Source organism: Papaver somniferum, unplaced genomic scaffold (assembly GCF_003573695.1).
Source record: "Papaver somniferum cultivar HN1 unplaced genomic scaffold, ASM357369v1 unplaced-scaffold_137, whole genome shotgun sequence".
Classification (NCBI taxonomy): Eukaryota; Viridiplantae; Streptophyta; class Magnoliopsida; order Ranunculales; family Papaveraceae; genus Papaver; species Papaver somniferum.
Genome location: NW_020622934.1, coordinates 11,035,330 through 11,107,418, shown reverse-complemented (window position 1 = coordinate 11,107,418; position 72,089 = coordinate 11,035,330). Strand labels below are relative to the sequence as shown.

Below are 72,089 nucleotides of genomic sequence, written 5' to 3'. Positions count from 1 at the left end.
GTGGAAAAGTCACAATATGTTGAATCGGTTTTGGTTTAGCATAAAAGCATATGTCTTTCGACGGTTTTAAACTTTTGCTTGTAATTGTTAAAACCGATTTTCAATCTTTCTCTGGTAAAGGTTGGTTGTTGTTATTCTTTTGTTTTTGCATAAGGATGACAACATGATGATATTTCGATATCAATTCTCCCTGGACGAAGATGCAATCATTTTGGAGAAGTGGATGTGAAATTTGAGGTAACAATCTTGTTCGTTAATTTTTTTCCTTTTTAAGAAAAGCCTCAGTTTATTTTATATATATTTATTGCTTTTGCTTAACAAAATTTCGGTTCAATTGATGTTTATTCCATGATGTGTGTTTGGATGTGTGTGATTCAATTGGTTCCGGTTAAGAAAAACTATTGTTATCTTGCTTTATAGTGTGGTATCAATTGTTTAGGCTTACAAAATTTCGGTGCAATTGCGGTGTTTTAATGCTTATGTTGTTTCAACTGCTTCCGGTTGAGGTGAATAATTATGCAAGTTTATTTATGTTTGTTTGTATGAACTATTTATGGATTAACGAAATAAATGGATTACGGGATGAGTTGTTTAGTCCAATTCGATTCCGGATAAGAGAAACTAAGTTAATTCTGGTCTTAGTTAGACTTATCGAAGTGAGGTTTCGGTTATTCAAGTCTAATCGAATGCCTTAACAAGAAATGCTAGTTAACTAACCTAGTACTTGTCTTGTTTAAAATTGAAAGGTCTAAGTTTATTGATAATTAGAACCTGATGAGAAAAATAGAGTTATCTTTATTTTGGTCTTATCGAATTAAGCGGTTGTTTTTGAACAATAGGTTTAGCAAAAAGACCAAGGTGCTTAGTTGATTTTTGTCTTGCTAAACTAAATTGGAAAAATTGTTTCGGACAATTTTTTCCTTGGTAACATATCAAAATAAAACTACATGTAGTTTCGGTTTTGATATTGGTTATCAGAACATGATGTGTGGAACCCTCATGCCTAACTCTACAGATTGCAAGTCTATTTTGAGATTTGTAAGATTCTTTTCGTGTTGTCCTTTATTTTTTCGTTTCTTTGTCATTTTGTGACTAAAAGGGGGAGAAATATATGGAGTAAACAAGTGATACTGGCATTGATTTTATATTGATTGGTATCGGTAAGGAAAAGAACATTGGTGCTTAAACGTTTTATCTAAACGAAAGAGTGAAAGAAAAGACTAAGGAGGAGTAACATGTCGTATGAATTGGTATAACAAAGACGTGTGGATTGAATATCTACCTATCTTCCTTAGGGAGAGTAATAGCTTTGTTATTATACTGTCAGCAGCGACATTTTCAAGGATTGAATGTAAGCAGTTTACTGTGCTGTTGAATTCGGGAATCAAGCGTATGTGTAATGAATTCTTGTAATTTGTTTATCCATATAATGTAAGAGTTTTGCCATTAAAATTGACAAAGGGGGAGATTTTTAGAGCATAGCTCGGTTGAACCCACCAAGCGTTGGTATGTCAAGTTTGGTTGTCATATTTTAGTGAATCAAAACTCATGTTAAGAGTCGTTTGATTATGTACTAGAGTCAACTTCGTATAGGTTAGCTTGAAAGTATTAGGATATGAGACATTACAAGTATTGCGAAGTCTCGAAGATGTGAAGAAGCAAGGAGCTAAAACGACAGGTTAGTGATATTTGACTTGAACTGTTTCATTCCCTAACGTATCTTTCAAGTCGTGCATATTGAAAACAAAACATCGAAGCATATTTGAACTCTAGATAGATATAGTATTAAGGAATACAATACGAGGTTTATTGCTTAACCATTAAAATTTGTAGATAAGACATCGCCATAATCATTTGAATGCTATTGTGATTATGTATGGGTATGAGGTGAGGATTTCATCCTAGGGAACAATGTTATACATGTGTTCTAAGGAAGTAGGTTCATAAACTTTTTGTGAACCGAAAAGGAAATTGCCAGGTGTTATTGGTATTATTATTCATTGCTCTTATATTATGAACAACCAATATGTGTTATTGAGTATAACCACTCACAACTTGTTTGTGTTATTGGTAGAATTATTCACAAAGGCCTGACTTATGTATTCGTATGACTTTTATTGGTGAAACCGATCTTAAGTAATCATCTGAGATGGTATAATCGGGTTTGTGTTTTTTCTGACCAAATTTGGGAAAGGGGAACCGATCCTGGTAATAGGTGCAGTACATTACAAAGAGGAACCGACCCTTGTATGAGGTGCATCAAGGTTTATAACATAAAGGGGAACCGATCCTATGAACATGTGCAACACGTTTTTAGGCAAAGGGGAACCGATCCTATGGACATGTGCAACACATATAAGTTAAATACCATAAATATGTGGGGAACCGATCCTAGTACCTAGTCAACCGAATTTTGGAAAGCTAGTGTGACTATGAACAGTACTCACATGGAGGTAGAACCGAAACTTGTTTTGGTAGAACCGTTAAACCCATGATTCTGATTGAATATTTGTTTGATCAATTGTATAGTTCTTGAAAGTCAGATGAACCAATTCTAAACTTGTTTGGAAGTGTGGAAAATTGGTTTCAAGGTTGTAAGTGTGAAAGAAAACTTACAAAGTAAGGATGTCGACATACTTTGAACCCGTGTTGTGAATGTTTATTTCTTTAATTGTTCGAAGTTATTCCTTAATAGCTAAAGGAAGAAAATCCCAGGATCGAAACATTAGTAAGTTAGGAATATTTTACTTAAGGTTATTAATTTTATTTTATAGGGAAATATAAGAATTAGTAATGTGCATTTATTAATTAGATTTTCCGAGAGATTTCGATCATTATTTTTGGAAAGAGCATTTCCAGGAATTATGGAAACCGAATTTGTGCTTTAATGAATATCTTGAGAATATTTTCGGTTTTGGAAATTCCTTGGTGTCCAAACTTCCTTGTCTATAAATACTTGAAGTTTTCCTTTCTAGCAAACTAATCCGTCGTAACAACAGACTTCCTCTTTTGTTGTTATTACTAGTGTAGCCGCCTATTCGGAGAGAAGAGTAACCCAATTAGGCGAAATCTCTTACGGCCGCTCAGTTTAAAGTCTTATTTGGGATTAAGAAGCTCTATCGTGTACCTTTGGTGGGAAACTAGATAATTGCGGTTTATCTTTTGTTTTCATTGATTTGATTGACTAGCCGTGGTCGAAATATGATTGCACCTAGTTTGTTTATGCTTGAGAATCTTCTCTTCTGATATAAGATTCACTCAAACTAGTTCAGAGTTTCGACAGGGATCTTTAGACCGTTGTTAGTTCTAAAGACGATCTTGTGATAATCCATTATTAACAGACTCTTTTCTGTGCGCGATTGATCACAAGAGATTTAAGTGATTGTGTGCAGGTTTATATTAAAGATCTAAGAAGATTTGAAGACGAAGAAGATATTGAAGATTTCTGATTTATGAGTTCATAATCTTTGGTGTGCACAATACTTGTTTCAGTAAAATAGGATCCAATTAATAATCGGTTTATCCTTGTGGTAGATTGGATTGATTAATTGAGTAGATCGGCATCAACACAATTCTTTGGATTAAGAGTGTTGTTGACTTAATCTTAAATGATTACTTCGGTAATTGAACATTAGATAGATCTATTTATGTTAAGATAAGCAGAAGAGCCTTTGTCTGACTCATATCACTTAGTTGAAGAGAGTTGACACCAAACAGATTTGTTGTTCTTTTACTGTTTGGAATACGAACCAAAGGAATTGATCCAGGTACGTGACTTATTTATAAGTCTGAGGCGTGGGAATACAAACGGAACTAGGTGAACTATATGTTTAGTTTCTTGGTCTCAACTATACGAAGTTGGTGTAATTTTGTGTAGCGGATTAATCCTGAGAGTTCCATTCTGCACAAGGTCCCGGGGTTTTTCTGCATTTGCGGTTTCCTCGTTAACAAAATCTTGCTGTGTCATTTACTTTATATTTCCGCATTATAATTGTTTTATTATAATTAAAGTAAATTACATAAACGTTAACCTATTGTGTTTGATTAAGTCCGAACCTTTTTATCAAGTAACATACTTCGTTGTTGTATCGTCTCGATCTCGTATCCATAGACGATCACACGAAGTGTGAACTGATTAGTTGTATTGTCTTGACTCAGTCCATAGACAATCACTTTCGTAGAAAGGACTTGTAGGTAGGAAAAGTTTTATCTTGAGGTATATTTTGGTACCCTCGCGTTTTCAGATTGAGGTATATTTGGGTAGCCTCGTCTTTTCATTTTGCTTAACAAAATTCGGTACAATTGATATTTATTCCATTATGTGTGTATGGATGTGTGGGTGTGTGGGTGTGCGTGTGTGTGATTCAATTGTTTCCGGTTAAGAAAAACTGGTTTGATATCTTTCTTTATTGTTTGGTATCAATTGTTTTTTGGCTTAACGAAATTTCAGTGCAATTACCGTGCTTTAATTTCTATGTTTGTTTCAATTGCTTCTGGTTAAGAGAAATAATTGTGCAAGTCAATTTATTTAGTTTGTATGTATTGTTTATGGCTTAACAAAATATGGGATCATTTATTTAGTCCAATTCGATTCCAGATAAGAGAAACTAAGTTAATTCACATCTTAGTTAGACTTATCAAAGTATAGGATTCAGTTATTCAAGTCTAATCGAATGCATTGACAAGAAATACTGGTTAACTAACCTAGTACTTGTCTTGTATAAAGTCTAAGGTCTAAGTTATTGTATGAATAATTAGGGCTCGATGAGAAAAATAAAGTTAATTCTGATCTTTATTTTGGTCTTATCGAAATAAGCAATTGTATTTGTGCAATCGGTTTAGCAAGGGAACTAAGCTTCTTAGTCAATTTGTTAAACCATTAGGGAAAATTGATACGGTCAATTATTTCCTTGATAACATATTAAAACCAAATTACTTGTAGTTTCAGTTTTGATATTTTTTATCTAAAATGGTATGTGAAACCTTCATGTGTACAATTCTTTTAGATTTGTAAGATCCTTTCGGTTTGACCTTTATTTGCTCGAACCTTTGTCATTTTGTGACAAAAAAGGGGGAGAAAAATATGGAGTAAACAAGTAATTTGTAATCATTAAGGAAAGGACAATTTTGCTTAAACGTTATATCTAATGAAAGAGTAAAGCTTTGACTAAGGGGGAGCAACATATCATATTGCTACTGTAGTTATCTTGACTACAAAAGGGAAATAAAAAAGATGTTCGGACTGAAAGTCTACCTATATTGCCTTTAGGGGGAGTATTAGCTTTGTTATTCAAATGTCAACAACGACATTTATGGATTGAATTGAACCCCTTTTTTAGAGAGAGAGAGGTAAACAAAAATATCTTTAGAGTGCACAAGATACTTTTAAGTAATGTAATTTTCTACCTTTTTTTATGATATATATGTTCCTTACTGAATATAAAAATATTAATCTCAATAAACTATAAGTTTAGAGCACAAGAGTATTAATATTCATGAAAGGAAAATCATTGAATGCTCATCTCTTTTGGAGCCTGGCTCAACATGAAATTTTAGCGATCTTGTCAGATTAAATTAAAACATAGAAATACGTAAAGGTTGCAATATGAAAAAGCTTATAGCTCATCACCCACAGCATTATTTGAGACAAATAGTACACCTGTTACACAACAATTCCTTATCCAGCAGGATTTTTATAGATAAGGTTCCAAACTTGTGACTAACTTGCACAAGGGTGAGCCGAACTCTCACCAAAGGGATTATGCTGACGTTTACCCTTGTTTTTACCTCTTCCTTTCACTGATAAAATTATTTTTGCACATAAAAAGTGATCATAGAATTTATTGTCATTATGGAAAGAGACAATATTGGAATCCTTACCTGATTTTCTGGAAGAGGATGACAGTTTGTCAATAAGATCTTTATAACCTGTAATGATCAAATTCATGTTATCTTGTTGGATAGTTTCATTGATGAATACATCAATTTCATTGTTGGATAGTTTCATTGATGAATATATCAATTTTCTCAGGATGTGTATGAGTATCCTTACGAACCCATATCTGCGATGGATTTTCTGAGATCTTCTTTAAACGATTTTGCATACTACCTTTTTGACTTGTTCGAATATTTGTGAAACAAGCATAACTGACATTCCTGGAAGCAAATTTGCTTGAATGCGCTTTCACCCGAAGTGGTTAAGACATCCGAATATCTGTCACACCGTATAGAATTAAACCCAAGGTGTTTTGGAGACGTCCAAACTGATAGTTGGAATCAGTTTACACTCTCTTTGAACATGCCCTCTAGTGTTGCAATAGAAGCACACTTTCTGAATTTGAATGAAATCAGAATAAATAGTCTTATCATACCCGTTTTGTGAAGAACTCTTCCTCCTTAGAGACACAGTTTATTCTTGGTCAGAGAAATTTACTCTTGACAAGGTACTAGTACTTTGTTTATCAGTTTCTGAGTGCGATTTTGGTAGCTTATAATGAATAACAAGTGTTCTTACCTTTTCTAACTCATCGGCCTTTTCAGAAGATGTAATCATAGTAGGTTCTTTGGATTCACTATCACAACGTGGAGTAGTCTTACTCAATAATTTTTCGATTTCTAAGGCATTGCCTTTATGTTTAACCTCAAGCGAAATAATTTTCAATTTCACTTCGACATGTTCCTCAACAAGAAACCTTGATCTAGAATCACGTTCAGAAATTATACCAATGAGAGTATTGACTTTTTGTTTTAGCCGACTGACCTCAGAAGACTGAATCTACATGTTTTAAAATCTCAGTACTTTCTTTGGATGCTTCCCGTTATACTTATGAGTCAGACTCATCAGTAAGATAATAGGGATAACATTTATCAATATTCAATTATTTTGTGGGAACAGAGTTTTCATCTATATGAGAGTTTGAAAACTCAGACTCTTTTATAGAATCCATATAAAAACAATATTTTCCAAACTGGTGGTACGTTTATCAGATATGTCGTCTCTGTCCATACAGTCAGATTGCTTCAAACACACACTTATTAAGTCTTACGCGTGTTTTCCTGCTCTGATACCAATTGAAAATACGGGGGTACCAAAATACACCACCAACTTTTTCTTAAGAAACCTATATGGATTAAACTCAAATACAATTATGAGAGTTACAACTTAATGAATCTCAATCAAAAATTATATGAAGAGTTTATATCTCTTACTCTCACAATTAATATGTATTCGGAAACAAGTCTGTAAACCTGATTATGCCGTGAGAGTTCTTGGACAATTCCAAAGATAAATATCCAAGATCAATCAAGTTTTATCCAACAATTATGATTAATGTTTCTACTTTAATTGATTTACGTACAACCTGTGATATTTCAATTATAAAGATAAAAAAATATAATTAGGAACAAGAAATAACACAGACACCAGAAATTTTGTTCACGAGGAAACCGAAAATGCAGAAAAACCCCGGGACCTTGTCCAAATTTAAACACCAAACTGTATTAAGCCTCTACAAACTCTAGCCTATTATCAAAACCTTGGAATGAAATGTAGTTGAGACCGAATCTACCGTCACGACGGTTTAGTTGCAGTCGCGCTCTGTACGCCTCTTGAATCTCGCAAGACTCTGGAAAATTGATTCCCTTAGATGATGTCCTTTACAGCCTAAGCGTCGCTTCAACTCAATTGAAGAATTTAAACCAATATGCCTCGTATAGATAAGCCTATATGTGATTGCTGTTTTGATCAAAGATCAATGTGAGATATGAAATCGATTGCAATAGACAAAGTATATCAAACCTCAAAATCCGGTAATAACGACTCCCTAAGAACGACCTAGATTATTATTCACCTCATAAGTATATCTACTCCGATTTAAAAAAAGAATAGTTATAGAGGAATATACCCGTGGATCCACAAAACCTGAGACGAAGAACTTGTGATTTCTATCTATCTCGCATGTTGGAGATAAAGGCTCAACAATCAGTAGCAAGATCAGGATACACGAACTATCAAGACAAAGATAGTTGGACCTGGCTTCACAAATCCCTAGATGAAGTCGTTTTAGTCGCTAAACCTAAAAAGGTGTAAAGGAGAGGACGACTCTAGTTTATAATTAGGACACACAATAAAATTATCAAGGATTTGAAGATCCCAGTTGCTTGCGGTTCTCCTTATATTGACTTTCAAGATCAAGGTTGCTTTAGATTTAAGCTAAGGTAGTTTTGGAATCAAGCAATCGTTATTCACAGTTATATGAAAACTTGATTTGAGATTAACATAATATAATATACACTCTGGTTAGAATGGACCATAACCGAATCGTGTACAATGACTTGTTCATGAAAGGTTAGCCGAAACTAGCCAGACGAACTGTAAGTTTAACCATTTCATATAACACTTTAATACTTTAATCTTGAGTCACAACCATAGGTATTGAAAAAATGGGGGTCTAACAACTGTTAGAGCATTGCTCGGTCGAACTCGCATGTGTTGCTATCTCAAGCATGTTTGTCAATGTTAGTGATCAAAACTATAAATCTTGAAAGAGCAGTCTTTCCCACAATCCCTCTTTCCCTTTTCTTGAATCTTCGTTATCCGATTGCATATGCTGATTAAAAATTATCTGTAAAATTAATTTGCAAGCGGATGTTAATGTCATAGGAGCAGTCTGATCATTGTTCTTATTGATATTGCAGAGACTCGAGGCCTACCCAATTGAAATGCAGAACTGACTCTCAAGGCGTACCCAATTGAAATGCAGATATACTCCAGGACTACCCAAGTGAAATGATATACTCTCAGTAATGAGAGAATAGCAAGTATAGACCCAGATTTCGACTCTCAGACCAATCCCTCAATGATAACCTAGGTCTTGTTTGTCACGTGTCTTAGTATTTTAGTCAGTATTTCTTTTCAATCTGCAGTGATGTGAGCACATAAATGTGTTCCAAGTTTTTTGTTGTCTTATTCTGTTAACCAGAAGTGGTATTGCATTATTTTCATAATAAAATTTATATTTGTTTTGCATTATACTCTTGTGAATCACACTCTAGCAGCTCAAATTTGTTGTTGGCTGAGGGCCTTTCCCCAAGTGAACGTCAATGAACGGACCTTGTGTTGGTTGGATCCTTTACCAGCGATACACCTAACACCTTCACCAACCACTTACTTTGCGGTTAAACCCCTTAACGAACTAAGCTTTAGTAGATACAACTAATGACCTTCAAATTAGTGGGTTGTTAAAATCCTCCGCCAACGACACCAAAACTTCTTCACCAACTGAAATTCATCAAATTAAAACCTTTAGCAGCTTCCTACGTTCTATAACTGGCCACCTCTCTAAGGATGTATTAGTTTTAAAGCGAAAAATATTTATGCGGGTGAAATATTTCAGCAACAAATACTTTATGCCTCTACCAATAGTAGTATGTAGCTATTGGAAATTTCTTCCGACTAAAACTTTTCGTCGTCGATTTTAGATAAAAGACATCTCTTCCAGCAGCATAGTTGATCCAGGTCTTTAGCGAAGCATCCTTTACTCACAGACGGTATTTGTTGCCATATCGGTTGCTACAGAGCTTCAGGCGCTAAAATCGGACTTTTACCCGCTGAATCAGGGTAGTTGCTAAATCCCAGTTTTCTTGTAGTGTTGTAAGTCTGTGTTTGTAGCGATATGACTCTATGGACAGGAATTCTATCTCCATAAATGTATCACTAATCTTTGATGGCTCAAACTACCTATGGTTGAAAATTGCTATGCGTGCTTTTTTTCAAGCTCATGATTTTCAAACATCGGTACGTGTTGTTAATGGCTATGATCCTCCGGTTAATACAAAAGGCGATGTATCTATACCTAAGGATATTGGTAGATATAGTCCAGAAGAAATCCTTGCCGCAAAGCAAAATTCTGACGGCTTAAATGCTAGCATACATGCCATTACCCCGGATCTTCAGCACCATGTGACTACCTCCATTAAGTCTAAAGAAGCCTGGGATATCTTAGAAATCGTATTTGGAGGAAATACTAGTGATAAAGAAGCTAAACTTCAAAATCTAAATTCTGATTGGGAAAACCTTCGTATGGCAGATGAAGAAACATTTTATGAGTTTAATCACAAAGTATCTGAAATTTTTAATGCATCTTTTGTATTGGGTAAGACCATTCTTGAAAAGGAGAATGTGATGAAAATTCTCAGATCGTTGTCATCTAGATACGATTCTAAGAAGCATGCCATCGTTGAAGGAAATAATCTCGCAACACTGTCCAGAAATACTCTGGTTGGGAAGCTAAAGATCTTTGATCATGAGCACATATTCAAGTCCAGTAAGGATGTCGCTTTCAAAACACTAAATTACTTGACAAAAGTAAAAGTGTTTATATATCTGAAGATGATTTTTCTGAGGCTGGCTCATCAGATGAAGATCTTGACAAGTCAGTCTCATTGATCACAAGACAGTTTAGGGATCTTTTTTTGAAGAGAAGTAAACGGTTCTCCAGAGATAAATCCAAGTATCAGATAAACCACATAATCGTGTTCCTCCTAAAAATAGGTATAACGATGAAACCGAGGATATGCCTCAGTGCTTTAAGTGTAACGACTTTGGTCATTTTGCAAATGAGTGTCCAAATCGAAAGAAATACACTGGGAACAAAGGTCTTGCTGCAACTCTTGATGAAATGTCTGACAACTATGATTCTAATGAAGAGGAAAAATCAAGTATTACATTTATTTGTGAAAATATTGATTTTGATAATTGTAGCAATATATACATCAATCTTGATATTTCTTTCAGAAGAAAACTCAACCAATCTGGAAGATAAAACTGACCTTTATATTGGAAACTCCTTGAATAATGTTTCAGGTTCAACTATGTGTTTAGCAGCTTGCACATCTCAGATGCCTGAGTTATATTCAAGGTTGACGTGCTCATATTGTTCTCTCAAAGGTCATGAACTATCAAAGTTTTACAAGTACAAACACAAATTGAGACATGTCAACAAACTTCAACGAAGAGCAAATCGATTAGCAAACAAGCTCAAACTTGTTCAAAATACCGTTGAGGTATATAAGATTTTATCTTCGTCTAAGAAGTTAGTTTCAAAGGTTAAAACGAGACCATTAGATAAGAAAGTATGGTCCAATCGTTTTGATAGACAGAGGTCTATAGATTCCTCTCAAGAGAAACGTGGTGGACAGATTATTGTTCACCGCAACACAACTTAATTGTGTTGTTTTGTAGATCTTGTATCATGTACCTGATCAAAAGAGACAAGGTTGTGCACCTCTCGGGCTTTAGGAAAAGTTCTTTTTCTTTTCTTAGTTTTGTTTTGATGCAAAATTGGAATTTCCTGTCTATCAATAAAGGAGGGTTATTCTCGACAATTCTACTCTCTCTAGGGTTCAGAATTGTGCGTGCACGAACCTATTAAAGGTTTAGTAACCCTACATTCCTTTTTCCTTCCCTGAAACTTCTTTTATCTTAAGACTGCTTGTTGAGTTGAATTGTGTTTTCCTCTCACAAACCCATACGCTTATGGATACTCCAAGTATTATGTCTTCTGATGGAAAATATGTTAATATGATTGTCAAACCATCAATCATGAAGGAAAAATAGAAATCTCTGTTTCCTCCAACTTTGAAAAGAAAAAGAAGGAATGTGAGGAAGCCAAGAGTTGTTACTTCAAATTCTCAGAAGTTTTCTGATGTTCTTGAAGTATTGAAGGAGACACGAAAGGAGATTCAACAAATAAAGGTTGTTGTAGTCAATACTCTTGAGATTCAGAAGGCCCTGGTTCGACATCAGTCAAGAAGGTTTATTAATATTAGCTCATATATTCATGAACCTTATATCCCAATGACTGTTGATGACAAGGAGTTCGGGGATGATAAAGAATTCTTCAAAGGTCTTAATGTCTAGTAAACTAGAGTTTGGATTAGCCATTATTGTGATTACACATAGCTATGTCCAATGTTTTCATCTTCATTGTTTTTTTAGGTTTATTTGTTTAAATTCTAAAAAGTTTTTTGGAAGATGATTTTTGCAGTATTAATCTTTATGGCTTTATATATTGCAAACTTGTTATGGGATATGTGTGTTTGCGTCCGTGAACTATGATTGTCCCATACCTTGTCAAAAGTTAAGTCTTTCATGTGTCGATATGCATGTATTGATAAAAGAATGAATGAACTTTTGACATTACAAAAGTTTTAAGCCTATTATGTCATTATGCAAATATTGATGGACGATAGGATGAGCTTTTGTTTACGAGGATTATGTCTATTGTATGTCATTGCGCAAATAGTGATGGAAAATAGAATGAATCCTTGTCTATTACGCAATATTGATCTTCCCTGATCCATATTTTATGTATATACTGTGCGGCTCCGTAAGTTCTCTTATGTTGAGCATGACCAACTGAATTGAGCACACTCTTGTGGTAATTTAGTTGTGTATTCCGATTTAATTAATCATGGGTTTTCTTATAGTTAATTCAATTGATTACTTTTGGATTCAAATTCATATTCGTATGTGATTTGTTATGTCCAAAGAAATCCTTCTTTTCATGTGAAGTAAGGTCGCTCTTGTTGTTCTTTCGGGAATGACATTTTATGGGGGAGAGTTCTCAATTGAACTTGTGCTTAATTTCCAAATCTTTATAGGGAGTGCGGCTATGGAATATTATATAGGGTTTATATGTTTATAAACTCCTTGATGAATGCATTTAACTTCGGCTATATGATGGCATCTAAAAAGTTGATATGTGCTTTCTTTTGATCATGAAATGTCTCTATGGAAATTTCATTAGGATCCCACTAGCTTTCGTACCTTTGCCAATTTTATTGACAAAAAGGGGGAGAATTAATGTGTAGTTCACACTACAAATACATATGGCTTTCGGATCATTATGTAAGGGGGAGAGGTTTCCATATGAGATGGAGTATTGATTAAGGGGGAGTGATACATATCACCATAGTATTGTTGTCTAAGTTGTGATACAATTGAACTTTGATGTTATGTAATAATACTATGACACTGTATAACAATGATTGAGAATTCTTGTTTTCTCATTGTTAGGGATACGTATTTTCAACAACGGTGATACTAAACTTACAACCTTTGGGATCATTGGATTACTTGGAAGTGATGAAGATTTCGAGTAATGTTGAAGAACCAAGAAGATCATGCATGTGGAAGAGAAGCTACAAAAGTTTATTTATCTATTTTTATATTCCATATGTATTGATAGTTTTTCACTAAAATTGACAAAGGGGAGATTGTTAGAGCATTTCTCGGTCGAACTTGCATGCGTTTCTATCTCAAGCATGTTTGTTAATGTTAGTGATCAAAACTATAAGTCTTGATTTCTAGTCTACTTATAGCTAAGTCTCGGACTAGGGTAAAAAGTGTAGTTGAGCTCAAGAACTCCATGAAAATCATCATACAAGATGAAGAACTACTCAAGGAACTGGTGGAACTTCATCGACTAAAAGGTATATGGAGACTTGAACTTATCTATCACTCAAAAGTCTATCAACTCTATCTCCTATATTGAGACAAAAGTCGTTTTGCTATATAGACTTTGATTATACACATTTGGTATTTCGAGCCGAGTTTATCTTGCTTATCTATTTCTTTAAATATGTGTTGGTAAGCTTTCGCTTTGGATAAGTTCATCTTTACTAGTGACGAAAGTCATGTTAAGTTTCAATCACTTGAAAATGGCTTTGACAAAAAATGGTTTGTGAACAACAACTATATAGCGTCCTCTAAGAATATTTCAATGATTGAAATGAGAGTTTAGATTATATAACCATTGTTGGATATAAGCATTGTATGGTAACTCATTCCTTATTCCTTGAAACAAAGTATGCGTACTTTGATGATCACAAAAACCAAAACATAGTCCGAGAACCCAGTCCGCGTACCAAGTCCGCGTACTGTCGGAGGTTCTATTCCCGAAAAAATATGCTGGAGTTTGTGAACTGTTTACAAACTCATTCTGGATACTTAAGTCCGCGTACGCAGTCCGCATACTTAAGTTGGTATTTTCTAAAAACGATTATCGTGATCTTAAACTTATATAAACTAAGGAATGCAGGTTTGCAAACCGTGGCTATAAAGTTCATGAATCGATTCGAGTGAATCAAATCGTTTTTGTTTCAATTGTGTGTATTATAAAGATCTAACCAATTGAACAACTCTCTAACTAGTTCATTTGAGTCATTTGAACTAGTTATAGTAAAGAAGAATATGCTTGACATGAAAGTGCTCATATGGCTAACCATTTGGTTAACTACTGTTGAACCAACTAATGTACACGTTTGGGTACGGTTACACAAACCTAAAAACGTGCATTTCATTTATGTGTAACTAGCTAAGTTTCAATCTAACGGTTGAAATATATTAGCTTGAATATAATCAGGTTTTCATATAACGGTGAATATTGAATGCTTTTTTACTAAGCTAACATTGATTGCAAACCCTGATTTGAAAGACTATATAAGGGAGAACTCTAGCAACTGGGAAACCTAATCCCCACACCTCTTGTGTGATAGTAATTTTATTATCTAGATTCGGTTCTTCTGTAACCTTAGGTTTCTACCGAGACCCTGTAGGTTTACGACTTGTAGACTTCATTGGGATTGTGAAGCCAGACCGATACTACTTTCTCGTAGTTGTGTGATCTGATCTTGTTGTTTCTACAATACTAAGTACAATCGTAAGGATTGACTTGAGAATTGATTTCTCCGACAAGCAGGATACAAAAGTAGTCACAAACATCTTCGTCTCATCGTTTGTGATTCCACAATATCTAGTTTCGCCATCATACGATTTAGATTATTGTGAGGTGATTGATAATACTGAGCTGTTCTTGGGGAATATACATCTAGTTTATCAATTGGTTCCTGTTCACCTTGATTTATCAAAATACGGAACAAAAACTCGTAGGTATTTATGTGGGAGACAGATTTATCTATTATCATAAACTTTTCTGTGTGATACAAATTTGTTTATTAAAGTCTTCGACTTTGGGTCGTAGCAACTCTTAGTTGTGGGTGAGATCAGCTAAGGGAATCAAGTGCATAGTATCCTGCTGGGATCAGAGACATAAGAGCACAACTGTACCTTGGATCAGTGTGAGATTGATTTGGGTTCAACTACAGTCCAGACCGAAGTTAGTCTGTAGTAGGCTAGTGTCTGCAGCGGCTTAACACAATGTGTGTTCAATCTGGACTAGGTCCCGAAGTTTTTATGCATTTGCGGTTTCCTCGTTAACAAAGCTTCTGGTGTCTGTGTTATTTATTTTTTGCATTATATTTTGTTATATAATTGAAATATCACAGGTTGTGTGTTGAATCAATCAATTGGGAAATCCAACATCTGGTTGTTGATTGAAATTTATTGATAGTTGAACATTGGTCTTTGGTACCGTTCAAGTGATTTCTCTTGTATTCAATTAGACTCGCAAATTTATATTTTCTTGAGTAAGTATTGAATCGAGAAAGAGAGATATAACTCTATGATATACTTTCATTAAGATTGAGTCTGACAATCTAGTTGATTCTCTTAAAAGTATATTGGAGTTTGTCCATACAGATTGCTAATCAAAATATTGGGTGTGGTTATTAGACCCCCATTTTTTCAACAACCTCACCCAATATTTCGTTTAGGCAATCTGTATGGACAAAATCCAACATAATTACAAGAGAATCAATTAGACAGTTAGACTCAATCAATGGAAATATATCAAAGAGTTGTATGTCTGTTTCACAATGTAATTAGCAAATCAAACAGATAGAAATCCGCGAGCCTGATTATTATGTGAAACAACTTGAACGGTACCAAAGACCAATCTTCAAGTGTCAATCAATTTATATCAACAACCAAAGGTTGGATTATCTAATTGATTGAATTACGCACAACCTGTGATATTAATTTCAACTATATGAACAAATATAGTACGGAAAAGGAATAACACAGACACCAGAAATTTTGTTAACAAGGAAACCGAAAATGCAGAAAAACCCCGGGACCTAGTCCAGATTTGAACACCACACTGTATTAAGCCGCTACAGACACTAGCCTATTCCAAGTTAACTTTGGACTGGAATGTAGTTGAGCCCTAACCAATCTCACTCTGATCAAGGTAAAGTCGCGTTCCTTGCGCCTCTGAATCCCAGCAAGCTTCTACGCACTTGATTCCCTAAGCTGATCTCACCCACAGCTAAGAGTTGCTACGACCCAAAGTCGAAGACTTGATAAACCAATCTTTCTCACACAGAAAAGTATATTGAATAGATAAATCTGTCTCCCACAGAAATACCTATGAGTTTTGTTCCGTATTTTGATAAATCAAAGTGATCAGGAACCAAATGATACACCAGACTTTTATTCCCGAAGAACAGCCTAGTAATAACAATTACCTCACAATAATCTTAATCTTATGGTAGCGAAACAAGATATTGTGGACTCACAAACTATGAGACGAAGATGTTTGTGACTACTTTTTATCTTGACTATCGGAGATTAAATCTCGAGCAAATCTTATATAAGATAGTGCTCAATACGGTAGAAACAACAAGATCAGAACATGCAACTACAGAGAAAATAGTTGGGCCTGGATTCCCAATCCCAATGAAGTCTTTAAGTCGTTAACCTATAATGGTTTTAAAAAACCTAGGTTAAAGGAGAATCGACTCTAGAGGCAACAGTATCATACAAGAGGTGTGGAGATTAGGTTTCCCAGTTGCTAGAGTTCTCCCTTATGTAGTCTTCAAATCAAGGTTTGCAATCAATGTTACCTTGGTAACAAAGCATTCAATATTCACCGTTAGACAAAAACCTGATTAGACTTAAGCTAATATCTTTCAACCGTTAGATCGAACTTAGCTTGTTACACACAAATGAAAAGTGACTTCATTTAGGTATGGGTAACCGTACCTAAATGTGTACACCTTGTTGGCTCAACAATAGTTAACCGAAGTTAGCCATATGAACACTTTCATATCAACCTTGTTCATCTTAACATAATTGGTTCAAATGACTCAAATGAAACTAGTTCTAGAGTTTTTCAATTGTTTATATTCTCATATAAGTATATGTCATATACCTTCTATTTCTCTTGTTTACTCTTAGCTGTCCCGAACAAACGTTCGCCTGCCCTTATCAATTGTCTTATTTATTGTGACTGTAGAGCCACCTAAGCTAGCAGCTGACTCATCCAAGAGATTAACTAAAAAAAAGAGGCAATAAGAATCTAAAACATGTACTTAAGCATTCAATTAAGAAATGAGATACAAAACTTAACCCAAAAACTAACCAGCTCTGAAACATATATATACAAGAAGTCCTCTCAAATAATATATATACAATAGTCATTTGGTTTACAGATACAATATGTAATATAATAAACATAATAGAAGTTAACCAACTAACGAAAACAACCCTTGAACTTCAGCATCACTGCCAACTCCATGAGTTGTAAAATAATTCCTTCTCAAAACAGCTCTTAAACCTCCACCATCCACTCGTATTCGCTGTAGCTTCAACCACACTACCAGTACAACTTCAAATACACATCTTGGCTCATTCTCAGTTTCATAACCATTTCAAAATCACCTCAAAAAACTATACTTCCTGCAATATCTCATTCATTCAGGAAATCTCATAACACCTACAGTTTCATATACACAAACACCACCACCATTCTCTAGCTATCAACACCACCCATCTACAGTTCATACATCTTATATAATCCTTTCATCTACAAGTCACTTATCCATCATAACTAACTCAACTTTGAGTTCAGATAATAATCACACAACTTCAAAATAGAAATCATTTACTAAATTCACTGAGAAGAACAATTACCTCAAGATAAATCCATTGCAGCAAATATAATTCAATTCTTGTTTTTTCTTAACTGGATTCTGCAATTCTTCTCAAGGCTACAACATCCCACCAAATTAGTTCATCCAACACCAAAATACTCCCATCATTATCAACAGTTCTCAATCTTCATAACAAATTCTATCTAACCCATCCTGACTTCAATCAACTCCAGCACCACCACCAATCTTCTTTAATCTTGAATTACTCTTCATTGTTTCCATCAATTCAGCATCAACATCTTCTGCATACTCTTCTCATGTGACTGAAATCACCAGCAAACCTTAATTCATCCAATTCTTCTTAAGGCAGCAGCCACCCGCCAGTTCAGTTCGATTTCTTCCAAGAGCCCTAATTTCTATTTTGGGGAGAACAGAACAAAAACCTAATTCACTAATTCATCAATTCAACATCTGAAACTTAACTTTACCTTTAATTCTACTCCAGACACTCATTACCCAACTCGAGCCAACATCTTAGAACATCAATTTCAACTTCTAATCTTCATCTGAGATTCTTGCAAACCCTAATTTTCACAGAATCACCTACCAAACATCTTCTTATTTATTTGAGTTCACCGTAGCCTTCAATCAATCAAACCCATCTTTAAATATCTTCTTAATCATCTCGAATCACAACTCAAACGAACTTCAGAAATCCTAATATTTGATTTTACAACATCATCAGTTGTCTAAGCGCAGACAACAAGAAGCAAAGCAGAAACTTATAAGGCTTTCTACAACTAAATTTTTTGGCTCTAGGTTCAAAAGACTAGTTTCTATTTCAATAAGTTACTTGTTCTAGTTACGTGAGATAATATTCTATAAGATTCTAAATAAAATTTGGGATCTATCAGTTCACTAATAGAAGCAAGTTTCCCTTCAATGCCTAGTGATACAAGAATGCAATTTCCCTGCCTAGGTTCGCGACGCCTGACAATGCCTACCTACGTAACAAGTATCACCCGGACACATTAGAACTACCAACCTCATTATTCCCCAGTGCTGGATTAATTAAATATTATCTTATTATGACTAATTAAACTCTAAATTCTATTATAACTGATTTAACTTAAAATTTACTTCATAAATTATGTAAATAGTTCACATCATTTTAAGTAATTTAATCATCAAGATTTATTTATCATTATTATTATTTATTTATTTTGATGAAACCGAATTTTAATTCCAAATGACATGTACAATAAATCTAAATTTTATAATAATTATTATATAATATTCTTATTTACTTATCTTATCAAAATCTATTTCCTTAATTAGATTATCACTCTCATTATTATAGTATCAACTTTTCCTATTCTGATTACTCACGTAACTAAAATATGGCCAGAATAATTACTTAGTAAGGATTCTTAGTTTAATTTTATTAAGCGTGAATCTTGTACATATAACTCTACTTTCACGTAAAGATTGATACAATAGACTTTATTTATTCATATCGAATTTGTATACTATATCTTGTTATATACTGGTGTTGGTAATTTAGTACAATTTAAATTTTGAGTCTGCATAAAATGTGAACATGTATTAGGTTTTGGTATTAATAATAAGTATTTTATTACTGCGCATTCAAGTACTGTAAATATCACTTCATGTTTATAATTTAGTGATTTAGTAAATCCTTTATTGGACTAAAGATAATCTAGGTATAAGATCGTTAACAAGTTTAGTCTTTACTTTATGCTCTATATGACCTCACGTTCTTAATCGTACCTAATGAGTCATATATTAATTATATGGTTTGAACACAACACATAATGCTAATTTGTTATTTGTTAACTTCGCAAAATTTAATCTTAGATAAGTACTAGTAAAGGCATTTAATTCTAATCATTGTTTTATCGTTGTATGTTTGTTAATGAGATTTTACATTAAGTTATGCTTAATATAATGCTAATTTTTCATTTCAAAAGATAATTAAATCTATTTACGAAAAAAGATCCTATGAATATACGAGTTTATTTTCTTTTAATTCTAATATTACTAAATATATGAATATTATTATTATTAGTACTTCATGTCTATCTGTTTCATTTTAAATATCTACTGAGTCATTTGTTAGATTAAAGACATTTTCGGTACATAATAACAAGTTGAGTCTTTTTATTTTATATCTATATCCTCATCTTACGTCTAAAGTCTAGTAAATATTACATTAACTATCTAGTTTAAATGCAAAGCATATATTCCTATTTGTCATTAGTTTAATTTGCAAACCTTAATCGTAAATAAGCGCTATCAAATTCCCATAACTATTTACTCATAATTACTATTTTTTATCGTTATATGTCTTTAATGAGATTTTAATTAAGTTAAGTTCAATATATGATACAAATTGAGAAATGCTAACATTACTTTATCAAAATTATTATTATTATTTTTACTATCATTTATAACTACTATTAAAATATTTTTATTATTAACATTGATGGTCGAAGTATTATTCTAACCACTCTTACGAATATTATTAAATCCCAATAAAATTATTAACATTTTTGTGGTCATAAAATGTTGACCCTACGTATAAGTTAAGGTACTCAATAAATTTCTATGTGACTTACAATAATACTAATCTCACTGTTTTTATCGTATTAAATTGTCTACGTGCTCACACTTTTTAGACTAATTATGCTCTAATGTTTATTAGCAAAAGTTACTAGTGTACCCTACAATTTTTACTTTAACACATAAACAAACAATCACACAAGCAATCAAGTAATTCTTTTAATTATTGATAGATTTTAGTAATTAAGATTTATCTCACAACCCAACCCAGTTCTAAACTAATCTAGTTCACTAACTGGCACTGGCTATTTCTATTCTCATATAAGATCTAATAGTGAGCTCTGCTACCAACACTTTAGCGCCCCCTAAGCTAGCAGCTGACTAATCCAAGAGATTAACTAAAAAAAAGAGGCACTAAGAATCTAAAACATGTACTTAAGCATTCAATTAAGAAATGTGATACAAAACTTAACCCCAAAACTAACCCGCTCTGAAACATATATATATATACAAGAAGTCCTCTCAAATAATACATATATAATAGTCATTTGGTTTACAGATACAATATGTAATATAATAAACATAATAGAAGTTAACCAACTAACGAAACAACCCTTGAACTTCAGCATCACTGCCAACTCCATGAGTTGTAACATAATTCCTTCTCAAAAAAGCTCATAAACCTCTACCATCCACTCGTATCCGCTGTAGCTTCAAACACACTACCACTACAACTTCAAATACACATCTTGGATCATTCTCAGTTTCATAATCATTTCAAAATCACCTCACCAAACCATACTTCCTGCAATATCTCATTCATTCAGGCCATCCCATAACACCTACAGTTTCATATTCACAAACAACACCACCATTCTCTAGCTATCAACACCACCCATCTACATTTCATACATCTTATCCAATCCTTTCATCTACAAGTCACTTATCCATCATAACTAACTCAACTTTGAGTTCAGATAATAATCACACAACTTCAAAACAGAAATCATTTATTAAATACACTGAGAAGAACAATTACCTCAAGATAAATCCATTCCAGCAAATACAATTCAATTCTTGTTTTTTCTTAACTGGATTCTGCAATTCTTCTCAAGGATACAACATCCCATCAAATTAGTTCATCCAACACCAAAATACTTCCATCATCACTAACAGTTCTCAATCTTCATAACAAATTCTATCGAACCCTTCTCTCGGTTTCCTGACTTCAATCAACTCCAGCACCACCACCAATCTTCTTTAGTCTTGAATTACTCTTCATTATTTCCATCAATTCAGCATCAACAGCTTCTGCATACTCTTCTCATGTAACTGAAATCACCAGCAAACCTTAATTCATCGAATTCTTCTTAAGGCAGCAGCCACCCACCTGTTCAGTTCGATTTCTTCCAAGAGCCCTAATTTCTATTTTGGGAAGAACAGAACAAAAACCTATTTCACTAATTCGTCAATTCAACATCTGAAACTTAACTTTACCTTTAATTCTACTCCAAACACTCATTACCCAGCTCGAGCCAACCTCTTAGAACATCAATTTCAACTTCTAATCTTCATCTGAGATTCTTGCAAACCCTAATTTTCACAGAATCACCTACTAAACATCTTCCTATTTGTTTGAGTTCACCGTATCCTTCAATCAATCAAACCCATCTTTAAATGTCTTCTTAATCATCTCGAATCACAACTCAAATGAACTTCAGAAATCCTAATCTTTGATATTACAACATCATCAGTTTTCTTCTTCTCTCGAGCTCAACTAATAACACCACCACCATCAATAAACAACTCTTAAAGTTTCAATTAAGTTTCTGATATCAAAATCACGAAAACTACTCGCGAAAACATGAGCAGAGAAGAACAGAGGAACGGGGAAGAAGAAAGAGGGAGAAACGAGAAGAAAAAGAAAAGAAAGACAAATATGTTTATCCTCTCGACATGATGTGGATAAGGCTGACGGAGGTTGTTAAAGGCATCCAAGAATCTGATAAGGGAAAGCCAAACGTGTCCTTGTTGCATCAAAAGGGTTTTTGCGGAAATGACGATTTTACTTTCATATTGTCTTGATGTTTTCTTCTCCGTCTGATTTCCAATTCACACGTTCGAGTAGTCCATTTCGCATAACTTTTTGAGATCTAACCGATGGTACTAGTTTCGTATCTAGATAATTGTTAGATTAATCCTATTAATTATCGTTCGTGTTAAACTAATCGACTTATTATCAACTAATTCGAACTTGACCGGTCTAATAGCGTTGACGAGCTTGAGGGTCTTTACAGTGACGTGTCGGCTGATCATTTGGAAATTTTTGCCTGTTGAGATTGGAACACGCATCAAGTTTAGATTAGTTGTTATTAGGGTTTTATCTTCCAATCATTGAGTATTTATAATGTAATGAAACGTTGTTTTAGGGCAAGTATGAATTAATGAAATTGTAGGCTGCTGCGGCGGAAGTTACCATTATCCATTCAATCTCCGTCGATTTCCACTTTTTTTCCGTTGAATTCACTCTCAATCGTACTAAGAACAGTACAACTGACAACAGAGTCGTTCCGTCCTAGCATCATGGTGGATCAGACTTGCAAGGAGCTACAAGAAACCTACAACAGAAAACAAAATGAGATCGATACTTTACATTCGAAGGTAAACAATCTAGCTCTGCAACTCAGTACTATGTCTACCAAAGATGATCTACAGTCGATGAGGATAGAGATGAGTACTAATATGCAAACACTCACGGCAGATATTGAAAAGAGTTTTCAATCTCAGTTGGATTTTTTTTTTCTAATCGAGATCTCAACAAAAAACAACATGAAGCTTCAGGTTCAAATATTGGGGTATTTCATTCTAATTTTCACTCTGGTGGACGAGATTTTAATCAATTTCATCGAATGCCTAAGCTCGACTTTCCTAGATTTGATGGAAACAACCCAAAAAACTGGATCCAGAAATGTGAATACTACTTTCAGATGCACAATATACAGGAGATACACAAGACAGGGATGGCAGCCATACATCTAGACGGTAAAGCCAATAAGTGGTATGATAACTTTTGTCTTAATAAAACTGATATTCCTTGGCCATATTTTTGTGATAATGTGTGTGCAAGATTTGAAAACCCTGCTCAGGATAACATGGTTAGCTTGTTCAATAAATTGTCCCAACTAACCACTGTTGATGTTTATTTTGAAGAATTTGAGTATTACAAGGCATTATTACTGAGTGTTCACCAAGATTTTCCTGAATCTTACTTCATTGCTAGCTTTATTGGTGGCTTAAAGGAGGAACTCAGAGGCCTGGTCCTAATGTTTGATCCTAAAACACTACTCCATGCTTTTTCACTTGCAAGGATGCAAGAAAAAACTCTTGTCCTCCAACAGAAAACAAACAAACCTGCACCCAAATTTTTCTCTCCTTCTTTTTCCACCACAAAATCCTACCCTCCTACCACTACTTCACAGAAATCTACTTTTGTTCCATCAACTTCATCCACTACAAACCCTGTACCTAAACCTAGCCAATCTTTACCACTCAAGAGACTTACTCCAGAACAGGTACAAGATAGGAAAGCACAAGGGTTATGCTTCAACTGTGATGAAGCCTACAAGAGGGGACATATTTGTAAAAAACAGTATTTATGTATGCTTATAGGGGAAGAAGCTGAGGAAATTTATGATCCTGGAGGAGAGCCTGAACATGAACTGATGAAGACCCTCCACTTGAGAGTGATACGAAAATCTCCTTACATGACTTGACTGGAAATATCTCAGGGGACACCATAAGAATTCCTGGTTTTGTAAAGAAAAAGGCTATCTTCATTTTAATTGATACTGGTAGCACACACAGTTTTATAGATGCTGATTTGGCTGCCATCTTACACTGTTCCATTACTCAAAGTAGTAATTTATTGGTCACAGTAGCAAATGGGGATAAAATGGTGAGTTCTGGTGTTTGTTCTCAGTTAGAATGGACTATGCAAGTTCACAAGTTTTATGGTGATTTGAGACTACTTCCTCTAGGAGGGTGTGATATAGTTTTATGAGCATATTGGTTAAGGAACTTGGGTAATGTTCTATTCAACTTATCAAAACTCTGCATTACTTTCAAACACAAGGGTAAGAAGATCACATTAACTGGGGTTCAACAGAAGTCTTCACTAAGCATGATGAGTGGCTCTGCAATCAAGAAATTTTTTCAGAAACATACTCATGGCATTGTTGGCCAATTATTCTCCATTACTAGCTCCCCTATACAACTAACCACCCCACCACCAGTTGCCAACTTACTCACTGAGTTCTCTGATGTTTTCACTGATCATACCACCTTTCTACCTAAGACAAGTTTGGATCACCAAATACCTCTCAAACCTAATTCTGAACCAGTGAATCTCAGACCTTACAGATGTCCTTATATTCAAAAATCCATTGTTGAGAATCTAGTCAAAGAAATGCTCCACTCTGGCATCATACAACCAAGTCACAGTCCATTTGCTTCTCCCATTTTACTTGTCAAGAAAAAGGACAACTCTTGGAGATTTTGTGTGGATTACAGGAATTTGAATAACATCACTATTAAGAATAAATTTCCAATACCAGTTATTGATGAGTTGTTGGATGAATTGTATGGCTCTAAGTTTTTTACCAAGATTGACTTGAAGTCTGGTTACTACCAAATCAGATTCTCTCCTTCTGACATCCACAAAACAGCATTTAGGACTCATCATGGGCATTTTGAATTCAAGGTAATGCCATTTGGTCTCACTAATGCACCAACTACTTTTCAAGCTCTAATGAATAACATTTTTCAAGAACATCTTAGGAAGTTCATTCTTGTCTTCTTTGATGACATTCCAGTTTATAATCATACTTTAGAAGATCACTTATTACACTTACAAACAACATTGGAGCTCCTCGTACTACATCAGCTGACAACAAATTTCTCCAAATGCTCCTTTGGCCAGACTAAGATTGAGTATTTGGGGCACATCATTACAGACAATGAAGTTATGGATGATCCTGAGAAGATATCTGCAATGGTAGATTGGCCCACTCCTACTAACCTAAAAGCCTTGAGAGGATTCTTAGGATTTACAGGGTATTATAAGAAATTTGTGCAGAATTATGGCATCATTAGCAGACCACTTACTGAACTTTTGAAGAAGGATGCTTTCAGTTGGTCTCCTGCAGCAACTATAGCTTTCCTTCATCTCAAAAAAGCAATGACAACTACTCATGTTTTAGCTCTGCCTGATTTTAACAAACAGTTCATCCTTGAAACTGATGCTTGTGACTTAGGCATTGGAGCTGTTCTTATGCAAGAAGTTACCATTATCCCTTGGACCCAGAGCTGCTGCCTTATCCACTTATGAGAAGGAGCTTTTGGAAATTGTTCAAGCAGTCACTAAATGGAAACATTACTTACAAGGTCAGCATTTCATTATAAACACTGATCATCAAAGCATAAATTACTTCCCGGAGCAAAGGATTTCTACAACTTTGCAGCAGAAATGGCTTATGAAACTTTTGGGTTTTGATCATGAAGTCAAGTACAAAAAAGGTTCAGAGAAAAAAGTAGTTGATGCTCTCTCTAGAAGAGCTCATTTACCTGCTTCCTGCAATTCCATTTCTCTATCTCAACCTACTTGGGAACAAGAAATAATTGCTAGCTATGCTGATGATCCTAAGGCACAACATCTAATTGCGCAGCTCACTATTACTCTTCACACAACTCCTCACTATTCTTACATTAATGGGGCCTTGAGGTACAAAAACAGGCTTTATGTTGGAAGCTCTTCCACAAAAAAATCTAAAATTCTTAAATCTCTATATTGTTCAGATGCTGGAGGCCATTCTGGTGTGCAGGCTACTTATATTAGAGCTAAATCTTATTTCTTTTGGCCTGCCATGAAGAAGGATATCCTGTTATATGTTTCCACTTGTGATGTGTGTCAAAGGAATAAAGGGGAACATACATTTCCAGCTGGATTACTGCAGCCACTGCCCATTCCAGATCATGCTTGGCAGCACATATAAATGGATTTCATTGAGGGATTACCAATGAGTGAGAGAAAATCAGTTATTTTGGTGGTAGTTGACAGATTAACAAAGTATAGCCACTTCATTGTTCTACATCATCCATACACTGCTTCTTATGTTGCCAGGAAATTCATTTCACATGTTTTCAAGCTTCATGGTCTGCCATCTTCTATTGTTTCTGACAGAGACAAGATATTCACCAACAACTTTTGGCAAGACCTTTTTAAAGCTCTTGGCACTCAGCTACACCTCGGTACAGCTTACCATCCACAGATTGATGGTCAAACTGAGAGAGTAAACTCTTGCCTTGAGAGTTACTTGAGATGTATGTGTGGTCACCAGCCAAAGAAATGGCATTTACGGCTTCCACTTGCAGAATTGTGGTATAACACTAATTACCACACCAGCTTGAAGATGTGCCCATTTCAAGCCTTGTATGGCTATCTCCCAACACACTTAGTTTTTCCATCCACTGCCACCACCTCTTTTATTGAAGTTGAATCTTATTTAAAGCAAAGGGATGTTGTGCTTGCCTTACTCAAAGATGCTCTACACAAATATCAAGAGAGAATGAAGTTTTTTGCTGACCAGAAGAGAATTGACAGAGTTTTCTCTGTAGGGGACAAGGTTTACTTGAAACTGCAACCATATAGGCAAGCATCTTTGGCTCTTAGAAGAAACTTGAAACTTGCTGCAAAATACTATGGGTCATTTGAAATAGTACAAAAAATTGGTCTAGTTCCTTACAAGCTACAGTTGCCAGCAGAAGCAAGGATTCACCCTGTCTTCCATGTATCCCAGCTGAAGCAGCACATTGGTACAACTCACATCCCTTCGCCTGCACTACCTGTTTTAGATACAGGGGGACAGTTTCTTGTCATTCCTGAAGCTGTCCTGGCCTCAAGAACTATCCCGCGTAATGGAGTATTTGTACCTCAACTACTTATTCGGTGGACCAACTCTTCAGCCGCAGATGCTACATGGGAGGATGCAAAACACATAGCTCGTCATTTCCCTAAATTCAATCCTTGACAAGGATCTGCTGATGGGGAGGATGTTGTCATATACCTTCTATTTCTCTAGTTTAATCTTAACTGCCCCGAATAAATGTTCGTCTGCCCTTATCAATTGCCTTATTAATCGTGACGTATCGGCTGATCATTTGGCAATTGCTTCCTGTTGAGATTGGAACACGCGTCAGGTTTAGATTAGTTGTTATTATGGTTTTATCTTCCAATCATTGAGTATTTAAGATGTAATGAAACCCTGTTTTAGGGCAAGTATGAATTAATGAAATTGTAGGATGCTGCGGCAGAAATTACCATTTTCCGTTCAATCTTCGTCGATTTCCACTTCTTTTCCGTTGAATTCAATCTCAATCGTACTAAGAACACTACAATATACAAGACAAAATTGAAGCAAAATCGATTTTGATTCACTCGAATCAATTCATGAACATTATAGCCACGGTTTGCAAAAGATTGCATTCCTTATTATATAAATGTATTAGTTCATGAACAAATCGATTTTAGAACATAACCTACTCAAGTATGCAAACGGGTACGCATACCTAAGTGGCCGAACTTAGTTTGGGTTCGCCAGTATGTGAAAGGGTACGCATACCTTCCAAACTCAGTTGAATTTCCGTACATGAGCTTACGGGTATGCATACTAAGTTCCCGGACTTTCATTAAACCAATCAGTACGCATACGGGGTATGGATACTATGGTTCCCGGACTTGGAATAACTTGCAACAGTTAGCATAAAAGTATGCATACTGTGATATATCCAATCATGGTTAATTGTTCTAAACTCAATCATTGAAACATTCTTGGAAGACGACAATAGTTGTCTCACACAAACTATTAGCTTCAAAGCAATTTTCAAGTGATAAATAGATCAATACGAAACATTCTGAGTCTGCATGAAATGATTGTCTCACACAAACTATGTAGGATGTTACCAGGCGATTTTCACATGATCATCTTTTGACTTTCGTCAAGAACATAAGATGAACTTGGTTAAAGTGAAAGCTTACCAACACATATTTCGAGAAATATGTAAGCGAGTTAAACTCGCAATATCAAATGTGTATAATCGAAGTCTATATAGTTGTACGACTTTTATCTCAAAATAGAAGATAAAATAGATAGATTTTTCAGTGATATATAAGTTCAAGTCTCCACATACCTTTTGTTGATGAAGTTCCACAAGCTCCCCTCAGTAGTTCTTCGTCTTCAATCGATGAACACCGTGAAGTATAAAGCTCAATTACACTTTGTATCCTAATCCGAGACTTAGCCATAAGTACACCAGAAATCATGACTTATAGTTTTGGCAACTAAATTTGACAAACAAGCTTGAGATAGCAACGTTTGCGAGTTCGACCGAGCAGTGCTATAACATGTATAATGTGATCAAATGTGTCTAGATAGTGTTTTTAGAGAGTTGTTCAAATACCGATTATCTCATAGATATAATTCTGATGCATCTGAAAATATTCGACAGGGTAAGTACGTGTACTGTGTTCCTGTTCGTGAGCATTTTTTTCATAGTACGTGTGCCGGGTTTGTATACCCTTAAGACAAAAACGGGTTCAAGAGTCAACAAATCTTTTTCGGTTCGCATACTGGGTATGGGTACCATTATGGTTTAGGGGTCAACAGATCTTTTCCGGTTTGCATACTAGGTATGCGTGCTATCCTGGTTCACGAGTCAACAGACATTTTAAGATGTGCATACCGGGTATGCATACCGAAAGTCGTTGCCGAACTATAGTTACGCCGATACGTGTAATGGGTACACTATTGCGGCTGCGGACCTACAACAGTTGTGCCAGTATGTGAACTGGTACGCATACTGTCATGTATCCAGATTTACAGGAATTCCATATCTTTTTAATAATCAATTTTAAACATTCTCAAATAACATCAATGACACATATCACTGTTCTAGGCTATTTTCAAATGATTAAATCTTGGATCATAATTTATGTCATAAATAATAAATTGTTCTTAACCAAATTCATCAAGTATAAACAAATGTTTTTAAAATATGTTGAGTAATAGGCGGTTCAGTCTTCACTTACTTTTTGTTGATGACGTTCTCCAAAAGCTTCGATTGATCTTCGCCTTTAAATGGTAGAACGCAGTGATGTCTGGTACTCAACTACACACTTTTATCCCAATCCGAGACTTGACTAAATGTAGACCAGAAATCAAGATATAGTTTTGATCAACTAAATTTGCCAACAAGCTTGAGATAGCAACACTTGTGAGACCGACCGAGCAATGCTCTAAAACCTTCTTCAATGACTATCCACAAGAAAATATATTTTGAGGTGATGTAGATAACGTCCAGTTTTAAATGATGTTGATTGGGATTTTATCATACAAGGTGTGATTGTGGAAGCTTTTGTGACTGATTTTGGTATGAAAGAGGTTAAGTACAAATAACTAAGTAAATCAGCAAGAACTATTAGATGAACTGTGACTCAGATGCCACCATGAATTGTAAACAAGATAGAAATATATTTTTCCAAATCGAGGAATATAACCAGAGCGAATACGAACTAAAGCGCGATGCTTAACAAACTTGTGGATACTACAGGAAGGTAAAGCGGAGGAAGACTCCACCTAGTTTTCGACTTCTGGAAGAATCATATTTTCACCTACTCAACCAAACACAGTCTAGAAACTCAAGGGGTATGAAGAATACAAACCTTCTGGATCCATCAATTGTAGAGCTAAATCAATTCAATCAGCATCAAATAGAAAACTCATTTTGATTTAAGTTTGAATTAGTTGACTAATTAACAATCAAAATCAGTACTGGAGGTATTTTATCAGTGTAATGGCGAGTCGGTTGTGTAGTGTTTTGACTCAGTGATGCCCAATTTATAAAGCTCTCGAAAGAGACCACCAACATTAATTTGTTATTTTATTTTTTAATTATTGAAGAACATGATTTGAAACATGATTTGAAAAATGACGAACTTAAAATTTGAACGAATAAAAAGTGCCTGTATCGTATGATTAAAAAGGTGAGTTTTAAATTTGCTAATCATTTTATATTTTGTTATGCACTTTTCTTTACTCTCTCTTTTCCTTCTCAAACCCTAAAGAAAACCGAAGCCGGTATCTCCTTTCCCGCACAGATCTAGCTCCATTGGAGTTGGATCTGAGCAGGTTTCTCTCAATTTCTTACTTTCAAGTAGGTTAGTAGGATTAGGATTTAGTTTTATCGCTTTTCTTTAATTTTTTGTTGTTGTTTGGTCTTTCTCCTTCGTTTTCATAGCGATGTCATATACATTCTTGTAACGTTTCTTCTTGGTCTTCATGGCCTTATTGATATTGTGTATGTTATGGTGAAGAGTTTCATCGAATCTCACTGGCAAAAATGGAATCTAGTTTTCAACAAAAGAAATCTAAGAATTCCGTTGGTTTTAGAAGTTGCCAAGATTATTATGAGCATCACAATCTTTTGTTTTGAGAGTGGTCTCTTTCTTAAGAAGAATACTTGTCAAATGGTGGGAATTTATTCCAATCACCATCCACTTTCCGATTTAATCGGATTTCTATATATATTTGAATTTTTTTTTCGATATTTCAACTCTCTTTTCAAAGGAATATTTGAATGTACTTTTTTATTATTTGTAATCGTGTGATGTTCATAACAATACCGTGGTTCTCAACGAATCGCGAAAAACGAACCACGAAAAAACCGCCGGACGCAGATTTTTTTTTTTGCGGGTCCCAGTTAACCCCGCCTCTCGGAAGACGTGCAGGGGATGTTTTTTGTCTGACGATTTTTCAGTGGTTCATTCTTCACGGTTTGTGAAGAATTTTTGATAACAATAATTTAATCGATTTGAAGCTATGAATGAAAATGAAGAAACTATCGTATAAAAAAAAAAAAAAAAAACTACTAATATCTATCTTTCAAAATCAACTACTTTTTTCCAACTTACATACGTAGTCCAGCACTATTAATCAAGTACTCCATGCTAACACTTAACTAAACCATAAACTCTTTATCGGCCAGGATCAAATCAACATAACAATAATCATCTATATTTCCAAATTACAAAAAGAAGCATCTATAACAACCCCAGTGCTAACATATTATAATCTCTATCTTTTCAACGGCCATGGTCGTATCAAAAAATCAATAACACTACTCAACGGCTAATATCAAATCATAGAAACATGGAGTCAGATATTGGTTGATATTCGGTGTCATCATCTTGGTCGTCTTCATCAGCCACAACAAATTCAAGAAGCGGAATAAAACTGAAATCAATAGGTGGTTCATTAGAGTTGTACCTAGTCTTCTTAGAACCGCTGTAAACCCTGACTCCAACGAACCCTTCTCCTTCTTTCTATATCTTCTCTTCTGTTCTTTCTCTGTTGCTGCAGCTGGAAACTCTGATTCCATCAAACCCTTTTTCTTCTTATGAATCTTATCCTTCTTCTTTGTATAACTTCTCTTTTTCTTTTCCTCTGGTGTAAAACTCTTATCCATACCATGATTTTTAATGGGGGATTTAGTCAAACACTCCGAAGGTAAAGTAGTATTTACTACTACGCTTTCAATACGTTGTACTGCACAATCTTTCCAATCTAAAATTGAGAGATCATTCACAATTTCTTCTTTTGAAAGTGAAGCTGGTGATATCTTTTCACTGATTGTTGAACGAAATGGATTCAATAGCACTTCTATGCTGTTTACAGCATCCACTAAAACCCTCTGCAAAACAAAAACAAAATACAAAACTAGTATTTAGTACACCTGATGATGAAATCTGAAACCCCATCTTTAAAATTTGATACAGTAATTTGTTTACTTTTTGTTGTTTATAAATTTTATAATAGCCATGCATCTCAAGAATCTGAAGAAAAAAAACTCAAGAACGAAAATTAGTAACGGGAGAAACAAAACAGAGTTTGATAAGAGAGAAATCAAATGATAAATACTAACCTGATTCAAGTGTTTAATGGTGATTTGATCTTGTTCATCTTGATTTTGGAGTAAGGAGATGTAATTTTCCAGGGTAACAAATTGCTGTTCCACTCTCATTTTCTTCTCTGGTTTTTCCCTTTCCTTACTTTTTTGTTTGGAAGGTTGAACCTCTGGACTTGTGTCTGAGCTTCTGAGGTGAGGTGATACAGTACAAGTGATCGTGGACGAGAAGAAATGAGGTTTTGGAATTTAGCTTGGAGTGACTAAATTGTCCTCGGTGTTTTATTCTTAAATTAATAGAATGTCTGATGCTTTTTTTGTTTTTTCATTGATCACCAGAAACTAACACCTTGTTTGTTTGCAGCTGAGTCATCTGAGTCATCTGGATCTGAGTCGTCTGGATCTGAGTCAAATCACCTGACTCATCTGGATCTGACTCACTAAGGTCTGAGTCAGTAAATATGTTTGTTTTGTGAGTCAGACCTGACTCAACTGACTGGATTTTTTTGGACATAAATTGCCCTTATGCACATTTCAAACCATAATATCTATCACTAATGAAACATCACAAATTGTTCCATTCCATTCTAAACAACTTATTTCTTTTGATGGAATTAAACATTACAAAACAATAAAATCTAAAGATTTCATTCCTACAAACATAAAAGAAGCAACAAATCTAAAGGAGACTAGCTATCTCATCACGTAAGTTGTTCATATATATCTGCTCTTGTCTTCCAAACAGACAAGGTCCATTTTCTTCCGTTTCCGATTCCACCTGTGTCTCATTCATATCAAATGTCTCATTCTCATATTCTTTAAATAGGCAATCGTCCAATGCATTATGACGTAGAAAGTTATGTATAGACATGCAAGCAATGACGATATCTCTTTGTGTCTCAAATGAGTAAGAAGGCATTTTACTTAAAACAGGAAATCTTACTTTCAATACCCCGAATGTTCTCTCAATCACATTCCTCAATCGAGCATGGGCTTGATTGAATTTCTCTTCCTTTACCGTTGGAGGTACTCTTCGGTAATCACCAATCCAATACCTTATGTTGCGATACGGACACATAAACCCCTTCGTGTGAGAGTACGCAGCATCACATAGATAGTATTTGCCTGTAAGTGTACAACGAAAACATATTATCATCAATGTAAAGAGTACGCTGTTGAATATTATCATAATCATGTTTCTCATCCATCTCTAAGATAAACTATAACACAATATACTCAAAAGACTTCACTTGAACCAGTAAGAGAACAAGTTATCTGCAAGAAGCAAGAACTCTACAACTACAGTTAAAAATAAGTAAACTAGAACAACCTAAAAACCTACAGCTGATGAAATATGTAAACTGAAAACACACTGTAAATATTTGGAAGGGTAACTGTAATTCATAAACAAATACCAAAGGGAATTGCCACTAGTCTGAAGTTATTCAATTACTGCCTACAAAAGTACAATAGAGATTGGTAATGGTACAAAAGAGAGAATAGGGTTAAGTGGGCATGCATGTGTTTGACATAAAGTGAACAGTACCCAAAAGAGAGTGCTGCACTTCTGCTGACAAAACATACCTGCTTCCTTGCAGACATCTGTGCTCTGCTAAAAGCAGTAGAGAGGACGACTGAGGTTAGTGAGTGAGATAAAGAAAAAAAAAACAAGTCAGATATTTCAGAGGTGGTGATAGATGCAAGCAAGCAACAAACAAAACAAGGATATTTAATTGCAACCAAACAAAGTAAACAAGAAATGCAGTAAGCATTTGTTACTACTGAACCAAAAATACAACCTTATTTTTATAGTTTCTATAGTTGCATGTCTATTGCAATTTCTAATTATTACCTGTATTAGTTTCTAAGACCCCTTACTAACAGAAGTAACAAATCATCACACAATAACAGAAAAATGGGACTTAAAATAGAGATATTACCTGGTGGAGGTAAAGGAAACTTGAAAGATGGATCACGCACTGCTTCGGTCAACACTCTCGAGTCATGGGCAGTTCCTTCCCATCCAACCACTACATATAAAAAGTACATATCCCAATCACATATCTATAGTACTAATTAGATCGATTTCAAATTGCAGAGTTAACTATTTTCAAAAAGGCGATTACTTATACCCGAAACTGGATATAAATAGAGCATACAGAAGAGCTCTTATGAGTTGGAGAAGATGGATTGACAACAACATTGATTCCACCAAAACACAAGTTGTTTTCAGAGGATTTTCGCTTAGTCATTACGAGTAAGTACCACAACCTTATCTTTCTCCTGGGGTGAGAATGATATATGTCATCTAAAACATATATTTTTTTGCTCTAATTTACAGAGGAGGGAAATGGAATACTGGTGGAAAATGCAATCTAGAAACAGAGCCGATAACTAATAAAGAAAAATACATAAACCCATCCGCATCGCAGGTGAAAATACTAGAAGACCCCTTACTACTGAGAAAGTAAACAGAGTATCTTTCTTTTTTCTGCAATCAGCATTGTTGTCCTCATTATGGATGAAAGATTAACTTGACTTCAAAAAATCTACATTGTTATTTTATATGTAACGGGAGAAAGGCCGAGAAAAAAATACCTGCTTTAGGATCCAGTGATGGAAACAAATGTCTGCCTACTGAGATAATGTATAAGGTTATATGCGAACTAGCCCTACAATGCAACCAAACAGCATTTGTATAAGCAAATGTTTTCCAAAAAGAGAAGAGTACAATAAGAGAAAACACATAGCAGGTAAAAGGCTTAGATGGCGCTAGCACATCATCATTTTTTCAAACTAATGTCGAGGTCTCTGCATCAAAAGCCGCGTTGCACATTAGATGGTGCTATCACATACGTTCATAAATACTCTAGTACACAGTACATAAACCTCTTTAAACCAACACAAACCAATTAAAACAGTTAAAAAGAAAAGAAGAATTTTTATATACAATGATCAAATAAAACTATGGAATATTATAAAAAACCAAAGAAATCACTCATTTATTAGTCATTTGTAGACCCGTGTCTAAATGATCAAATTAAATCTAAATCCAAACATAAATCGTTCATTCCATTACTGAAATGTGAAAACAATGCAATAAGATCTTTTACCCTTTTTTTTTCTTTTTTCAGTCATGTATTTTATCGAACACTTGGTGCGACGTTTTGTTTAGAGGTTTATATCCCCTGATTCATTTGAGCTCCTTCAAACTACGTAATTACAGAAACCATAAGAAACCCAGAAAAGATCTATCACTTCACAGAGAAATCAGTAAACAAGAACCCAAGATTCAGTAGAAACGCCAGAAAAATTAATTGATAGAACCCAAGATCTATCACCAGAAGAACCTACAATTAACATACTCAATCCCTAATTCAATATAGCAGAACAAACCCTAATAAAAAAAATTAAAATGAAAACGAAGAACCCTAATCTGAGATAGCAGAAAAAGAAAAACAAAATTATTAGCAATTACAATAACAATGATGATGAAGAATTATACCTGATGATTTGGTAGCACTAACCAGGATATTATACCTGAAGATGATGATGATTCAAAAGGAAGCTTTTAGATGATATGAAACAGATCAAAAGATGAGATGAGGTGATGAAGGAGAATATCAGTTGAAGACGAAGGAGATATCAGATGAGGGCGATGATGGAAATCGGGTTTGGTTGCTTATCTCCCATCTCTCCTCTTGACGGAACAAACGAAGAAAATGAGAAAAGAAGAAATGTAATTTTTTGATATAATATCGAGGGCATTTTTGTCAATTTCTATGACTCAGGGGTAATAGGCACCGACTCAGGAGCATTTCCATGCCTGACTCTACAGGGACCGAGTCAGGGGTTAGGCACGACTCAGATGCCGAGTCAGATGTTATAAAAAATGCAAACCAAACAGTCTAAGTGCTGACTCGGTGCGAGTCAGGGGTTGACTCAGATCCAGACACCGAGTCAGCTGCAAACAAACAAGGTCTAAGATCAGATATTCAGCGAACACGCCTATAGTGAAGTACATCACATCATTTTCTGCTTAACTTTTCTGCCTGATGATGTTAGGAATAGCTGTATTGTGACGTGTCCATTGTGATTGGGAATTCAACCTTCTTGGTAGAGAAAAGAAAGAGTGTTAACCAAAAAAAAAAAGAGAAGAGACAGAGTAAAGTAGAACCTCAAATTCAATGGTGTCTAACCCTAATGAAAACTGTATTTAGTGTAGTTTGATTTTGAGCTATGGCTACTGTAATTGATACTGTATCATTTACTCAGCGACTCCCAATACGAAAAGCTCAAGAAAGGAATACCGTCTGAAATTATTTACATGTTGATGTTATATAATAGTGTTTTTGAGTACATAAATGACAATGTAACGATCCAAATAGGCCTTCACCATACAGTATGCGGATGACGAATGAACATTGTAACAATCTCGTATTGGAGCTTATCAAGATTAAGGTTAACGTAACAATGTTTTTTTTTCAGGTCTCCACACGTTTCTCGAATAGTTAACTTTTGTTGGATTCGTTGTCCTGCTAGCTTCTATCTGAAAATCCAATCTTGACACATCCAGAGATAACTTTCTTTTGATAAAACCATCCAAATCAAAACTACTTGGAGTACTGGCATCAGATCTTTCTTCTTCATTCTTGAGGTCAGGAAGACTACTTGAGGAAGAAGTATCAACAAAATCTTCATCGTCAATGCTGCTCCTATTCGTTCGAACAATGTTTCTCACAGAATCCATTTCTTGGATTTGTGAGTTTTCTAAGTTCAAGAATCTCTTTATCCTGTCGAGTGTCGGATCAATGATGTCCATGAATCCCATAACCCACGAAGCATCGTCAACGACTTCGGTTCGCTGTAAAATTTATTGAATATTAAGATTCAAAAACAAGAACAAGAACTAGAGGTTGTATGCAATTAAGACTCAGTTCATTTGCTTACCTGCTGAAAATAGAGGTCTCGAATTTCCTCAGCACGTATAAAATTACCCTGATCCTCTTCCAGTGCTCCCCATGTCATCCATGTCACATAGCTCTGAGAGTTTATGTTCAGCGAGGACCTGAATAATCTCCTAGCGGCAGACATATTACCAATCCTTTGTTCTAATACACCCCAAGCCTATAATGTAACAATGGCAAAATGCACGAGAATGTCAGTAGAAGTAAGCTTATAAAAATTGAAGATGAAAGCAAAGCCATATTCTATAACTACATGACCCTCAAAGGAAATGGTCCATACCTGAAGACATCGAGCAGCACTTTCAGTTGTTGAGTCAATTGACAATGCTCTTTGGTAAAGTTCCCTAGCTTTTGAAATGTTCCCTTCTTTCCATTCCATCCATCCCCAGGCCTGAATCAATTCAATGTTGAAATCAGTATATGGTGGATTGAATGCTGCTGAGAAACATTTATAAATCAGGCTAATATAGCATACGGTAATTGGCATCCTGAATGGATAACATCAGTATTGACATTAACTGTTGTCCGGATTAGAGGTAGATCATGGTGCATTCGTTCACTCTAAACACAATGAACTATACTAATACTGTGTATGTATGTATCTATCTTGATGGAAAATATCTTACAATCCACACTGGTTGATGCCGTGGGTCCAGTTCGGATGCTCTCCTGAATAGTACTCGAGCAAGATTAGCAGTTGAGTATTTGTATTCCAATAAGGCGAGAGACTGAAGGAGAACAGGATCTCTTGGATTAAGCGCATGGCCGATCTTTAGAAGTTTTCTTCCGATCTCAATATCACCCAGATTGGCCTCGAAAATTCCCCAAACATGCCATGCAAACCTGTTCTTTGGACTAGCCTGTACTGCTTTCTGCACAAATATACGAAGAATAATGCAGTATGTGTTACTACAAACTCACGATAGTGCATTTTCCACCTTTCTCAATTTTAATCCTTGCGTTGTTCTTCATAAGTCTGCGGGGGAATCTTCAATTTATTATAATGAGAGAATTAAAGGGGAAATGAAACCTCAAATAGCTGTCTTGCAGTGCGGTTGTTCTCCCGTTGCATCTCCAATTGTGCCCACGCCTGATTAAGACGAATCACAAATTCACCAGAAAAGCCTTCATCAACAAACATATTTTTGAAACGGAATGGAGGCCATAAAGTGAGAAAGTTAACTAAAATGAATCATAAAACTTACGAGCCAACTAGCACAGCTCTTCGGGTTGCAGTTAGTAGCCTGTTTGAATAAGTAGCGAGCCTGCTCGATACGATTTGCTTTAGCTTCAAGCAAAGCGAGTGTCTGATATATGTATTCATTTCCGCCACAATATTTTATACCTTTACCAAGAAGGTTTCTAGCCTTATTGATATTTCCTTGTTTGAGCTCCAAAACTGCCCATCCATGCCAAGCTGCAACGTGCTTCTTATCGGCAACTGTAGCAGCATCGAATAGCTCTCTTGCTTTCCTTACATTTCCCATCTTACTTTCCAATACAGCCCAGCACTGCATTTTGAAATAGATATCAGCACAAAAAGCTTATATGTCCAAAATTGAGAAGGGAAATAATTTACTATGATAGGCAAAGAAGTGCTTCTAATCTCATACTGTCTACCTAAAACAACTCACTGAAAAAGCATGAAGTCAGGTTTATAACAATTGCAATCATGATCCACACATACTCCTCAGCCAAAATCAATGAATATTCTAATTGTTTAGACACTACTCTTATTTTCACCAATCTTCAATCCAATAGCTAGGTTTTCTATGGTTGTAGTGTGGTACCCAATAATGAACGGAAGAAACTAAACGAAAATTTGAAAGCAAAAGCGCATAATCTAGTTAGAACCACCTGCCATATGTACGGATTCTCCCCTTGTGTAGCTTGGCAACCTTTCTCATATGTTATCCTCGCTTCATCAGTTTTCGATTGCTTACTTAAAACCTTACCAAGAGCAACATAAATCCGCCCATCCTCCGGCCAAAATGATATACACTAAAAAACATTACAAAATTTAACACACAAGCCACATAAACACGCTACACACAAAGAAAGCAAGATTCTAAAATCATATTATAAAATGCACACCTTCTGAAGAATTTCTGTTGCTTCTTGGAACTTAAAATTTCTCGCTAATACCTTGGCTCTATATAATGCTAATTCCAAATTTATCCCAAGTGGCTTCTTTTCTGAAGTCAATTGTACTCTAGTCTCTGGTTCAAATATCGGCATTTTCTTGGCGAAATCCGAAAGACCTGCATCGATTGTAACCGAAGAAGTAGACGATACAGCAAACTTATCTTCTTCTACTTCTTCTTTCACTTCAATTTCATCTTCGTTGGTCTTCTTACTCACTGAAGAATCATCATTGTCAGCTTCTTCTTCTTCCTCCTCCACTGGAAACTCCATTACTGGTTTACGAACTGTAAGTAGTTCTTTCTTAATTGTGTCATCTTCTTTAGACTCTTCGTACTCGTCGTCGGAATCATTACAAAGTAGTTTCTCATCAAGTGATGGTTCTTTAGAGAAACAAGGTGGGAGTTTGACATGTGAAGATGAGGAATTAAGGATTTTTGGGTATGGAATTGATACATATTGAAACTTTGATGGATTAGAATTGGTGTTGCAAGAGTTTGATAAGGGAAGTAGTGTGAATTTTGGGTTTGGAGATGAAGAGTAGAGCTGCATTTTTTCTCTTTTTCTCGCTTTACAATTTTCATTCTGTTTCAAAAATGTGTTCTATTAACGGATAAAACTAGAAGGGTAATAATGTAATTGGACATTAGATTGTCATTGGTTAAGGGAGAACCACGTAGGTTCTTACTGTAAGTATGCTTGACCCTCTTGACCTCAAATCCTAAGAGGATACCTTTTTGACACGTGAATGTTTGTGATTGGTGGGAATGTGAAAAGAATCTCAAAAGCTGACAGAATGGGTCACCCAAAAATGATAAACCTTGAAAATGTAAGAAATTCCATAACTGCCATTACAGAGTAGACTCTGTACATTACAGAAGCCCATGTCAGACAGCTGAAAATAGCTGCCAAGTGACCACAATTTTAAACCTGATTTAGTTTCAACATATACTGGTAACAGCTTCACAAAAGACCTTGAGGGATCAATGCAAATAAAAACCCCATTACCTGTGAGTATATTCACCAAGAATTGAAACTAATAGTAGAACCAAGAATATACATGGTATATGGAACTCTTGACATATGAACATTATTCAAGTGTTATAAGAAAACTTGTTTGACAGGATGTAAGAAAACTTGAGAAGTGCAAAATTTTCTAAATCCACAGAACATTCTACTTTATTATATGACGGTAATTTATGGACTCTTGAAACTAAATGGATTCTTTCTGATTTGAATTTCTGCCTAGACTATATGATCCTACTAAATGGTAATTTATGGACTGCACTAAATGAGTTCCGATGGAACAAAACATAAGAGCAGGTTCTGACAGATCTCAATACCCGAGAGTTATCAAAGTAGAAGGCTTAGTTACCACCCCAACGCCTCTTCCGCGCTGGCCTCTCCTGCTTAACTTCCGTTCCTGCTTCAACCAACTTAACATCAGATTGAGGCACTGAATTTATGTCAAGCTCCTTTTTCGCAGTGCTCAACTCCTTGAAACGCTCCCTCCGCTTTTCCATCTTTGCTAGTATCTGAAGAATGCGCTGGTTATCATATTTCGTGGAATCCTCCGAATCCAACATTTTCTTCTTTGCATCACCAGTTGACACTCTCTCCTTCGGAATTTCTGAATGTCCATCTTCTACCCGCCGTCCTTCCGCAAGCACCGAAAAAGCATCGCGGCGGTGATTAACTGGACGGCTCTCTATCAACTTCTCATTACCTTTACTCGCATGGTGCTCTAAATGAGATTGGCCCAATCTTTCTGTCATTGTATTTAATTGACCGGGATAATTAATTTCGGCTTTTTGGAAGTGCCGCGAAACAAATTTTCCTTGGTGTTGCCTGTTGGGATTTCTGTACTTTCTCTGCTCCTTGTCAATTTCATGGTCAATGATGTCTTTCCTGATGCTATTGATCCAGGGAGCCATAGGTTTGGTGTTCCTTCCAGATAACTGCAGAAAGTTGACATTGCCATTAAGAAAATGAAGATCGTCATTCAATCAACCTAACAAAACTATTTATTAAAATAACAGAACAGAGTCAGCAAGTAAAAATATATAACTGATTGATAACTAAACAAGAGAAGAATATGAAGAGAAGCCTCACTACTAAATGCAAGATATGGCCATTACTACCGCATGATTTTTGACATCAACTGAAATTAAACACTAAATAAATTTTCTCAGAGCAGAGGCAAGAGCTCTTCAGGATGGAGTAACATAGTCAAACAGTATCAATACTTTCTGTGGCAGATTATCAAAAAAGATAAAAAATAAATCATTAAACTTGTCGGCAATAAACAACATATGCAACACCACCTACTACGTAGATGTATAAAACTGAACTGATATTATAAGAAAAGGTAAAGGTTCCTGAATGTACTATCTATAAGAAAAGTCATCGTTAGTAAGATTATAAGAAAATAGAGAAGAGAAAAAGGAAGCATCCCAAAAGCACAACCGGTGGGAACTGTTGACACCCATGCAGGATATGAACTGTTAAAGAGGTTGACCCCGCACACTACCTGATCATTCATGATGAAGTAAAAAAGTTGGAACTTAACAATACTGCAGAAAACAAGACAGGAATGGTGTAGAGTACGCCCTCTTGAAAAATAAAACTGAACTGATATTAACATGAGTCAAGCTGAATCTATAAAACTACAGGTACTAACTATTAAATATTAAATATTAAATTAGGTGCAATATAGAAAAAATATTAAATGTGAAGAGAAGCAACAGTATACTAATATACTTCGAAAGGTGGTTCCACAGTCCACACACAACATAACTCTTAATAGTTGCTACACAAGAGCATCTCCCATAATCATCTCTTCTTGCCCTATTCTCAGCAGCAATAACGAAATGATTTTTGGGACAAAAATGAAGATAAAACTAAATTAAGCTGTACAAGAGGAACAACGATTTGTGAAGACTAAAATAAGGACAAGCTCTACGGTACACAAAAAATTGAGTATGCAAACATTCCAAGACCTAATCGAGTCGAGTTTGAAGACAAACGAGCATTATTCATCAAGTGTTGATTATGATTTTTTTCACGAAGGACTGCATCAGAAGCATGTAATGGACTTAGAGAACCAGAAAATGTCGAAGCGACAGCAATTAGTATATGTGGTAACAAATGGTTTGCCTCTATAAACGTAAAAAGCTCCTGCAGGGTAATGCTGCACCTAGAAGTGATGAGGAGACTGTAGCCATTTCCCGGACATATGAGAACTAATTTGAACTAAGCAACTAAAACTTTAGATGATGTGCATGGCATTTTCATTTACTTACAACAGATACTGAGCTTCACTTGTCTTTCGTTCTAAAGCCTGCATTTCTTAGACAGCAGAAAGTAAGGGAAATTCTTGAAATGAGCAGACACATCACATGTTGCCTAAGAACTTCGATAAGGAAAAGACATATATACATCTATATCTACTTTTATATAATATAGAGACATTCACTAAGATATGCATAGCAATTGCTTCAATAAAGAAGTGAAAAGAAAACCCATTCAACGAGTTGAAAGGGGCATTCATATATGAGAGTACAGCAATACAAGGTATAAACCTCAGTTTCCCCAAGTTTACCTTTCCTTTCCAACCAACTATATGCAAGTCAACTGAGTCTCTGTACCTCAGCACTGCTTCATCAGTATCTCCAAAATCTCTACTTTCTTCCCTTATGACTATTCTTCTATCCCTTTCATATCGATCCTGATCATTAAGCATCTCATCACGAGAGAAGTCTCTATACCGCAGCACTGCTTGTTCATCATAAATTCCAAGATCTCTACTTTCTTCGCGCAAGTCAACTGAGTTTCTGTACCTCAGCACTGCTTCATCACTAATTCCAAAATCTCTACTTTCTTCCCTTCTGAATATTCTTCTATCCCTCTCATACCGATCCTGATCATCAAGCATCTCACCGCGGGAGAAGTCATGATTAACATGAATATACTCATCCCTCAAGCTCATTTCTGTATAAAAGGATGCTTCTTCGTCATGAAATCTGCCTCGGCTTTGTTCTCTAGAAGTTGAGTTTTCCATGGCTGAATTATATTTCCATATGTGTCTTCTTCTGTCACTATGAACAGGATCATCAGAATACATTGCTCTATCAGTATGTTTGTATTCGTTCAGGTTCGGACCAAACCAACCACTGTCTCTATGTTTCTCATCGTGTGTGTGTCTCCAATTATCTACACATCTTCCATCTGATCTCCTTGAGTCGGACAGATCATTTTCTGGTGATGTAGCTTCATGATAACTTCTATCCTTTAAAATGCGAGATTTTCTACGAGAATATGGGGGAGAAGACTCGTGATCTGAATATCTCCAGTGCTCATCAACGCCTCCTCTATAGTCCCGTGACTTCATCAAATCAAAACATGCACCGTCACTATATCTCTCCCTCTGGCGGCATCTCTCTATTTCCCTTGCAATGTAGGGTCCATCTCTGTCGTACTTTCCGTGAATATAGTCTCTTTCTCTATCTTCATATGATGCATGTTTGATATAATCTTCTTGATAGATTTCTTCTTCGTACCTATATTCAAATGCGAAATCATCAATTTCCATTTCCTTTCTGAACCTATTCTCCCCACCCCTTTCCGTGATCTGCCAGTGATCTCTTCTTTCCTTACCTCTGTATGGAGAGGAACGCTCTGGTAATGACTGCATATGCTCCTCATGGTTGATACCACCAATTCCTCTGTTGTTGTTTCCTTTTTCGCGGAGATAGAGCTCTCTTTCCCCTACATTTCCTCTACCTGCATGTCTTTTGTTTAATAGATTATCCCTTTCGTCATAGCGCCTTCTAATACATGGATCGAATTCATCTCTTGCGTGTGGGTATACTTTCCTCTCAATTATTCCAGAATAAGAACTTCTGACATGCTTGTTGGCAACCCTTCCACCTCGATAACCAATTGATATTTCGGTTTCTCTGTATAAAGACATATCTTCCACATTGAAGTCATCACATATCTTCCTCACCTTTCGCTCTGCATGGACTTTTGTCAAGTGATTCCTATCACACCAACCCTTTCTACCAGAAGGAGGAGAAGCTTCATCTACATCTGAATCATATTTCAATTCAGCCACACTATGTAGTTTCATCCTACTTGGAGGCTTATCCTGTTCTTGCACAAGATACTTGTTTTTTGGATCCTTTTGAGGACGAAGATACTTGTTTCTTGGTTTACTTTCGTTACTTCTGGACTCCTTTTGTTGATCAAAATCAGGCACTACTGACCCAGACAACCTTGTGACTGAATTCAAAGAACGCAATTTTGCAAGATTTTTAGTATCTTCCATCTCGATGTCATCTCCATCTTCAGATGCCTCTGATTGGCTATCAAAGTCCAATGAGCATAGGATATGATCATTAAGTGATGGTTCAGCTTCCAATACACATGCTTCTGTTTTAATAGGATCCTTGCTAACCCCTTCCCTGGCCTCCTTGGTATTTTTCTTAGCTTCAGTCACTTCCTCAGAAACACATCCTCTCACCCTTGAGAGATGACACCCATCAGCATCAAGGATCTCATTTCGCTGACCATCATGGTCAGAACACAGTGGACGCACAGAGAGCCTAATCAGATCAGTACAACATATAATTATTGTCAGAATAATGCACAAGACAACCTACAGATTCGCAATCCCAGAAACCAAAGGCAACATTGCTAACCTTCTCATAGATCCAGCATTTTCAACATCACAACTTCTCCCATATGCCTCCGTAACTTCTGCCAGGTGCCCATCTCTGCAATCATCCAAACCAGAACCTCCATTATCAGATCCGTCCTCCATAGAATTATTTGCTTCTTCCTTGAATGAACTTGGGGATAACTCATTCGAATCCTGCATAGGGATCTGGACCATCATTCAGTTAGTAATGCTGGCATGGGCAACTGCCGAGAAAACTCGTCAGACAACTTATAATGTTTACGTACCTGTATTACAACACCAGAATCTCGGTCCTGCGATCGCATTATGTCCATGGTTGGTTGACGTTCACCGATGCCACCTTCAACTTGAATTGCTCTGCCTTTTGGCTAGATAGTATACCAAATAAAGTGATATCAGAATGCAATCAAGGGATTACTGGTTCATTTTTAAAAAAGACAAGAAGGCTTATAGGAAATTATTACGCACTGCGTCCAGCTGTCTAACACCCCCATTAGCATTTCGTGAGTTGACGTCCCCAACAACAGCTTTTGATTCATGGACATATTCATTGCCATGTGACTGTAAAAACAACAAAACATGTTAGAACCCAAGGGTGACAGACACTGGAACTTGTACAACTGGATGCTGCACAAAAGCCAATTCTCGCATTACTGTAACTAAACCTACCTGGTTATGCCCACGTACAGGAACTTTGGTAGCTTGCTGACGGAAATGTTCCTGGGACAAAAGTAAACAACATAGTTAATATTTTCCATAGATTATTTGATGAATACACCGGGGACACCCACTGGTATACCCTAAGATTACTCTACCATCGCATACTGCTAGCTAAATGCATGGTATGTATTTCTGCAGGTACATCAGTCCGGAACGTGATGTCCAATTTAGTTGATTCATCTATAAGGGATGTCCAATCTGGTGGATTCATCTAATTAGGAACTGAATTCTGAACCGTGTGCTACTCTAGGATCCACCATTTGGCACCTAGACAACGAAAAAACTGACAGATAAAAAGCACATATAGTTCAAATACCAGTTGGTTGCAGTAGTCTTTCCAACTTTCCTCATCCAAACCGAAGTTAAAGAAATTGGTTATATCTACTCCAGGGTACCTCCACGGTTTCCTTTCAAACGTTTCAACATTTACATCAAATATAGTCCTGCGCAAACATCAAACATGCCTCCAACATTATGACCATTTATGTTATAGTTCCAATGTCAAGGAGGAAATAAATAAATAATAAAAGAAGACGATTTCTTCGCATTGACCATATGCCAACACATAGAAGTAAACTCACATATATCGGGGAAGAGAGAAATCACATCCCTGGGAAACTATTGGTAGTGCCATACTCGACCCTGGTGCTGAAGAGAAAGAAACTGCAGTCCCAGCTCCACTGCTTTTCACATTGTTACTTGGAAATAATGTCCCGTTGGGCCTAATATACTATAAGGAGCACCTTCAATATCAGTTTCAGTTACCAAATAAACAAAAACATAAAACATAGAAAAACTTCCTCTCCCAAAACACTTCATTACATCAAATACATAATGTAATTCTTTTCATCACTTATTATGGATCACAATTGACAAAATAAACAATTTACTTTCACGTGGTGTGACATTCAATATTGCATACACACTTTGTAACTCTATCAACTTTCAAAAAGACTCAGTTTTTATTAGTTGCTTCGATGCAAATTAAGAGAGAACTCAGAAAAACAACAATCAGTCTTAAGTAGCTATAACACACCCATATGACTTACAAATCGAATTTCTTACTTTGCAAATTACATAAACTACATTGCCTAGCGGCGGAGCCACCATAAGCCAGGGGGGATTTTCCCAAGTCTATAATATGTACATCACAACCAGTGGCTAAACCAGCATCAGTCAATGGGGCCATTGCCCTCTCAATCCTTTTACGCAGCACCAAAATTTGTATGTTAACAAGAATAAGCATGTTTTCATACCTTATACGGTGAATACTGAGTCCCGGCATAACTACTCTTGATTCCATTTCCTCTTTCAGCAACACTCTGACCAGCAAAATTCTGTTCTGCTCCTCCATCAAACTTTTCAGCAACCCTTCTATCATTTTCGGTACCAACTACCAATTCATTATCATTATCGTCTCCCCCTTCCCCGTCACTACCCATACCCAAATCCCTTACATTCGAATCATTCACCACAGGGTATTTTCTGCAATCCTCTTCGTTTAATAGAATATGTAATTCATCCTCACTATCATCGCTTCCATTATCCATAACCTCTAAATCTTTATCCGTTTCCATGTCTTCCATTTCCTCATCGTTATTAGCTTGTTCTTTTATATACAAAGAATGATTATTAGAATTTGAAACTTGTTTGATTACTGAACTTACTTGAACTTCAACATCCGCGTAGAGATCACCAAAATCATCATCTATATCTTCCATCTTTCAGTAAAACCAAGATAAACCCAGAAGAAACTCAGGGTCTTAGAACAAAAAGAAAAAAGAAAAGAAATTTACTTCATGGAGAAGTAGTGAGAAAAGGATTGAATAATTGATAAGGTTTTTGTTTTGCAACAACCCTAAACCCTAGATTCAGCCATCCAAGACTATTTAGAGAAACCCTAAAACCCTAATATGCTAAAGCCCTAAGAATGAAGTCTATCGATGTTATCGGTACTACACATGTATTGGTTGCGGTGGTTAAAAGAGCAATACGGAGTGTACAGAGGAGATGCGCCGAAGCAATGGTACAAATACGGATGCAGATACGGCCCGACATATAGGGCTTCAATGGGCCCGGTTCCTTCTAGGTACCACTGGATCCGGAATCGAATCCGTTGAAAACGTTGGGTTTAAGTCCTAATTTAGCGGGCCCGAAACATATCCGACTAAGGAAATTGTATAAATAGCCCTATTTCTCTTGGACCTTCGTGACTGCCCTTAACCACAGTAATAATATCCCTCCGTGTTTTAGAAAAAAATTCACTGATAATTCCACAAATACCCTCTTACATCAGTCGAGAATCGATATATCACTTATTTCATTTTTAATTTCAAAGCTAATTTTTTCTTTGTTTTCCGTTTCTTCCTTTAACCATCTCCATCGCCATCGGAATCACCCCCTCTGCAACTACCACCAACTTAGCCGTCGCTAACTGATTCAGGAATCAATCGGTAATTATCATCAACAGATGTGACCTTCTTCTTCTTCTTTTTCTTCTTATCTTCCTTTTAAAGATCGAACTTTTAATATTAGATTCAAAGAGTTCTAGATCTGATTTTTGGGTTTTGTTTTCTAGTATTTTTAGGGTTAAACTCACTCGAATTATTGAAGAGGGAAGTAATGATGACGAGGATGCTGGTTGTTCTGGTGGCGACGGCGGTCGAAAAGGTATATTTTCTGTTTTTTTTTTTATTTTGGGGGTGGGGGGATGTAGGCTTACATTAGATAGCTTTTTGTCTACTGTGATTATCATGTTGGTGGTAGCTATATCGTATTTGTAACAAATGGTGATGTATATGGCAATAGGTTAAAACGATAAAATTAATGACGGAGATTGTGGTGATTCTTATTGAAATGATGAAATTTGTGATAAAAAGGTTGGAATGTTGGCTGTGTTTAGATTAAGAAAATGAAATTGGTTCCGATTGGTGTTGTGGTGGTGGTTAGGGAATTTGTGTAATTGTTATTGGTGGTGGTGAGGTTCAAATGAAATTGGCGATGGAAAAATCGGTGGATGGTGGTTCTGGTTGTGGATTATTGGTGGTAGTGGTGATTTCTTCTTAAAGATGAAAGGTTGTTTTGTTTTAGTCTTGTTATGCATACCCTGCTGTAATTGCAACAAAAATATGCATGTTTCAATTTGTTTGAGTTGGTATGTTGTATTAAGAAAGTGATATTTCTTTATTTTGTTTCTCTTTTATTTGTTGTTGATATCAAACTTGCCTCCATTTTACAAACTTCTTAATTCTCACTACATAACAAGTTTTTATACAACAGGTTGAATTTGATTTGGAATTTCTTAATTCAGGCACCCTGTACCATGTGTCATATCTTTGTTTTTTTCTTGATTTGTTTCCTGCAGCAGTAGTAATGAAATCTAACATGTCGGGTACTTTCAATGTTCTTGGGAGAAAGTATAAGTTCATGTGGTTGCCTCTCTTGGGGATCTTAGTAATGGCATATGCAGAAAAGTTTTCCAACTTTCTAACATACAAGTGCACTAACAGTGTAGGTGCTAGCTACTATGTTGGTTGGATTCTCTTCCATATTATTTTATGTAGACACTCTCTTGATGCATTGATTGTAATTTCATTTTTCTTTGATGGTGTGAAATTGAAATGATCTTGTGGTGCAATGGAAGCACAACTGATTCCATGTCAGAAGATGCATGTTGGATTCACGTCAAGTTCACTAATTTTAGTACATGAATTTTTTGGGTCAACTTTGGTTGTTGACACCATATTTTGGGGTCAACATTGGTTGTTGACACCATATTTTGAATCAACTTTGGTTGTTGACACCGTACATAATCTGAATATTTTTTACATTTTTAATTTTGGTATCAACTTGGGTTGTTGACACTAGATTTTGGTGTAAACCTTGGTTGTTGACACCAGATCTTGGGATCAACTTTGATTGTTGACTCATACATAATTTGAACATTTTCTGGACTTTTTAATTTTCTGGATCAACTTCAATTGTTGATACTTTGTTTTGGAGATCAACTTTGGTTGTTGACCCCATATATTTTATTTTATTTACTTTTCTGAATCTTTTTATGGATCAACTTCGGTTGTTGACACCATATTATTTTTATTTTTGCTTTCTAATTTTTATTTGGGGATCAACTACTGTTGTGGCGGCGGTAAAGTGGTAGAGAAAGAAATTTGTTGTATTTAGAAAAAAAAAAAATCATATGTATGTGGGTATTAAGGTATCTATTTTTAAATAGATATGGTTTTAAAATGGTAGGGATATTTTTATTATCGTATAAGAGTATATTTATTGGGTGTAAAAACTAGGGATATATAATTAATGTACCCGAACCTAAAAAAAAAATGATGCATTTAACTTAAACGTGGTCATTGTCAATAAATTTATCAAACACAAATATTGTGGGTGATTAATACTCGTCTTTATATGACCAAATAAAAAAATTCACCAGGTAAAAAAAATCATATATGTTTCCTTCCCCCTTTGTCTAAAAAACTTTACGATGTTCTTCTTTCTAAACTTCCTTTCAGATTCTTTTTTTTTTTTGTATAGACTAAGGCCTTTAAAAAGGCTAACGATTCCCCTCAACTGCTGGAAGTAACCAAACAGGAGGAACAGACTAGTACATAGAGGCATTGTTTGTTTTTGCCCATTGAGCTAACTCATGAGCAACAGAGTTACAAATGCGTGATTGGAAACTGAAAATACAAGCTACTAGTTTAGGGGAAAAAAACTGAATATCCTTAAAAATAGCATCCGTTCGCGAATCTCCATCAAACATGCCAGCATAAAATTGATCAATGAGAGTCTTCGCATCACTTTCAACTGTGATATGGGTTAACTGCTGCTCCACTGCTTTCTTAAAAACTGCCCAAATTGCTCTGGCTTCAACTTCTTCAGCAGTCATCACTTCAAAAGTCAAGGAGGCTTTGCAAGAGAAATCCCACATCACATATTCTGCACCATTTGCTCCAGATCAAAGGCACCATCAGTATTACATTTAATCCATCCTAAGGAGGGGGGCATCCATTTATCACAAATAATGATACAACAGGTAGTAGAGGGTATAGGACAGGACTTCCTAGTGAGAAGCATTGCTTTAGCTCTATCTAAGACTTCTACATGAGACTCTTTTAGGTTTTGAAAAATGAAATTGTTCCTACTAGTCCAGAGGGACCATTGGATGGTTACAAAAAGACATTGAGCTTCATCAGGAAGCTTAGATAAGGGATCAGTTAACCAGAACGAGAGTCAATCAAGAAAAGATTTGTTTTGAAAGAATTGAGAGTTTATACTAAAATCAGACATGAACCACACTCTGCTAGCAAAGGGGAAGAGGACCAGAGCATGCATAATAGTTTCATGAGGATCTTGACATCTAGCACAGTCAACAGTGTGCACATGTATTTTAGTGTGCAAAACAGTCCTTGAAGGCAAAGCATTATTTGTTGTTCTACAAACAAAGACCTGAATTCTGTAGGGTACTCTAACTTTCCAAATACACTTCCAAAGATTCTTACAAGGGGAATGCCTAAACCCAATGAGTCCCATGTAGGCATATTTTAGAAGAAAATTTGTCATTCTTTGAAAGATCTCAAGCCCTCCTATCAGGAGTGCATGGCTGGCTTAAGGGAATAGTGACAATCTTCTGAACAGAAGCATTATCAAAGTGGGTGTTAAGTCTAGACAAATTCCAACTCCTAGTATGAGTGTCAATGAAATAGGAGATTTTAATACTATGATCAGGTGGGACTAAGGGATTGGGTGTGGCAGAACCCAAAGTGGGTATCCATTTATCACACCAGGGGTCAATAAATTGACCAACCCCACAATCCAAGATATGAAAGGCTTGATGAGCTCTTTAATAGCATATAAACACTTCCAAGTCTAGGAGCACTTGGCAGAGCACTTAGCATTCAGAAAATCAGTTTTTGGAAAGTATTTAGCTTTAAGACAGTAGCTAGAAGGCAATCAGGATGTTCTAAAATCCTCTAGGCATTCCTAGCCAACATAGCCAGGTTATTCAACTCATCCTTTCTAAAACCTAATCCACCTTCAGCCTTTGGGGAGCATAGAATGTCGCAACCCAAGAGGTGTAACTTCCTATCCTTGGGGTCTAAAGTTCCCCCCCCCCACCAAAACTTGCAAAGGTGAGCATCCATTTGCTTACAAAGATGTTTAGGTATAAGAAAATCCCACATTTGAAAGAGGGGGATAGCTTGGCCAATATGTTTAATCAAAGTAGTTCTAGCAGCTTGAGATAGAAGCTTATGCAACCAGATAGAAATTCTGGCATCAACAACTTTGAGAATACCCATATGGGTTTGGATTTTAGAAGCTTGAAACACGGTTGGAGTGCCAAGATATTTTTCTCCTAAATCTTTGTTATGAATGTCAAGAATATTGACCAAAGTAGCCTTTCTATGTTCAGGTGTCTTCCTACTGTATAAAATACCTGATTTTTCAAAATTTATTTCTTGACCAGAAGCCAAACAGTATTTTTGAAGATAGTTTTTTATAACTTGAAAATTTTGAGTAGTATCTTTGGAAAACAAAAGAGAATCATCAGTAAATAGCAGATGTGTCATGACTGGAGCATCTTTACAAACTTTGATGCCTTCTAGAATACCCTTATTCTGAAGGTTATCAATGTAAGAAGATAGAGCTTCAGAGCAAATAATGTAGAGATAGGGATACAGGGTCCCCCTGTATCAAGCCTCTTTCAGGTTGGAAGAAACCAGTAGGACTACCATTGAGGAGGACTGAATAAGAAACAGTAGACACACACTGATTAATAAGTTTAATTCAGTGTGTAGAGAGACCCATTTTTCTCAAAACACTCTCAAGAAAAGACCATTCTAATTTATCATAAGCCTTAGACATGTCAAGTTTAATGGCAGCAATACCTCAACTTTGTCATTATGATTGACAACATATATAGCTTCATTTGCCAGGAGAATATTATCAGAAATACTCCTCTTAGGAATGAAAGCACTTTGATTTTGGGATATAATATTGTTCATGAAAGGTTTCAGTCTATTAGCCAGAGTTTTAGAAAGGATTTTGTAGATGAAATTACAAAGACCTATAGGTCTATATTGAGAAACAAGTTCAACAAGAGGAACTTTAGGAATCAAGGCAATATTAGTATGGTTAACTCCCTTTCTGATTTAAGTAATGTTTATTTTCTCTGATCAACGTTTTCTCGCTTATCAATCATCATAAATAGTAATCATTGATCTCAATTTCAGTGAAAAGCATATACTATTAATTTCGAAGTTTTTGATCTTTTGATTGTTTCAATATTTTTCAAATTTTGCCTTTGACCATTGTTATGCGAAACGATCTTACAATTCTTTCTGAAATAAATAATTAATCGAAAATTATGGTGGAAAAAAGTTATAGTCAAAATTCAAACAAATAATAAAGGTGTAAGAAAAATGTTAAATTAGCCTCCATCCCTGATTCCATGGCCAAGTTCATATTTAATTATAAATAATAGTCTATGAAAAATAAAAACAACATCGAGAAAAGAGAAAAGATGGGATGGTTTTTCAAGGCTGCTAATGGCGGTGCCATTTTGCTTGGGGTGTACCAACCTAAAGGCAAATGTTTTTTTGTCATATATGCATATTGGTACACCCCCAAGTAAAATGGTACCCCCTATTAGCAGTCTTTAAGTTTTTGATGTAGTACATCCTTCATATTTCTCTGCCTATTTTGGTTTCCTTACTTTATCACACTCTTAATCGAGTAGTTCTTCTTTTACAAGACTTAGCTTTCTTAGTTTAGATAAATTTGCTTTTCTTTTATTTAGTCGGTTCATGTAAGCCTATATAAAGGCTAAGTATTCTTGTTTAGAGAAGGCAATAGAAATAAAATTAAAGCTCTTGAGTCTTTCGAAAAGAAACTTGCAAAGAATGATACTTCGATCAAGTTAGAAAATCATGTAAGTATGACAGATGAAAACTTTCTTGGATTTGAAGAAAATAAAGAAGATGAAACAAAGAACGTTAAGAATCATATTTTTTTCACAATACTGAAATTCCTGAAGAGATTCTATGTGAGCTAAAACAAAAGAAACAGTCAGAAAGTTTTCTAGATAATCCAAGGAAGAAACTTATAATTCTCAATCTCGACAGTGATGAAGATGATAAGTTGGAAGAAGAACAAGAGAAGAGATGGACTGAGGATAGAAGATTGAAGTCTGGTTGGAGTCCTTATGAAACTCTACCAGAATATAAGTTGAAAGCTGACACACATAATTCCCATGGAGGTTTACAGATTGAGGAATTGATTGATTGGTTCTATGAAGTAGAAGCGTTTTTCAAATTCGTTGAGGTACCTGACCGTAAGGTGAAACTTGTTGCATACAAATGCAAAGGAGGAGGATCAGCTTGGTGGGATAAACTCTGTGAAGATCGAATCAAATATGGCAAGCCACCTATACGTACCTGGGAAAGAATGAGAAATTTGATTAGAGATAAATTTTTACCTCGATATTTCATACAACAATTGTTTAGCAAACTTTAAAATTGTTGACAAGGAGTTAGATTTGTTGAAGAATATGTTGCTGAATTTTACAGTCTTATTGCACGTAATCAATTGAATGAGTTTGAGGAACAGTTAGTTGCACGTTTCATAGAAGGTTTAAATCAGCTTATCCAACAAGGAATGACTTGATCCGTGTACACGTACGATGGTTGAGGCTATTCAACAAGCTATTAAGATTGAGATACGCGTGCTTAATACTTCCAGCCATGCACAACCACGACAGAATCGTTATCAAAACTATAATAGAGCTACAAAACCATATAACTCTTATTCTGGTAACCAAGATGGTTCTATTATGCTTAAGAAGGGATTTATAGTCGATCCATTCAACAACCACCAGCAACCAACTTTTCATATAACCGAACACCACTTCCTACGAAAAATTCACCATTGATTGATATAACACCTGCAGAACCATCTCAAGCTACCAAACGTATAGATATTACTACAAACACTCGAGGTAATAAGTATCAATAATTGTTTCCTCCCTTACCCAAACCTCTTAATCCTTATTCCAAGTTTAGAGGAGAAAAGTGCAATAAGTGCAATCAAACTGTTCATACTTCCAGTGATTGCCGTAAATTCCTTGCATATATTAATAAAACTCAAGAGAAAACACAAGAGGAAGACGTGTTGGAGAATGATGATCAAAATTACGAATATGCGCATGAGTCTTATGATGCAGATTTACTTGGTGTAATACGTCATTACTGAACCATGTCTTTCACATAGACATGGTATTTTCAGGTCTCAGTGTGTTATTGAAGGAAAATATTGTAGCATGATCATTGACAGTGGAAGAACGGAGAATTATGTATCTTCCAATTTAGTCGAGAAAAACCATTTAAAATTCATTGTGATGCTTCTATTGTAGGCATAAGAGCTATATTATCTCAATAATATCATCCACTTGCTTTTTATAGTGAGAAAAATTCAGCTACCAGAAAGAAGCGGTCTACATATGAACTAGAGTTGATAGCACTCGTTCAAGCGTTGAAACAATGGCACCCTTATCTTATTGACAACGAGTTCTTAATAAACACTTATAATCATGCTCTTAAGTTTTTGAAAACTTCAGCTAAGGTTAACATAATGCAAGGTAGGTGATTATCTACTATCTCTATTCGACATAAGAGTGGAAAACTCAATCAAGTTGCCGATACTTTGAGTAGACAAGCTCATCTTATCATTACTCTTAAACATGAGAGTTTGGCCTTTGATTTCTTAAAAAATCTGGATAGTGATGATTAAGATTTTCAGTTACTTTGGAAAAAGTGTGGTTCTTCAACGGGCAATGTTAATGATTACCTCATCCAGGATGGGTTTCTTTTTAAAGGGAATAAATTATGTGTACCACAATGTTCTTTACGTCTTCACTTAATTCAGGAATTACATGGCAGTAGACTTGGTGGACATTTCGGTCGTGATAAAACTATTGCTTTGGTTAAAGAACGATATTTTTGGCCTTCCCTGAAGCAAAATGTTCAGAAATATGTGCAAAAGTGTATGGTTTGTCAGAAATCCAAGGGAACTATACAAAACACAGGACTTTACACCCCTTTTCCTCTTCCAGATGCTCCCTGGGTTGATATTAGCATGGATTTCGTACTAGGGTTACCACGTACTTCAAAAAGTAATAACTCTATCATGGTTGTAGTATATCGTTATTCTAAAATGGTTCACTTCATAGCTTACAAGAAGACAAAAGATACATCAAATATTGCTTATCTGTTTTTCAAGGAAGTGGTTCGTTTGCATGACCGAGATACTAAATTCCTGAGTTACTTTTGGAAGTCATTGTGGATGCGCTTAGGAACTAAGTTGCAATACAACACAACTGCTCATCCCCAAACTGACGGCCAAACCGAGTTTGTGAATCGTTCTCTAGGAAATTTGGTTCGATCTAAGATTATTGAAGGAAAAGAAAAACAATGGGACAATTTACTTCCACACATGGAGTTTTCTTTTAACACTTCAGTCAATAGATCTACAGGTAAGACACCTTTTGAGATAGTATATTCTAAAAGTTCCTAATTACATTCTGGACTTGGCAGTACGTCCAAAGTTACGACAGACAAATGCGAAAGCAGATAATATGCTTGAGAAATCTTCACATATTCATCAAGAAGTAAAAACAAAGCTAGAAGGCTCTATCAACAAGTACAAAGAAGCTGCAAACAAACATAAAAGAATAAAAAGTTTCCAAGAAGGGGACCTAGTATTGATTCATCTTAAAAATGAGTGTTTTCCTACTGAAACTTACAACAAGACAAAGATGAAAAAGTATGAACCATTCAAGGTGCTTAAGAAAATCAGTGATAATACGTATGTCATTGATGTTCCATCAGATTGGAACATTTCTAATATCTTCAAGGTGCAAGAAATTTTCACGTTTCATGGAGAGAATGAAATTCTTTATACTAATTAACTCGAGGACGAGTTTGTTTTAAGAAGGAGGGACTGATGTAGTACATCCTTCCTATTTCTTTGCCTATTTTGGTTTCCTTACTTTATCGCACTCTTAATCGAGTAGTTCTTATTTTACAAGACTTCACTTTAAGGTACAGTCATGTTCCTTACGCCTCTGAATCCCAGCAGGACTCTACGCACTTGATTCCCTTATATGTTCTTACCTACAACTAAGAGTTGCTACGACCCAAAGTCGAGACTTGATAATCAAATATGTCTCACACGGAAAAGTCTATTGAATAGATAAATCCATCTTCACATAAATACCTACGAGTTTTTATTCCATGTTTTGATAAATCAAGGTGAACAGGAACCAATTAATACACCAGACTTATATTCCCCGAAGAACAACCTAGTAATATCAATCATCTCACAATAATCTTAACCGTATGATAGCGGAACAAGATATTATGGAATCACAAATTGTTAGAGCACTGCTCGGTCAAACTCGCAAACGTTGCTATCTCAAGCTTGTTTGTCAAGTTTAGGTGCCAAAACTATAAGTCTTTATTTCTAGTATACTTATAGCTAAGTCTCGCATTAGGATAAAAAAGTGTAGTTGAACATTAGACTTCACGACGTTCATCGATTGAAGACGAAGAACTACTAAGGGGCTTGTAGAACTTCATCAACAAAAGGTATGTGAAGACTTGAACTCGTCTATCACTCAAAATTCTATCTACTCTATCTCCTATTTGAGACAAAAGTCGTATAGCTATATAGACTTCAATTACGTACATTTGATATTTCGAGCTGAGTTTGACTCGCTTACATATTTATTGAAATATGTGTTGGTAAGCTATCGCTTTAACCAAGTTCATCTTATATTCTTGAAGAAAGTCAAAAGATGATCATGTGAAAATCGTTTTGTAACATCTTACATGATTTATGTGAGACAGTCATTTGATGTAGACTCAGAATGTTTCGTATTGATCATTCGATCACTTGAAAATTGCTTTGAAGCTAATAGTTTGTGTGAAACAACTATTGTCGTATTCCGAGAATGTTTCAGTGCTTGAATAAGAGTTTAGAATAATTGGATATAATCATAGTATGCGTACTTGCATATATGTAGTCCAAGTCCGGGAACCATGGTATGCATACCCGTATGTGTACTGGTTGGTTAATGATAGTCCGAGAACCATAGTATGCATATTGGTACGCGTACTGGCGTGAGGTTCAGGTTCCGGAAATTTTTGTTGAGTTTGGAGGTATGCGTACCCGTTCGCATACTGGCAAACTCAAACTTAGTCTGGCTACTTAGGTATGCATACCCGAGTAAGTTAAGTTCTAAAATCGGTTTGTTCATTAACTAATACATCTATATAATAAGGAATGCAATCTTTTGCAAACGGTGGCTATAATATTCATGACTTGATTCGAGTGAATCAAAATCGATTTTTCTTCAATTGTGTCTTGTATACTTCTATGAGAATATAAATAATTGAACAACTCTATAACTAGTTTCATTTGAGTCATTTGAACTAGTTATGGTTAAGATGAATATGGTTGATATGAAAGTGTTCATATGGCTAACTTCGATTAAATATTGTTGAGCCAACAAAGGTGTACACGTTTAGGTACCGTTACTCATATCTAAATGAAGTCACTTTTCATTTGTGTGTAACAAGCTAAGTTCGATCTAACGGTTGAAAGATATTAGCTTGAGTCTAATCAGGTTTTTCATCTAACGGTGTATATTGAATGCTTTATTACCAAGGTAGCATTGATTGCAAACCCTGATTTGAAAACTATATAAAGGAGAACTCTAGAAACTGGAAAACCTGATCTTCACACCTCCTGTGTGATATTAGTTGCGAGTAGAGTCGATTCTCCTTTAACCTTAGTTTTTTTCCAAAACCCTATAGGTTAACGACTTGAAGACTTCATTGGGATTGTGAAGCCATACCCAACTATTTTGTCCATAATTATGTATTTTGATCTTGCTGTTTTCAATCGAGATTGAGTACTATCTTCTCTAAGATTTGCTCGAGATTTAATCTCTGAAAGGCAAGATAAAAAATAGTCAAAAACATCTTCGTCTCATCGTTTGTGATTCTATAATATCTTGTTTCGCTACCATACGATTAAGATTATTGTGAGGTGATTGATATTTGTAGGTTGTTCTTCAGGAACATAAGTCTAGTGTATCAATTAGTTCCTGTTTACCTTTGTTTATCAAAAGACGGAACAAAACTCGTAGGTATTTCTGTGGGAGACAAATTTATCTATTCCAATAGACTTTTCTGTGCGAGATAGATTTGTTTATCAAGTCTTCGACTTTGGGTCATAGCAACTCTTGTTTGTGGGTGAGATCAGCTAAGAGAATCAAGTGCGTAGAATCCTGCTGTGGTTCAGAGACGTAAGGAGCGGAACTATACCTTGATCGGTGTGAGATAGATTAGGTCTCAACTACATTCCAGTCTGAAGTTCATTGGTAGTAGGCTAGTGTCTGTAGCGGCTTAATACAGTGTGGTGTTCAAAGATGGACTAGGTCTCGGGGTTTTTCTGCATTTGCGGTTTCATCGTTAACAAAACTTCGGGTGTCTGTGTTATTTATTTTCCGCATTATATTTTGTTATATAATAGAAATATCACAGGTTGTGTGTTAAGATCAATCAATTAGATAATCCAACCTTTGGTTGTTGATTGATCCTTGAACATCGGTCTCTGGTACCGTTCAAGTTATTTCTCTTGTATTCAATCGGGCCCGCAAATTCCTATTTGCTGATTGCGGCTTGAATTAAGAGATAGAGATATAAAACTCTTTGATATACTTTTCTCTAGATTGAGTCTGACAGTCTACTTGATTCTCTTGAAAGTATATTGGAGTTTGTATATATTCAAATTGTCAAACGAAATATTGGGTTTGGTTGTTAGACCCCCGATTTTTCAATTGGTATCAGAGTAGGCAAACACGTTTAAGACCTGATAAATCTGTGTTTGTAGTGATCTGAATATGGACAGAAGTGTTATCTCTATAAACGTACCACCGGTCTTCGATGGCTCAAATTACTTATGGTGGAAAATTTCTATGCGTGCCTTTATTCAAGCGGGTGATTTTCAAAATATCTTGTTTCACTATCATACGATTAAGATTATTGTGAGGCGATAGATATTTCTAGTCTGTTCTTCGGGAATATAAGTCCGGTATATCAATTGGTTCATGTACACCTTTATTTATCAAAAGAAGGGACAAAACTCATAGGTTTATCTGTGGGATACATATTTATCAATTCAATAAACTTTTCTGTGTGAAATAGATTGGTTTATCAAGTCTTCGACATTGGGTCGTAGCAACTCTTAGTTGTGGGTGACATCATCTAAGGGAATCAAGTGCGCAGAATCCGGCGTGGTTCAAGAGGCGTAAGGAACACAACTGTACCTTGATTGGTTAGGGCTCAACTACATTCCAGTATGAAGTTAACTTGGAGTAGGCTAGTGTAGTGTCTGTAGCGGCTTAATACAGTGTGGTGTTAAAATCTGGACTAGGTCCCGAGGTTTTTCTGCATTTACGGTTTCCTCGTTAACAAAATTTCTGGTGTATGTGTTATTTCTTTTCCGCATTATATTTGTTTATATAATTGAAATATCACATGTTGTGCGTAAGTTCAATCAATTGTGAATCCAATCTTTGGTTTTTGATTAAATTGATTGACACTTGGATATTGGTTTTTGATACCGTCCAAGTTATTTTTTATATTCAATCGGACTCGCAAATTCCTATTTGTTTGATTGCAGATTGAATTGAGAAATTGAGATATAACTCTTTGATATACTTTTCTTAAGATTGAGCTGACTGTCTAGTTGATTCTCTTGAAAGTATATTGGAGTTAGTCCATACAGATTGCTAAGCAAAACATTGGGTATGGTTGTTAGCCCCCCGTTTTTTCACAAACGATGGCACGAAGATGTTTCTGACTACTTTTTATCTTTCCTATCGGAGATTGAATATCGAACAAATCTTAGAGAAGATAGTACTTAATAAGATAGAACAAAGTAAGATTATAACACGCAACTACAGAGAAAATAGTTGGGTCTAGCTTCAGAATCCCATTGAAGTCTTTAAGTCGTTAACTTATAATGGATTTAGAAAAACCTAGGTTAAAGGAGAATCGACTCTAGTCGCAACTAGTATCACACAGGAGGTGTAGGGATTAGGTTTCCCAGTTGTTATAGTTCTTCCTTATATAGTCTTCAAATCAGGGTTTGCAATCAATTTTACCTTGGTAACAAAGCATCCAATATTCACCTTTAGATGAAAACCTGATTACATTCAAGCTAATATCTTTCAACCGTTAGATTGACTTAGTGGAATTATTTTGGCGTAAGGGACTTTGTTTATTTCTTCAAAGTGATTCTTTTTTGAAGATTGGAGGGAAGGGACGAATCAGTGCGACATGGGGTTGAATATCAGTGGATCGTGGCATCAAGGATACTCTGCCACTTACAATAACCCCTCGCGTATTTAAGTCTTCTGCAAAGGATTCTACCCGCCACCCGTTGGTAATAGTAGTTCACGTATTTGGTCGTCTGAAAGTGTCACTAAATTACGGTCACCTGTTATACTGGAACCTATAGGGACCAAAACTCAAAGTTGGACGAAGTTAGGATCTAAACATAAATTATAACATTTTATGGGATCCAAAGTCAATATTTCCCAAAAAATTATTATATACGTACGTCATGTATTCAAGATAATATTTCTGCTTTGTAGTTGGTTGTTTTTCCCTTTCTTGTAGCACGATTTTCTTTTAATTATTGTGAGATTAATTTTACTTTAGAAACATAATAAGGTCTAAATAATACCTCTATGTAAAATTTTCAGCATCCATTATTGGAGATGCTCCAAATAAAGCACTTGAAGGGGATGTGAGGACATTGGTACACACCGTCTGTCTAATGGTCAATCCTCGATATTTAATAGTAGCAAACATCCCAAAAGAGATTGTATCCTCTTGGAAACATAATAAGGTCTAAATAATACCTCCACATCGAATTTTTAGCATCCACTATTGGAGATGTTCTAAATAAAGTATTTCTGGAAGCGTGAGGCCATTGGTGCACACCGTCTGTCTAACAGTCAATCCTCAATATTGAATAGTAGTAAACAACCCCAAAAGAGGTCGTATCTTAAGCATTCATATTTCTCGACACAAATGGCACTATTGGCAATTCTGTTTTTGGAGAACCACGCCACACCTTAGTAAATTGCACGATTTATAAAGGTTGATACCAAATTTTTATGTGCAATACTATTTTGTTACCATCCTACCTCCACAGATAAGGGATACCAAAAACAGAGATGCAAATACAAAATAACATCCACTTGTTTATAACCAGCCACATATTCTAATAGTTGCGTTCAACCCAGTACAAATTTAAAAGATGTTTCTGAAATGACGAGGGTACCCAAGTACACCGCAATCTTTTAGTTTCGACCTATAAGTCTGATACCTTGAGTGATCGTCTATAGACAAAGTCGAGACAATACAACTTCAAGATATTCACTTGATAATAGTTACGTTCCAAACCCGATTTACTGTATGATCAATACCAAGTGATTAGGATTAACATACAAGTGTTATTTACTTTATTATAATAAAAGAATTATAATGTGGAAGTAAAGCAAATGATACAATAAGATTTTGTTAACGAGAGAAACCACAAATGCTGAAAACCCCCGGGACCTAGTCCAGTTTTGAATACTCTCAGAATTAAGCTGCTATACAAAGAACAAAGCCAACTTCGTATAGTTGAGACCAAGTAATCTACCCCTAGTTACTTAGTTCCCTCAGTATCCTTGCGCCTACAACCGTCTGGTCAACACACGTGAATCCCAAGACATAAATCACTGTCTTGAGTTGCTTTACCGATGTAAAGTCTTAAGTACTCAACTTCTTTTGATCGTCTTCCAAACAGTAAAGGAACAAAGTTGTTTGGTAACTACTCCAATAATATTTTAAGAAAAGATTTGTTGAGTGTTGACAAAGTCTCTTCCGTTTAAACTAGTAAACTATTTTGTCAGATAAGATCAATTCAAATCATAAATAATCAAATCTAGATTCACAACTATTAGATCGGATACTGAAGAATACCACTAAATGATAATTGCCGATCTAAACAATTTCTGAATGTTTTGAAATAGTTTTTTGAATTCTGTTTATCTCTTAGGTAAGCTTTAGAGTTTTAGTTTAATATGGTGTTTTTATGTCATTTATGTTTGAAGTTTCGGAATGCGATACAATTAATATTCTATATTTCAGGGATCTCGTTTGCTGCGTAGAACTCTACTCCATTCTTTTTTTCGGGATTTTGGCAGAAAATATCGATTAAGTTGACTCAAAATAATATTCACTTGGCCTTCATATTCAAATAGGTAACGCTTTCTTGTTATTCGATGACCTTACAACTACATTGATAATATCTAACATTAAAATCTTACCCGGAATTCCTGTGCCAGATACAAACTACATATGGCAGGTACTTCAAGACTGAGAAACACAATAGCACTACAAACTACACTTATGTGTTTTGGCCTTTTGAGTTATTTCTTAGTCATCCTACGTGAATATCTGGACACTGTATATGTGCTTCCCTTTTTGAATACAATATTCAATATAGATGATTAAATGTTAATTAGTATTATATTTCTTTTAGGATAACGGGGCAACATTTTTTGGGTTTATTTTGGGGCAAAAAATGCTCAGGACCGACCCTGCTTGTCACTATACCGGGACTTCATTTTTGGAATTGTGGCTTCTGTGAAAACCACCTCTCTCGCATTCCAGTTCAAACCTACTGCCTTTTCTAGTTGTCCAAGTGTTCCTTTTCCTAACCGTCCCATCTCATAATTGTGTTTTGCTCCAGTTTCAACACACCATTTCTTCTCATCAAATTTGGTCGCAAATGATTGCAGTCTTATAAGACATCTATTAGTAGATCGATATTAAGATTACCTGGTCAAAACCAGCATTAGTACTTCATCAGTAAAACATGCCAACACTTCATAACAAGTAGCAAATATATACAAATTATCTCATTACCAATGCGAATATATAGAACAAATTTGCTTAGTACTTCCTTAAAAATGTAATAAATTTAGCATATTTAGGTCTATGAGGTCTAATTTTAGACCTCGTGGTTGAATCTTGGATGTTGGACAATAAGAGAAAGTCTTATGCGCAACCTTTGCTTGTATGTAATATTATTAGTACTTAGGTCCACGTTTCTAGGGTGTATAGCTACTTGTGTTTGGTCTCTTTTTCTCTCGAGCAATGCTGTCCCGCGCCATTTTGCGGGTAGCTATTCCGCTCAAACGGTCTCTTTACCGTGTTAGATCATGCTAAAACCCAGCTCTAACAGCCTTGATTCCTTTAGGGAAAATGGTGGGTCCTTTCCTAAAAGTGGTCCTTTCATGAATGCGAATCTAACCGTTGATTTGATCATCTAACGGTAAAAAAGCCCGCTTGAGCGGGATAGCATATGTCTTTTTTTTGTCTACATTCTTCGTACAAAAATGATAAATGCACCGAGGGATTTATCCCGCAATCTCGGGACTCTCTCACAGTTTACTGGGACCCGCCACAAATATATGGCCCCCTGCTAAATTCCCTTGGTGGTGGGGCCCGTGATTTTGTGAGACAACACTGAGATTGCGGATAAATCCCTTGGTGCGTCTATCACTGTTGTTCTTCATACAGCTTGTAGGTAAGGGTGCACACGGCACGGTTCGGCTCGGTTCTTGACGAGACCGAGTACCTGTACCTCCCTAGCCTCGGTTCCAAAATTTTGGACCGGTACCTGTACCTTGTACCTCGGTTTCGGTTCCATTCGGTACCAGGTACGGTACCGGTTCCAATCGGTTCTTTTCCAGACAGAAATATGTCTTTTTCTCTGACAATCTAAGTACATGGTTTTTTACCTGTTTTTCAATATATAAAGTAATAACTCATACTTAGAACAAAACAACAATTAATAAGTAGCTATATTACTAGCAAACCAAACAAACAAAGTCTTGAAAACCTGAGTAGCAGTAGGCAGTAGCAGTGTAGCACACAAACTGACAATCTCACAATCACACACACTAAAGTCTGGGAAATCCGAAAAAACAACAATTAGCAGTAGTCAGTAGCCACAGACACACACACTAAGTCTTGAAAATGAGAAAATCTGAAAAAAGAACAACTAGCAGTGCAGCTAGTGATGCAATAGTCTTGAATCTTGATCTTCTAATCCATATCAGCAGCACTTGTGGTGTCATCAGTGTTGATAGGACCAAGTAACACTGCCAAACAAATAATAGTAGTTAGTAACTCAATATCATCTCATCTTGCATCACAACTCATTTAACCCATCAACATACATAACAACTCTTTATTAGACTCAATTCATTAATCAGCTAAACATCCTAGAATGATCAACATCCAGAAGACCAAACTTCAATTCATAATTAAGATGAGAACTACAAAACCACCACCAAAACAAATTAATACCTTAATTTCTAACACCCTAATTTCTCAAATTAACTACACACATCAAGATACACATTACCATATCAATAACAAAACATGAACCCTGAATTAAGACAAGTACTAGCTTGTTATTAGCAATTCAGCTAAACTTTCAATCCAAAGATTTTGCAGCTCATACTCAAAATCAAGATAACATCTGGATCTTCTCAACATCATTCAATTGATCAATTCTCATCCAAACAAATCCAAAAACAAAACCCTAACCCTAAAATCACAAATTCAGTAACATAAAACAGAGCATAGCATCACAATTCAATGAAACACACATCAATTAGATAAGATCTCAATCTTTCAAACATTAAACAACAAAACTAAAGCAAAACCCAGATTTTATTTAACACCCTAATTTCATTAACAAAAGTAATGAAAAATCAAAAGAAAAGATTAAGAAGATAAAATTCTTACCAAATCCAAGCCAAATCAATCAACTCTTGCAAATCTGATGAACAAGTCTTAATTACAAATTTGAAAAATCAAAAGATTAAAAGTAGAATTATTAGATTCAGATTCTCAGAAGATTCAGAATTATTACAAATCTCAATTACAAAACCCTAGGTTCAGTTCGCTTACCCTTTGAATCAATACTTGAGATTCAAAGTAGGTTCAGTTCGCTTACAAATCTTAATTACTTACCGTTTGAATAAACACTTACCCTTTGAATCAACACTTGTAATGGAGAAGAGAAGATTGTCGCTCGTCTCTGTTAATCAACATTTGTAATGGAGAATATTGTCGCTCGTCCCTTCTCAGAAAAAGAGGAGACGGGAAAAAGAAGAAGAAGAAAATGAGAAGAGAAACGGAAACCTTATAATGTTCGCTTATATACCCCCCTCTAATCTAACGGCTAATACTGATCCCTTATCCCCTAAATCTAACGGCTCTAATCATTCGGGACATTCGATCCGGTACGGCACAGTAATTGTGCAGGACCGTGTACCTGTACCCCCAGACCTCGGTTCCTATTTTTTGGACCGGTACCTGTACCTTGTACCTCGGTTCGGTCCAAAACCAGGTACGGTTCCACCGGTTCCGGTTCGGTCCATCGGTCCGGCTCGGTTCCTGTGCACCCTTTCTTGTAGGCTGTATCTAACTTTAACCTATAACCTTGTCTATTTTGTTACCTACGTTGAAAGACTCAATAATTACCCAGAGACACAACAACACAACTAGCATAACCCAGTCTGGCAGTCTTTCTCAAGTTTCATTGGTTGCATTATTCGAGTTTGAGCCCTTTTTTACCTCGCGTTTTTAGGGGCCACTGGAAAGGATTTAGGGGCCAACAATAAAACAAAAAAGGTCACCCAAAGGGAAAATATAGCCAGCCCTTATCTCGCGTAATTCGTAATGGCGAAATTACCCTTACATATTCGGAGGATATGATAACATTGTTATCCTCCGATTGCAATCGGAAGCCAAAATATTTCCCAGACTTCCGATTGTAGTCGGTGCAGTATTAGAATGATTTGTGTTTCATTTTTTCCATTTATTTTTCATTTTTGAGTTGTTAGAGTTATAGAGAAGAAGGTGAAGGAAAAAAAGAGAAAACCCAATTTATCACTACAAAAATGGATGGATATGAAGAAGAAGGTGAGAATCATGACGAAGAACAAAATGTTGAGGGTTCACGACCGTTTAGAGAAGACGATTTGGGGTATATGTTGAATGATCCAAACTTTTGTGGAGAGGAAAACATAGACGACCCTTTCATGGAAGAAAATGGAGAATCCCCCGATATTGAAGCTAACGATGCATGTAAAACACAGGTATTGTGTTAAGAAACTCAAATACTCGATTTGCATGCGTTTGTGTGCTTTTGTAAACAAGAAAAACCGATTATTGCATGCATTGAATGCCATGAACTATCCAGATTCGGTAGATAATTTCTCGAATAAACTTACGAATATAACACACTGAGTACCAAATATGTATATTCGGTAGTTCCAAGATAGTAGTTTACTGCCAAATATGAGAAAAAACCCCAAACTGGTTTTCCAAAAAAATCTCCATTCGGTAGTTATATAGAGTTATTTACCCCCGAATGGCCCCAAAAACGAATTCCCCAAAAAATTTCAAAACTCAATATTCTTATCCTTTACAATCGGTAATAGTTTAACATTATTTGACTGCCGAATATAACAGTGGCCTCAAAATAAAATTTCCGAAAACTTGAAAATCGGATGTTTATCGATTAAAGTTATCTCTCGGTTATTTATATTCGGTTGTTTTACTATATATTTTAGCTTCCGATTATATCATTTTTTGCACTCAGTAAACTGTGTACATTCATTTGCATAAATCGGGTGTTTTGGTAACCGACAGGATTCCGAATATAGTATATTCGGCAGTTTGACTTATTTAATAACCTCCGATTATTGTATAATAATTTGTTGCTTTCATATGCAGGCCATTGAAGAGTTTGTTGATGATTTCTATTTGAGGCCCGACACTTCCCTATGCTATGCAAACGATTTAGTATACTCATTACTACTTTTTTTTTCTTCAAAATTTATATGTTAAATGGTTATGCTTATTAGATTTGTTTTGTTTTATGCACGTTTAGACATTTGGAAGTAAGAAGGAGGCAAAGGAATGGCTTATGAACAAGGCAAAAGATAACATGTGCGTGGTAGTTCAAAATAATCATGTTAGTGACACTCGATTTGAAATGATTTGCGAGCAAGGTGGGACGCGAAAGAGTCACGAGGGAAAGAATAGTAAGTACATACGGAAGACGAATAGGAAATACCGAAGCAATACCAAGAAGATAGGATGCCCATTTAAGATTGTCTTCTATAAGCCCGATGGTATTAAAGGTAAAGAGTATAAAATGTATAAAGTTGATAACGGTTGTCACAACCATGATGATCCGTTGGATTTAATTGGACATGTAATGGTTGCCAAGTTAAAACCACATCAAATGCAGACGGTGAGGTCTACGCGGATCCAAAAAGCGAGTGCGATCTTAAGTAAAATAAAGGCGGACGATCCCGACAACTTGTCTTCTTTGTCTACAATTAAGTCGGCCCTAGCTACGATCAAAAGGACTGATTGGGATGGTAGAACGGTCATGCAACAATCGGAGTGGTTAGCGGAGTTACACGGCTACACCTTGAGAAGGGAAGAAAAGGATGGTATAGTGGTTCGTATTTTCTTGGCACATCCTGAAATGATCCAATTGGCTCAATGCTTTCATCAAATTTTGTTGATAGATGCTACTTATAAGACAAACAAGTATAACATGTCGTTGTTGAACATTGCTTGCCATACTTCGGACAAAAACACGTTTACGATTGCGTGGGGTTTAATGGATCATGAGAACAATGTGAGTTTCATTTGGATGTTGGAGACGTTGAGGTCCATTTATAACGGTGATAATTTCCAAGGGTTATTGTAACGGATAACGATCAATCCTTAATGCATGCAATAGTGGTAGTGTTTCCGGAAGCCCAAAACTTGCAATGTACGTGGCACATTCAATGCAATCTCAAAACCAATTGCCATCATCATTTCCAAGCTAAAAGACCAAGGAAGGGTACCAAGAGGTTAAAGGAAGAGGATGAGCGCATTAGTAAATTAACCGTGGAAGAACGTAAGGAAGAGGATAGGCTATTTGAAGAAAAGTGGAAGGAGGATGGAATAATTTGGAAAATGTTCATGAAAGCATGGGACAAAATTGTTTGGTCGATGACCGAGGAAATTTACGAATGTAACTTGAAGAAATTTGAGGATGAATACGGCACGGACTACCCAAAACCGGTTGAGTATTGTAAAAAATAATGGTTAACGATTAAGGAGAGGTTTGTGTTTGCATGGACATATGAATATCGTAACTTCAAGAACGAGGCGACAAGCATTGCGGAGGGGTCTCATGGTCGACTAAAGAAAATACTAATTGGTAGTCAAAATGGAGTTGTGTCGATCCAAGAAGCAATCCATGAATTCACCAATCGTGATCTCGTAAAGATTAGGAAATGTATGCAATTTAGTGTACACCAATTCCCGATGGAACATATTAAGGAAAAATTGCTTCTAAGGGGAGTTGTTCATAAAGTTTCAAGATGGGCAATAAATCGCATGATGAAACAATTGAAGTTATATAAAACTTATGATGACGAGAATACGGTTTGTGTTTGCAAGGATATGATAGGTATTGGACTCCCATGTCGTCATAAGTTGGGTAGGTATGTTGAAGTGATTGACATCGATGATATTCACCCATTTTGGAAGCAATTAAATTTCACTCCGAACACCCCGGTAGTTGATGGTCCGTCTTTCTTCGAGTCGGAATTGTGTGCACGAATAGCCGAGCGTTACGCTACATCAAACGGCACCAGAAAGCAAATATTGATGCATAATTTGGAGGAAGCCCTTCACCCTTGTTTAAGGGAGGTTGATGAACCTATTAAGCAAAAGAACACCGGTAGGCCGAACACCGAAGTGTCGAGGACCATCCAAAGAAAAGAGTTGAAGGAGTATTTGTCTAATAAAAGAATATTGTCTAGGCACGAGCGTTCGGAAGCCGAATTTGAAGATGAGCCGGAACCTAAGAAAAGAGGTCGTCCAAGAAATGATCAAAGTGGACCAACCACCCGACAAGTAAGTCAACCCAATGTTGTTGAAGAAGTTGTTGATCAAATGAACGCCTCGCAACAACCCAACCAATGGAAATTCTTACTATAAAAGAGGACAAAGGTACTCTTCGTTGCCCTAGAGATCTTAATGGAAGACCAAATCGATCCAAATATACAATATACAAAGAGTATTTGGAACAACTCCCTCCACTTATCATTCCATTTGTTTTGTCGACCGACGAGGTTGATGGGGATGGAAATTGTGGGTTTCACGTTGCTACGGAACAAATGGGTTACTTTAGAGAGGCGGATATCGAAGATGTCACCCAATGCCAATATTTAAGAAATAAGATGGCGGCACAACTAGTGAAGGACAAGGGTTTTTATATGGAGATGATGAGGCCAGGAGATAGATACGACAAAGAACAAGAGTTCAAAGACTTAGTTGCGCGTGTGAAGTGTCGAAAGGGATTGAAGACAATCGGATCCAAGTATTGGATGACAATGCCTAAATTTGGAAATCTCCTAGCGGACGTTTTGAATTGCGTGGTACATTTCTTTGTTCCTCCTATGTATGGACTTAGCATGACGTTTGCACCCACAAGAACGTCTTGCGACGAGTCGGTTAAAGGTAGAAGAATCGTAATGGCATTTGTGAATGAAATGCATTTTATCGGTTTAAGAGTAAAGAAAGATTGTCCGTTACCTCCGTTGAGTAAGTGGCACGATTACTTCCCGATGAACCATTGCAAGGATTGGGTGAAACAATATGAGTCCAACATGGTTGATTGGGATCGTGTTATGGACAACAACTTTCCCGCTGAGTTACTCGAATTGATCCCCTCGGATGATGACTATGTTTGATCGTTTTTTTTCGAGGAATCGGCTGAGTTACTATAATTTTTTTTTGAAACTATGTAATCGGAACAACAGTATTATAACACTTCAATACGATTAATCATATTCGGGAATTCCATATTTTATCAAACCGCCGATTAGTATTAAAAATTTGAATTTACAGCACTCAAACATCACATGTTATTCTTTTTTCTCAGTCCGAGATGCAACAATCAACGCGGCTTCGAAATGTAGAAACGACTCTCCTCTCCACTTGGAATAAGCATCTTGTGCCGCAAACCTGTCGTCTCTGTGCCTAGCAAGAATACGGTTGTACTCGGTGCACAATTTTATAACATGGTGCACCCTTGAAGAAACATGCGATGGTTCATAATTGTGGCGTGGCTTCTTGTACTTACCAACAAAAGGACCCAATGAAACGTTAATCCAAAATATACGATCGTCCTGCTGTTCTTTGGGTAGATCTTTCACAATGTAATAATTTTTTATCCATTCGGTCTCTTCCTCAACTTGTTTTAATCTTTCTCTATGATGGAATTGTTCTTGACCTTGCTTCTTAGCCTTGATTTCCTCTTCCTCCTCCTCCGTTGCCACTAACGATGGTTTAATTTTTTTGGGTTGTTTGTTCCTTTTTTGTATTTCTTCTTCCATTGTTGCAATTGATGTAGTTGTTCGCTTGCATCTTCGAAGTATGTTGTCGATTGATGATGGACTTGCGATTGAAAAGGTTTTTCATTCCGATTTTTTACTCAATAATAACTGAGAGGGGTTACCCTCCTTATATAGATTAGAGTTCCAACGGATCTAATTTTTGAAAATATGGCCGTTGAGGTTTCTGAAAATATGGCCGTTGAGGTTTCGTATCATTGGTGCACTACAATCGGTTGTTAACGATACACGTATTACCCCCGAATAAGACATTCGGTGGCAAACTTATATTCTTATCTACCGATTAAGTTGGAAGTTCCGAATGTACGATGGCCCAAAAATCAGAATTTGGGAAAAACTTATACTTTTCAAATTTTGTCTTTGAATTAATCGGAAGTTAAATTAGTTACCAAAACTTCCGAATATGGGCTGTCTAACCTTCAATATTGGCCCTTGGAACCACCTGGAGCCATGGCGTGGTTTGTTTTGAACTTGT

General features: G+C 35.9%; 3 protein-coding genes and 1 long non-coding RNA gene across 4 annotated transcripts; 1 reads left to right on the top strand and 3 right to left on the bottom strand.

The window, feature by feature from the left end:
* Nucleotides 1–31,404: 31,404 nt before the first annotated feature.
* LOC113335034 lies at nucleotides 31,405–32,618 on the bottom strand. The gene is made up of 2 exons (XM_026581250.1): nucleotides 32,452–32,618; nucleotides 31,405–32,220 (listed from the first exon to the last, which is right to left on the bottom strand). Exons 1-2 carry the CDS (start codon nucleotides 32,548–32,550, stop codon nucleotides 31,648–31,650), a joined length of 672 nt encoding a protein of 223 aa, XP_026437035.1. The 5' UTR covers nucleotides 32,551–32,618; the 3' UTR covers nucleotides 31,405–31,647.
* Nucleotides 32,619–36,677: 4,059 nt separating this feature from the next.
* On the bottom strand, nucleotides 36,678–40,153 carry LOC113334936 (protein high chlorophyll fluorescent 107-like). The gene is made up of 8 exons (XM_026581158.1): nucleotides 39,495–40,153; nucleotides 39,258–39,401; nucleotides 38,606–38,911; nucleotides 38,431–38,490; nucleotides 38,027–38,272; nucleotides 37,681–37,791; nucleotides 37,384–37,560; nucleotides 36,678–37,297 (listed from the first exon to the last, which is right to left on the bottom strand). The coding sequence occupies exons 1-8, from the start codon at nucleotides 40,092–40,094 to the stop codon at nucleotides 36,896–36,898; spliced, it is 2,046 nt and encodes a 681-aa protein (XP_026436943.1). The 5' UTR covers nucleotides 40,095–40,153; the 3' UTR covers nucleotides 36,678–36,895.
* Nucleotides 40,154–40,551: 398 nt separating this feature from the next.
* Nucleotides 40,552–47,941, bottom strand: LOC113334785 (FIP1[V]-like protein). The gene is made up of 9 exons (XM_026580986.1): nucleotides 47,220–47,941; nucleotides 46,545–46,693; nucleotides 46,280–46,406; nucleotides 45,913–45,963; nucleotides 45,712–45,804; nucleotides 45,510–45,611; nucleotides 45,245–45,429; nucleotides 43,144–45,148; nucleotides 40,552–41,500 (listed from the first exon to the last, which is right to left on the bottom strand). Exons 1-9 carry the CDS (start codon nucleotides 47,682–47,684, stop codon nucleotides 40,910–40,912), a joined length of 3,768 nt encoding a protein of 1,255 aa, XP_026436771.1. The 5' UTR covers nucleotides 47,685–47,941; the 3' UTR covers nucleotides 40,552–40,909.
* Nucleotides 47,942–48,211: 270 nt separating this feature from the next.
* LOC113334498 lies at nucleotides 48,212–49,260 on the top strand. The gene is made up of 3 exons (XR_003352847.1): nucleotides 48,212–48,416; nucleotides 48,542–48,633; nucleotides 48,772–49,260. It is a non-coding gene; the product is annotated as an uncharacterized LOC113334498 (long non-coding RNA).
* Nucleotides 49,261–72,089: the final 22,829 nt, after the last annotated feature.

Bases quoted from the DNA above. Each gene is read 5' to 3' on its own strand.
- LOC113335034 (XM_026581250.1), bottom strand. From the start codon at position 32,550: ATGAGAGTGGAACAGCAATTTGTTACCCTGGAAAATTACATCTCCTTA. The intron at 32,221-32,451 runs GTTAGTATTTAT...TTTGTTTTGCAG, and splicing joins CCATTAAACACTTGAATCAG to AGGGTTTTAGTGGATGCTGT.
- LOC113334936 (XM_026581158.1), bottom strand. From the start codon at position 40,094: ATGCAGCTCTACTCTTCATCTCCAAACCCAAAATTCACACTACTTCCC. The intron at 38,912-39,257 runs GTGGTTCTAACT...TTCAAAATGCAG, and splicing joins AGAATCCGTACATATGGCAG to TGCTGGGCTGTATTGGAAAG. The intron at 37,561-37,680 runs GTATGGACCATT...GTTACATTATAG, and splicing joins GTGCTGCTCGATGTCTTCAG to GCTTGGGGTGTATTAGAACA.
- LOC113334785 (XM_026580986.1), bottom strand. From the start codon at position 47,684: ATGGAAGATATAGATGATGATTTTGGTGATCTCTACGCGGATGTTGAA. The intron at 45,612-45,711 runs GTGCGTAATAAT...TATACTATCTAG, and splicing joins GTGTTAGACAGCTGGACGCA to CCAAAAGGCAGAGCAATTCA. The intron at 45,430-45,509 runs GTACGTAAACAT...ATGATGGTCCAG, and splicing joins ATTCTGGTGTTGTAATACAG to ATCCCTATGCAGGATTCGAA.